The following is a 72089-nucleotide window of genomic DNA, read 5'->3' as shown; positions in this document are numbered from 1 at the left end:
TATAGAAGTCCAAATGTCCATGCTACAAAAGAAAAGAATATGTGATGAACATGATAGGCAGGATTCCACATCAAAATTTTTGTTTTTATCATTTACCTACTCGAGGACGAGCATGAATTAGGCTTGGGGATGCTGACACGTCTCCAATGTATCTATAATTTTTATTGTTCCATGCTATTATATTATCATTCTTGGATGTTTTACAATCATTTTATAGCAACTTTATATAATTTTTTGGGACTAACCTATTGACATAGTGCCTAGTGCCAGTTGCTGTTTTTTGCTTGTTTTTTACTTCGCAGCAAATCAATACCAAACGGAGTCCAAACGCAGTAAAACTTTTTGGAGATTTTTTCTGGACCAAAAGACACAAGTTGGGCCAAGGACGTACCAGAGGGGGCTCCGAGGGGAGCACAACCCACCTAGCCACGCCTGGGGGCCCAAGCACGCCCTGGTGGGTTGTGCCCACCTTGGTCACCTCCCGCACCGCCTCTTTGCTCTATAAATACCCCGAAAATCCAAAAACTCTAGTGGAGTCGACGAAACACAATTCCAGCCGTCGCAAGTTCCAGAAACCACAAATCCAATCTAGACACCATCACAGAGGGGTTCATCATCCTCATTGGTGCCTCTACGATAATGCGTGAGTAGTTCATTGTAGACCTATGGGTCCGTAGTTAGTACCTAGATGGCTTCCTCTCTCTCTTTTGATTCTCAATACAATGGTCTCTTGGAGATCTATTTGATGTAATTATTTTTTGTGGTGTGTTTGTTGGGATCTGATGAACTTTGAGTTTATGATCAGATCTATTTTATCCATGGAAGTTATTTGAGTTTTGATCTCTTATATGCATGATTACTTATAGCCTCGTATTTCTTATTCGAATCTTTGGTTTAGTTAGGCCGACTAGATCGATTTTTCTTGCCATGGGAAGAGGTGCTTTGTGATGGGTTCGATCTTACGATGCTCAATCCCAGTGACAGAAGGGGAAATGACATGTATGTATCGTTGCTATTAAGGATAACAAGACGGGTCTATTCCTACATAGATAGATCTTGTCTACATCATGTCATCGTTCTTATTGCATTACTCCGTTTCTCCATGAACTTAATACACTAGATGCATGCTGGATAGCGGTCGATGTGTGGAGTGATAGTAGTGGATGCAGGCAGGAGTCGGTCTACCAATCTTGGATGTGACGCCTATATAATGATCATTGCCTCGATATCTTCATAATTATTTGAAGTTCTATCAATGCCCAACAGTAATTTGTTCACGCACCGCATGCTATTTTTCTCGAGAGAAGCCACTACTGAAATCTATGGCCCCCGGTTCTCTTCTTTATCATATTTGCCTTCGAGATCTATTTTTATTTGCTTTTATTTTCAGATCTATTAATCCAAAAAACCAAAAATACCTTGCTGTAATTTCTTATTATTTATATTCTTTCGCGTTTCCGTGAGATCTATTTACCCAATCTACTACAAATTTATCTATCTTTTTACCCAGGAGGGATTGACAACCCCTCTTACGCATCGGGTTGCAAGTATTTGTTCTTTGTGTGCATGTACCATTTACATAGTGTTGCTTGGTTCTCCTACTGATTCAATAACCTTGGTCTCATCACTGAGGGAAATACCTACCGTAGTTGTGCTGCATCATCCCTTCCTCTTTGGGGAAGTACCACCGTAGTTCAAGCCACATCAATATCATCGTCCTATATATCAATCTTTACCTCCGGACCATTTCAGAGCTCCTCATCATGTCCGTGATCTCATCCGGGACTCCGAACAACATTCGGGCATCAAATCCATATAACTCATATAACACTATATCGTCAACGAACATTAAGCGTGCGGACCCTATGGGTTCGAGAACTATGTAGACATGACCAAGACACCTCTCCGGTCAATAAACAATAGCGGAACCTGGATGCCCATATTGGTTCCTACATATTCTACGAAGATCTTTATCGGTCGAACCTTATGACAACATACGTAATTCCCTTTGTCCATCGACATGTTACTTGCACGAGATTCGATCGTAGGTATCTTCATACCTAGTTCAATCTCGTTACCGGCAAGTCTCTTGACTCGTTCCGTAATACATCATCCTGTAACTAACTCCTTAGTCACTTTGCTTGCAAGGCTTCTTATGATGTGTATTACCGAGAGGGCCCAGAGATACCTCTCCGATACTCAGGGTGACAAATCGTAATCTTGATCTATGCCAACTCAACAAACACCTTCGGAGATACCTGTAGAGCATCTTTATGATCACCCAGTTACGTTGTGACATTTGATAGCACACAGGGCATTCCTCCGGTATCCAGGATTTGCATAATCTCATAGTCGAAGGAATATGTATTTGACATCAAGAAAGCAATAGCAATAAAACTAAACAATCATAATGCTAAGCTAACGGATGGGTCTTGTCCATCACATCATTCTCCTAATGATGTGATCCCGTTATCAAATGACAACACATGTTTATGGTTAGGAAACCTTGACCATCTTTGTTCAACGAGCTAGTCTAGTAGAGGCTTACTAGGGACATGGTATTTGTTTATGTATTCACACATGTATTTAAGTTTTTGATCAATACAATTCTAGCATGAATAATAAACCTTTAACATGAATAAGGAAATATAAAATAACAACTTTATTATTGCCTCTAAGGCATATTTCCTTCAGCATGATGATTTGTAAATATAGGAACTGCATAGGAAAGTTGACTGCCACAAAAAGAGTTATATTTGCTATGGTTGTTGCGTTTAGTATGAAATATTTTAGTTGATATATTGCTTCAACCCATCTTTAATGATCTCTAAAGTCAGAACTGGTAACTATGTTGTCATCACGGTACCACATAGGCACATATGATCAGTCAAACATAGGCGCATAGAACTAGTACAAAGTTTTTTTCCATATGCATCTACTAGCAACTCTTTTGTGTTCTCGTCTTAAATTTCCTATTTAGGTTGTTCAAGTAATTTTTTTCAAGTGGTGTGAAGGCTCCCAGTCAAAGTTCCTAGTTTATAAATTTAAGAATTAGCATCGGTAGTTCAGGTGAGCACCATGTGTACATACTCATCTTCGTGTTATCTATATTACATTGTTTCAAATTTGAAAGTGCTTTAGATAATTCTTGGGTGCCTTGTGCAACGTTTCCATTTCAGGCATCATTTCTAAATTGTTTGGCATCCACGAATTTCCTGATAAGGTTGTTTTGCACCACACTACGTCTTGTAGGATTTTGGCGCTCGTGATCCTCCTTGCTTAGGTGACCTGTCCCAATCTTTCTTCCCCTCCCCAATCAGGTTTGTCGTGTGTTGTGGTTTAAATTTAACATGATTTTTTGATTTAGTGTGTTTTGTGTGAGTGGCACCATGATTGGATTTTCGGAGAAATGGGGACTGTTGCTTCACTGCTATACGTGGTTGATGCTTGGTTCAGAAAGGAACAAGTTCTAGAATTGGTAGAAGTGTCCTCGATTCGAGTTAAATTGCTTTAGGCCATCCTTCATATTTTTCAAGGTTAAGGTTGATATATAGGACGATGCTATTTGGTCACCAGAAAGGTTTCAGAGTGTATTAGGTAGTCATCGGATCATCGGGAGGGGGTCTGGGAAGCCCCGGGAGGTTAATGGGCCTTATGGGCTAAGAGGGGGGAACACACCAGCCCACAAGGGGCTGGCGCGCCCCTTCCCTTGGCCGTCGGCCCTAGGGATGTAAAGGGGGAGGGATATCCCCTCTTTCCTTCCTTCCACCTAGGAGGAAGGAAAGGGGGGCGCCACCTCCTCCTGCCTTCCCCCCGCAGGCGAACAAGGAAGGGGGGCGCTAGAGGGCAGGAGCCCAAGGTGGCCGGCCGGCCACCCTTGGGGCGCCTCCTGGCTGCCTCCCCTCCCCCACCTATATATATGAGGGAGGGGGCACCACATAAGACCACGACAATCTCTTAGCCGTGTGCGGTGCCCCTCTCCACAGTTTAGTCCTCCATCCAGTTTTCCCGCAGTGCACGGCGAAGCCCTTCGGGAACAAGTTCACCATCACCATAACCACACCGTCGTGCTGCCGGAACTCATCTACTACTTCGCCCATCTTGCTGGATCAACAAGGCGAGGACGTCATCGAGCTGAACGTGTGCTGAACACGGAGGTGTCGTACGTTCGGTACCTGATCGGTTGGATCGCGAAGGTGTTCGACTACATCAACTGCGTTAATAAATGATTCTGCTAAATGGTCTACAAGGGTACGTAGACATACTCTCCCCTCTCGTTGCTATGCATCTCCATGGATAGATCTTGCGTGTGCATAGTTTTTTTTGCTTTCCATGCAACGTTCCCCAACAATTTGGATGCTCCAATGCATGTGCGTAATTATCACATTGGGAACTGCGCAACTGCGGGAATTTGGAGCGACTGGGTACTAATAATTGCGGTTGATTATATCCATATTCTAACAGCCTGGCAAGGTGGTTAGATAATCCATCAATCCCCCGCTTCAATTGACATTCCTCTTCTCTGCATACCCCGCATCAATGTCCACCATCTTCGTCGTCCCGGCCGGCCGCGCTACACACTTGCACACACTCTGCAATCTCGCTTTCTCATGGTTTGTATACGTACCGCAGCCATGTCGAGCGGCAGCGAGAACGACAGTTCCGCCAGCAGTCTGGCGCCTGATGATAGGTCAACATCGAATCATCCCGCTCGTCTTCCATGAGTCCGGCGTCGAGCCCAGACCTCAATTTTATCCGGATCATGGAAGGGATGCTGCCTCCCGAGTCGTCAGACGACAACTAGACGGACGAGCAACCATTGGCGGACGAAGAAGAGGACGACGATGATGAGGATGAGAAATGGTCGAACGAGGAGGATGAGGACGACGACAGCAACGAAAATGACGACAATGGCGGCGATGAAAAGCCAACGGTCAGCGGCAAGAAGCGTCCTCGCGAAGACGATGTCGCGGGGCCATCCAACAACAACAACAACAACAAGGACTAAATTAAGCAGACTGTATATATCTCTGTTGCCGTTCGCTCATATTAATTCGTTACCTCTGTTTCCCCTGTCAATATAATCGCAGACGGATAGCTATACGTATTCAACAGAGATCTTTTACATTATCGCCCACATTTTGGTTTCTTGAGTTGTGTGCCCTGTCAAGCACACAATTCAAAAAAAATTGTATGCGTTGTCTATAATGATCGCACACAATTTTGATTACCGACCTGTTTATAGGGTATCACACACATCTTGTTATGCCAAATCGTTTGTGTTCATCTCGATCATCGCAAACAGTTCATCCGAGTGAACTTTATGCCGTATATCGCACACACCTTGATATGGCTGCCCGTTTATGTTGTTCTGGCTCATGGCAAACAGTTCGTATGGATCAACCATATGTCACGCATCACACAGACAACTATAATCTGAATCGTGTTTGATGTCTCCGCCATCGCAAACATTTCGTATCATTATTTATGGGTTTTTTACATCACCGTTTGCGATTAATGCATCACACACAGTTTCGTCGAAGGGTCTCTGATTGTAGTGTCGCGTTTAGACCATCCTGCAGTAGTGATCATTGGCGCCGCCATCACCATCATCACCGCCATGCCTCCTGTAACGCCCACGATGCGGCTATATCTCCCACGTGTCGAGGCACGACTTAGAGGCATAACCGCATTGTAGGTTTTGTCGCAAGAAGGGTCATCTTCACACCATCCCATGTAATGAACAAGAATGGGATAAAGGGAGTTGGCTTACAATCGCCACTTCACACAATACACAAATAAATTCATACATCATCCAAAATACACACATAGACCGACTACGGTCAAATCCAAATGAAAAGAAGATAACCCCAAATGCTAGATCCCTGATCGTCCCAACTGGGCTCCACTATTGATCATCAGGAAACGAAACATATTAAAGACCAAGTTCTTCATCGAGCTCTCACTTGAGCTGGGTAGCATCGCCTGCACTGGTATCATCGGCACCTGCAACTGTTTGGAAGTATCTGTGAGTCACGAGGACTCAGCAATCTCACACCCGCGAGATCAAGACTATTTAAGCTTATGGGTAGGATAGGGTAATGAGGTGGAGCTGCAGCAAGCACTAAGCATATATGGTGGCTAACATACGCAAATGAGAGCGAGAAGAGAAGCAACGCAACGGTCGCGAAGCTAGAAATGATCAAGAAGTGATCCTGAAACTACTTACGTTCAAGCATAACACAAGACCGTGTTCTCTTCCCGGACTCCGCCGAAAAGAGACCATCACGGCTACACACTCGGTTGATGTATTTTAATTAAGTCAAGTGTCAAGTTCTCTACAACCGGACATTAACAAATTCCCATCTGCCACATAACCGCGGGCACGGCTCTCGAAAGTTTATACCCTGTAGGGGTGTCCCAACTTAGCCCATTATAAGCTCTCATGGTTAACGAAGGATATTCCTTCTCCCGGGAAGACCCGATCAGTCTCGGAATCCCGGTTTACAAGACATTTCGACAATGGTAAAACAAGACCAGCAAAGCCACCCGAATGTGCCGACAAATCCTGATAGGAGCTGCACATATCTCGTTCTCAGGGCACACCGGATTGTCCAAGCTTCCGATAGGCGAGCCCAGTGTTGCCCCTGGTGGCCACCGGCGACTGACGGGTAGGACCAACACTCAGAGGAGCACTGGCCCGGGGGTTTAAAATAAAGATGACCCTTGAGTCTGCAGAACCCAAGGGAAAAAGGATTAGGTAGGCAAATGGTAAAACCAAGGTTGGGCCTTGCTGGAGGAGTTTTATTCAAAGCGAACTGTCAAGGGGGTCCCATAAATCACCCAACCGCGTAAGGAACGCAAAATCAAGGAACATAACACCAGTATGACGGAAACTAGGGCGGCAAGAGTGGAACAAAACACCAGGCATAAGGCCGAGCCTTCCACCCTTTACCAAGTATATAGATGCATTAATTAAATAAGAGATATTGTGATATGCCAAAATATCCATGTTGCAACATGGAACAATCTTCATCTTCACCTGCAACTACCAACGCTATAAGAGGGGCTGAGCAAAGCGGTAACATAGCCAAACAACGGTTTGCTAGGAAAGGTGGGTTAGAGGCTTGACATGGCAATATGGGAGGCATGATATAGCAAGTGGTAGGTAGCGCGGCATAGCAATAGAGCGAACAACTAGCAAGCAAAGATAGAAGTGATTTCGAGGGTAAGGTCATCTTGCCTGAAATCCCGCAAGGAAGAAGAACGAGTCCATGAAGAAGACAAACGGACGTAGTCGAACAAATCCTCACAACTCCGAAACGAAACCGAAGCTAACGAGAGAAGCAAACCGGAAAGAAGCAAACAACATGGTAAACAACCATCACATAAACATGGCATGATGCACAATCAAGTATGATGCATGTCCGGTTTAAATGAAGCATGGCATGGCAAAATGCAACAAACAATACTACAAATTCAGTGGAGCTCAATATGTAACAAGTTGCATATTGACGAAACACTACATCAAATATTTAGTTCTCTCTCGTTTATGTACCCAACAATATTAAATGTTTATTAACATGGCAAGAGGTGAAGCATAAGTAAACTAACTATTTAAGCAAGTTAAATGAGGCCGGAAACAATCAACAACAATTCCGGAAAATCCTCATGTCCATATTTTGAATTTACTACTGTTCTACCCTAAACACAATTTTAATGTTGTTAAACAGCAAAATGAAGTGCACCATGTTAATCTATGCATTTTCCACCCCATTTACAAATAAAGTTTATTAAATTTTAAGCTACGGTTAATTAGTTATGAAATAAATCATTTTAGCATGGCATTTGAGCAAATTTAATCAAACAGCAATTTAAACATTTTAAACATGGATGAGAGTGGCATAATGTGAAACTAGAGAGAATTCTAAGCATTTTACATATTAAAATCATTTTAAACCGATGCACCATTTGTGAGTTATTAAATGCATGATCTAGAGGGACTTTTCTGTAAAACAGGTAAATCACTGGATAATTGATAAAATCACAGGCAGGAAAAAAAACTACATCGGGCCAAATCTGACTGGCCCAACATGCACAGAAGAGGGGCTGGGCGCTGCTCACCATGGGCCATGGCCCAGTCGGTGGAGGAGGCGGGGCAGGCTGGATCTGACTTGGGCCGGCTTGAGCTGGCCTTGGAGGCCGAAGGGGAAGCAGGCAGGGTGCGGTCAACACGAGGGTCAACGAGCAGAGGATCTGGCGGCTAGGCGCGTGCGTCCTCTCCTGCTCGATGCAGAAGCAGGGGAGGTCGATGCGGTCAACGGGTACGACGACGCCTCGCTGGACTTGGCGCGGCCGCGGACGAGGGCTGGAGGCGGCCAGCTGCAGGATGCAGGGCACGGAGGCGGCGCCATGGAGCTTGGCGAGGCGACGGTCTGGTGGATGAGGGCGGCTCGATGAAGAGGAGCAGCAGCGGACAGGCGCGGCTCCTGCAGAGTGACTTGGCGCGAGGCCTTGGGGCTCCGGCGAGCTGAGGAGGTCCGGCAACGACGGGGATGGCCGGGACCCGACGGATCCGTGGATATGCGGTGGTGGCTCTATTGCGGTGACGGACGCGAGCTCGGGCTGCAGCCATCCATGGCGACATCGTGGGGCTCCTGCTCGAACAGAGAGGCAGAGGGGGGTCAGGTGAGAGAGATCGATAGGAAGGAGGCGACGTAGGAGTGGTGTGGAGACCTGCTAGTGGTGAGGAGCTCCGGTGACGAAACTACAGAAGACGGCCTTGGAGCGTTGGTGCTTGAGGCGAGGGGCATCTCCTTGAGGAGGAAGAAGAAGCAGGGCGCGGCGGTGGTCCTGGAGGTCGCCGTCGAGCCGGCTGGCCGCGCGAGAAGACGAGGCCGAGCGCTCCTGCTCAGGCCTCGGGAAGAGAGGGGATGGCGGCTGCTGCACAAAGGCTCGGCGAGGGGTGGATCGGGAAGGAGGCTGGTTGGGTCGATCTGGAAATCGAGGAGGATTTCTGGAGAGGGTGGCGGCGGCGGGTGAGGGATTGGATGGATGGGACAGCTCTCCTCAATTTTAGGGTTGGTTAATATATATCTCATGGGGATTAGATTAGAGGCTCTTGGGCCCTCCGATTTAAATCGGACGGTCAAGAAAAATAAGCTAGGAGAGTCCAACAAAGAAAACGGTGATGTTTTATAGATGTTTGGGGATGATCCGGACCCAATGGTAACGATAGTCCGGTTCGGGTTCGGGGAAGTTTTCGGACACGCGCGAGGGGTCGATGCACTGTGCAGAGAGGTTCAAATGGCCGGACAACAAAAGAACAGTCGGTCTTGAGAAAGGTCAATAGAGACGAGGAAGAAGCGGCAACTATCAATGGGTGCAAGTTTTTTGAAAACTGCGATACAATGCTCATGATGACATGATGAATGCAACAAACAAAATAAAACACACGGCGAACACGAAATATATGGAAGGCGTCTGGAGCATCGGTCTCGGGGCGTTACAACACTCCACCACTACGAGAGGATCTCGTCCCGAGATCTCGGATGGCACCGGAGAAAAGCGGAAGAGGAAGAGGTAAAACAAAGTTGCTTCTTCGACAAACGAGTGAAACCAAAGAACCTTGAGGGATTGAACGAACGAAAAGAGAGAATACAAGGGAGATGAATGATATTGAAAACACCCCGTTATCAAAGAGGAACAAGGAACATTGCGAGAACCTTTGTAGGTTGAAGAATATGAAACAAGAGCTTAACGGATCAAAAGGAATATGAAAGCACACCGGTAGAAAAGAGAAACAAGGAACACCATGTGAACCTTGGAGTTTGCAAAGCTATGAATGACGAGAACAATGGACGAGAAGTACATGCAAGCACTCCGGTTCAAACGAGATGTACAAGGAACGATAATGATCAATTACGATAACGCTCCGGTTGGAAAATGGGAGGGATAGAATTTTAACTTGGCAAAATGAAAGCACTTGGATGAGACTCCGGTTAAAAGAGGAATGATAGACACAACACTCCGGTTAAAACAAGATAAAGAAGGAATAAGAATGATATAATTTGGACAACACTCCAACTGTAAATGGAAGGAATTGAACATGAATTTGACAAAATGAGAGGATACTTGATGAAATCAACAACACACTGCCTCTGGAACTATTAAAAGAATGGCACAAGGGGTAAGAAAGATTTCAGACAGCACTCCGGTTGAGAAGGTAGGCAAAACTTGACAGAATGGGAAGAACTTGAAAAGAGGGCACGACACTCCGGTTGGAAATGGATAAGCACGAAAAGAACACGGTCCTCACAAATCGAGAAGATGAGTGAAGAGAGCAACATCACAATGCCTCTTGAAGAAATAAATAATAGAAGATAGATCCTTGGAATAAAGAATGGAGAAGAAAATGACAACTTCTGCCACAAATGAGCTTGGAAAGCACCCTTCCAAGAAGGTTATAACGGAGTTGTTGGAAAATCAACAACGAAAAGAACAAGCTTGTTGAGGGCTTATGGAACACATCTCAAAATTATGAGGTGACAACCCGCCACTAATGGAAACAATTGCTTGCTTGAGATCAACGAAGAGATGAAAACTTCTCTTGCCGAGAGGATAGGAGAAAACTTGGATCATTGATAGACACCACAATTAGCAACATTCCTTAGGGAAGACTTTAGGTGAAACATGACACAAGATAACTCCAATGAAGAGATTGGTGGATTTAAAATATCTCATTCTTGACAACATGTGAATCATGAAACGCGAACTCAAATTGTCAAGAATGACATAACACCACCTCAAATGATAAGGTAGAATGAATTGCACTTTAGAATGCAAGATGAAGAATGCTTAGACTCCACAAAACAAAACATGTGTTGAACACCATGTTAATTTTAGAGTATAGCTTAGCGGATCTTAACTCCGAGAGAATTCTTGAAGAACAATTGAAGAATGAAAAGAATCCTGGACGAACCACCATGTGAACCTCCATGAAGAACTCCGGTAAAAAAAGGATGATAAAAAGAAAGAGAAGTTGACAACACAAGGTGAAGCCTTGCAATGATTTAGATGGAGCTTCGCGACGAGATAATGCGGAAAACTTGGAACTCCGAAAAAGAAAAGATGAAGCATCTCGAACCGAGAATGTGATATGATGAACAAACTCCGGAAACAAGAGATGAACAAATGAGATCAAGATTTTTTATGAACCTCCGGAATAAGGAATTAATCACTTGGATGAAACAAGAATAAGAATTATGTTATGCTTATCCTTCACCAATTTAGATTGATGACAAGCAACGGATTTGGCATACTACTTATTCTCGTATAAAGGATTAAGAGAGATATAGCGTAAACTTGAGAAAAGTCTTCAACGATCTGCCGGTAGGATTTGGAAAGAACGAATGAATTGATATGATAACAATGGACGAGAAATCTTGAACGAACCACCGTAAGAATTGAAAACGAACGAAGTAAAGGGATGAATCACTGGTAAGAATTATAAAAAAACGAAGATACTTCAGAGAATTTAGATACATGAGAACGCAGAGATCATGAACTGATTAGAGGATATCTGAACGATGCACCGGTAAGATTTGGAGAGCGAGAGCTGAAAACTTAGAACGAAGAAATCTTCTGAAATGATGGCCTTTGGATGATCAAGAAATGAAAACAACTCTGAAATGCTCTAGATGGGTAAGAAAAGAATTGCGCGATTGGAAACAATTTGAGAGGATGGCAACAAGTTAGAACGATGAGTCTTCAAGAGAATGGAGCAAGATTCAAGAGAAATTCTTCTTCAGTCTTCAAATGTTGAGAATGACGATGAGAAACACCACCATGAATTGTTGAGATACTCCGGGATGAAAATTAGAAAGATTGAACCAACAATGAAAAGAGTTTGAAAGATCTTGGAGAAAGACATTTGACTGATGATAATTCATTCTTACGTCAAACTTTGCAATGAATTAGAGAATAACTCCGGAAAGAATTAGAAGAGTTAGGTAAGATCCTGGGAAAAAACCTGTGGGTTAGGGCCCACTCAAAAGATACACCGTTGAATGATTAAAAGAAAGATTGCGCCGGTTGAATTAAATGGCTCAAAAGAGATAACAACCTCGAGATAGCTTGAACGGATTGGGAATGGAAATGCGAATCTTCTGAGATATCTTCAGCACTCCAGATAACATGAATAGCAAGAGGTGGATGATTAAGAGATGCACCGACATGAGAAAGCATTTGAAACGAGGAAAAGAATACGATCAACACTGAAAGCTTGACTTGAGTCCACCGGAGAAGAAAAAGAACGAAGAATAATAAACTTGAAGCTCCGTTAGTATCTTCAAGGGAAATCACCGGATAAGAACATTGAAAGAAAAGAATGAAGAGACTTCGCATCAATAAAAAGGATACTTGATTAAGAAATCTGAGTCCTTGAAGAAAAGGGTGGGAGGGCGGGAAAACACAGACAATTTGGGACGGATGAAACAAACAATGTTGGAAAAAACTGAGAGGTGATCTTGTGAATGTTGAAATGATCGGATCCACTTGAAGAGAAGCACACCGGTTGAAAAGAATTAATATGACAATCTCGATGATCGAAAGGATTAGCAACCACATAGAAATATGGGAACACCGTTTATAATAAGGTATGGAGTCAACACTTGGCATTGAAGCAACTCGAATACAACAAAACAAAACAACAACAAAGGATTTGGCTTGTAGAATAAGCCGGAACAAACATATGATAGAGATTTCGTTCGAAGTTTTCATGGTGGGGCCCACACGGGCTCGACCGTACAGCACCATCATGTACAAGGCAGTGCACATGACATACGAAGCGTCCCCGAGTCGGCATAGCCAAGGACTCTTTAAGACACTACGAGACCACTGTAAAACCAACCGTGGAAAGGCGGACCACTAGACGTCGAACCCCAATCTCATATCATGCATTTGTCGGAAAGATATCCTAGGAGCCACTTGAATTCCCACTTATAAACTCCCGAAACTTTCTGGTTATGCAATCAGGTGTTGGGGATACAGGGACACAATATATCTCACCCAAACTAACAATACCTAGATCCAGTTGTATCCATCCTTCAACACATAACCAAGAAAACTTCGGAAATCGTGTACCTCAACCTTCGAAAAGCATCCGTTATACGAGTTATGGCAATACTCCCGAACTCCCACCCCAGTACTGGGTGGCGTCGAGGTGATCTCACCAACAACTGCATAAAAGAGATTTTCGATGTCGGCGAAACTCAGGTATTCCAGAACTGCAACGATAAAATTGTGACGACAACACCTCGGAGCTCAACTCCCCGGGACACTGCCACAACCCCTAAATGTCAGGAGGCACCAAGAACAATGTTATCATCACAAAACCATCGAACGATTCTAAGATACCCGCGTGATCCTAAATTTTTTTTAGAGAAATTTGAGGAGAGGAGAGTCAAAACTTCTACGTCAGGGGGCCTCACCAGAGCGACGAAGGGACTGAGGAGTAAAAAGAATCCTACTCTCCGATATATATAATCCTAAGACTCAAAACATTTTTTCTAGACTCAACAACGCCAGCGATTCGATCAAGCAGGGGGCTCCTAAGTTGGGGATGGCTCTGATTACCAACTTGTAACACCCACGATGCGGCTATATCTCCCACGTGTCGAGGCACGACTTAGAGGCATAACCGCATTGTAGGTTTTGTCGCAAGAAAGGTCATCTTCACACCATCCCATGTAATGAACAAGAATGGGATAAAGGGAGTTGGCTTACAATCGCCACTTCACACAATACACAAATAAATTCATACATCATCCAAAATACACACATAGACCGACTACGGTCAAATCCAAATGAAAAGAAGATAACCCCAAATGCTAGATCCCCGATCGTCCCAACTGGGCTCCACTATTGATCATCAGGAAACGAAACATATTAAAGACCAAGTTCTTCATCGATCTCTCACTTGAGCTGGGTAGCATCGCCTGCACTGGTATCATCGGCACCTGCAACTGTTTGGAAGTATCTGTGAGTCACGAGGACTCAGCAATCTCACACCCGCGAGATCAAGACTATTTAAGCTTATGGGTAGGATAGGGTAATGAGGTGGAGCTGCAGCAAGCACTAAGCATATATGGTGGCTAACATACGCAAATGAGAGCGAGAAGAGAAGCAACGCAACGGTCGCGAAGCTAGAAATGACCAAGAAGTGACCCTGAAACTACTTACGTTCAAGCATAACACAAGACCGTGTTCTCTTCCCGGACTCCGCCAAAAAGAGACCATCACGGCTACACACGCGGTTGATGTATTTTAATTAAGTCAAGTGTCAAGTTCTCTACAACCGGACATTAACAAATTCCCATCTGCCACATAACCATGGGCACGGCTCTCGAAAGTTTATACCCTGCAGGGGTGTCCCAACTTAGCCCATTATAAGCTCTCACGGTCAACGAAGGATATTCCTTCTCCCGGGAAGACCCGATCAGTCTCGGAATCCCGGTTTACAAGACATTTCGACAATGGTAAAACAAGACCAGCAAAGTCACCCGAATGTGCCGACAAATCCTGATAGGAGCTGCACATATCTCGTTCTCAGGGCACACCGGATTGTCCAAGCTTCCGATAGGCGAGCCCAGAGTTGCCCCTGGTGGCCACCGGTGACTGACGGGTTGGACCAACACTCAGAGGAGCACTGGCCCGGGGGTTTAAAATAAAGATGACCCTTGAGTCTGCAGAACCCAAGGGAAAAAGGATTAGGTAGGCAAATGGTAAAACCAAGGATGGGCCTTGCTGGAGGAGTTTTATTCAAAGCGAACTGTCAAGGGGGTCCCATAAATCACCCAACCGCGTTAGGAACGCAAAATCAAGGAACATAACACCGATATGACGGAAACTAGGGCGGCAAGAGTGGAATAAAACACCAGGCATAAGGCCGAGCCTTCCACCCTTTACCAAGTATATAGATGCATTAATTAAATAAGAGATATTGTGATATGCCAAAATATCCATGTTCCAACATGGAACAATCTTCATCTTCACCTGCAACTACCAACGCTATAAGAGGGGCTGAGCAAAGCGGTAACATAGCCAAACAACGGTTTGCTAGGAAAGGTGGGTTAGAGGCTTGACATGGCAATATGGGAGGCATGATATAGCAAGTGGTAGGTAGCGCGGCATAGCAATAGAGCGAACAACTAGCAAGCAAAGATAGAAGTGATTTCGAGGGTAAGGTCATCTTGCCTGAAATCCCGCAAGGAAGAAGAACGAGTCCATGAAGAAGACAAACGGATGTAGTCGAACAAATCCTCACAACTCCAGAACGAAACCGAAGCTAACGAGAGAAGCAAACCGGAAAGAAGCAAACAACATGGTAAACAACCATCACATAAACATGGCATGATGCACAATCAAGTATGATGCATGTCCGGTTTAAATGAAGCATGGCATGGCAAAATGCAACAAACAATACTACAAATTCAGTGGAGCTCAATATGTAACAAGTTGCATATTGACGAAACACCACATCAAATATTTAGTTCTCTCTCGTTTATGTACCCAACAATATTAAATGTTGATTAACATGGCAATAGGTGAAGCATAAGTAAACTAACTATTTAAGCAAGTTAAATGAGGCCGGAAACAATCAACAACAATTCCTGAAAATCCTCATGTCCATATTTTGAATTTACTACTGTTCTGCCCTAAACACAATTTTAATGTTGTTAAACAGCAAAATGAAGTGCACCATGTTAATCTATGCATTTTCCACCCCATTTACATATAAAGTTTATTAAATTTGGAGCTACGGTTAATTAGTTATGAAATAAATCATTTTAGCATGGCATTTGAGCAAATTTAATCAAACGGCAATTTAAACATTTTAAACATGGATGAGAGTGGCATAATGTGAAACTAGACAGAATTCTAAGCATTTTACATATTAAAATCATTTTAAACCGATGCACCATTTGTGAGTTATTAAATGCATGATCTAGAGGGACTTTTCTGTAAAACAGGTAAATCACTGGATAATTGATAAAATCGCAGGCAGGAAAAAAAAACTACATCGGGCCAAATCTGACTGGCCCAACATGCATAGAAGAGGGGTTGGGCGTTGCTCACCATGGGCCATGGCCCAGTCGGTGGAGGAGGCAGGGCAGGCTGGATCTGACTTGGGCCGGCTTGAGCTGGCCTTGGAGGCCAAAGGGGAAGCAGGCAGGACACGGTCAACACGAGGGTCAATGAGCAGAGGATCTGGCGGCTGGGCGCGTGCGTCCTCTCCTGCTCGATGCAGAAGCAGGGGAGGTCGATGCGGTCAACGGGTATGGCGACGCCTCGCTGGACTTGGCGCAGTCGCGGACGAGGGCTGGAGGCGGCCAGCTGCAGGACGCAGGGCACGGAGGCGGCGCCATGGAGCTTGGCGAGGCGACGGTCTGGTGGATGAGGGCGGCTCGATGAAGAGGAGCAGCAGCGGACAGGCGCGGCTCCTGGAGAGTGACTGGGCACGAGGTCTTGGGGCTCCGGCGAGCTGAGGAGGTCCGGCAACGACGGGGATGGCCGGGACCCGACGGATCCGTGGAGATGCGGTGGTGGCTCTGTTGCGGTGACGGACGCGAGCTCGGGCTGCAGCCATCCATGGCGACGTCGTGGGGCTCCTGCTCGAACAGAGAGGCAGAGGGGGGTCGGGTGAGAGAGATCGATAGGAAGGAGGCGACATAGGAGTGGTGCGGCGACCTGCTGGTGGTGAGGAGCTCCGGCGACGAAACTGCAGAAGACGGCCTTGGAGCGTTGGTGCTCGAGGCAAGGGGCATCTCCTCGAGGAGGAAGAAGAAGCAGGGCGCGGCGGTGGTCCTGGAGCTCGCCGTCGAGCCGGCTGGCCGCGCGAGAAGACGAGGCCGAGCGCTCCTGCTCGGGCCTCGGGAAGAGAGGGGGTGGCGGCTGCTGCACAAAGGCTCGGCGAGGGGTGGATCGGGAAGGAGGCTGGTTGAGTCGATGTGGAAATCGAGGAGGATTTCTGGAGAGGGTGGCGGCGGCGGGTGAGGGATTGGATGGATGGGACAGCTCTCCTCAATTTTAGGGTTGGTCAATATATATCTCATGGGGATTAGATTAGAGGCTACTTGGGCCCTCCGATTTAAATCGGACGGTCAAGAAAAATAAGCTAGGAGAGTCCAACAAAGAAAACGGTGATGTTTTATAGATGTTTGGGGATGATCTGGACCCAACGGTAACGATAGTCCGGTTCGGGTTCGGGGAAGTTTTCGGACACGGGCGAGGGGTCGATGCACTGTGCAGAGAGGTTCAAATGGCCGGACAACAAAAGAACAGTCGGTCTTGAGAAAGGTCAACAGAGACGAGGAAGAAGCGGCAACTATCAACGGGTGCAAGTTTTTTGAAAACATGTGATGCAATGCTCATGATGACATGATGAATGCAACAAACAAAATAAAACACACGGCGAACACGAAATATATGGAAGGCGTCTGGAGCATAGGTCTCGGGGCGTTACACCTCCTCCCTTCACTGGCTTGATGTCGGCTTGTAACTTGACCCTCACCTCTATCTGTACCATTAACCTGAGTAATTGCACTATTTCTTGAGGATATGGTCGAACCCTATATGATTCTTAGTATGATCCAATATTACATATTCATGATTCGAGTTAGTAGCCTTCATGAATGTTGAGAGGAGTGCTCACTCACATTGGTGCCTTGTTGCCGTATGTATATTACTGTCATTGTGAAGGGTTGGGGCATTGGGCAATTCAAGGTGATAGTAAAAGCCTTAATTCCTGACCATCACAATTGATAGGGGAGTTACAGAGAACCCTTAGAGAGGCCGCGTCCACGGGGTAAACCCTTAATTATCATGAGTTGTAACCCTAATGGCGGTGTGTGTGGCACAAAGTCTACCTCAAATAGAGCGTGTTATGTACCCGGCTCTGCCCACTTATGCATTTGACCAGTGACTAGAGGATACAATAGTTCATATATGTGGTAGTGATCCCGGAACCCTCGAGAACGCCTTACTGCTCAAGTGTTGTCCCTACTAACTTAGTGTCACTTAATTCTTATTTTTACCTTCTTGTTAGTAGTTTAGATTATTACCTTTTTATCCAGTTTCCCCAACAAATTATAGAGTAGACTATTTCCAAACTCCGGTTTGGGTGCGTCCCTAGTTGCATGAAGTGACAACATAGTTGCGAGGTTTGTGGTGCCTTCCTATCTGCTCCATGCGGGTTCGACACTTTACTTATCACGAAAGTGCTACAACAGCCCCATGCACTTTTGCAGGACAACAATTTGTAAAGAAGTTTGCAGCCTCCATGACCAAGAATTTTGAGATGTCAATGCAAATTCGAAGTTCTTCCACGGATTTCAAATTCAACAATGTCAAGAGGGATTTTCCTATATCAAGCCAAGTACACCAAGGACATTCTTGAGAAGTTTGGAATGACCAATGCCAAGCCTTGCAGGACACACATGGCAACCAAAGTTTTTATTAATGCCTTCGGAAATGGTACACCCTTTGACACATCTTACCGCTCTATGATTGGTTCTTTGCTTTACCTTTGTGCATGTAGATTGAATATCATGTTAAGTGTAGGCATATGTGCATGATATCGAGCTTCCCCTAAGGAAAGTCATCATTTGGCGGTTAAGAGGACTCTTCGGTGCCTTGTTCACACCCCCAATGTTGGGTCTATGGTACCCTGAGGATGCCAAGTTTGATCTCATTGGATATTTGGATGCGGATTGGGTCGGAGATAAGGTGGATCGGAAGTCAACCTCTGGTCCTTGTCAATTTCTTGGACGGTCCTTGGTAAGTTGGTCCTCAAAGAGGCAAAATTGTGTCTCCCTCTCGACCGTCGAAGCTGAATACATTGGCGCCCGAAATTGTGCAACACAATTGCTATGGGTAGGCAAACCTTGTAGGACTATGGAATTACATACAATAAGGCGCCTCTTCTATGTGACAATGTGTCGGTGTACAAAAGTAGGGGTCCTTTTTGCACCCCTTTACTTGTGCGCGGGCAGTCGCAGCCACGCACCCGTAGCCGCGCTTGGCGGGACAGAAGAGGAAGCAAAGACACAAGACCACCAGAGCCGTGCTCAAGACCAGAAGCATGAAGAGCAGGGGGTGAGGTGAAACTCCCCCAGCAAGGCCCTTGTCGGGGCGGCATTCACAGCCCCGGCAAGAGCCTTGCTGGGGCAACTTACCCAACACCAACAAGGCTGCCAACCTTGAGTCTAAGAGTTCCGGCGCCGTCAACCACATTGGAACCAAGGCTCAGGAGGCGCCTCCATGGTGGCATGCAGATCTTTGTGAAGACAAAAGGCCTGCGAGGCCTAGGTAGGAACCAGAGGATAAGACGACAGCAGGGCTCCTTGCCGAGGATGCCCACGAGGCCCCATCAAGGCTCCTGCCGAAGATACCCGCAAGGCCCTGGCAAGACCCTTGTCGGGGATATCAGCAAGACCGCGGCAAGGCCTTGCCGCCCCGTCGCCGCCCCAGCTCAGCAGCCAACCCACCAACTAAGTAGGTACCCACGTGGCAGTACGTGGCTCCTAAGCCAACTAGTCACCTACGTGGTGGCATGCAGATCTTCGTGAAGACTCTGCCACCACACCAGCTCAGCAGCCTGCCAGCCTACATGGCGCTGCATGCCTCATTGGCCTGGACGCGTGGCAAAGCAAGGCGAAGCGGCAACGGACGGGACGGGCCTCATTGCCGTCCCTGATAAAGTAAGAGGACACCTAAGTAGCGCATTTAATGCGTTTTGTCCTACGTTGCCAGAGATAAACTCGACTACTGTACAACTTTCCACCTCTTGTGTGCCACTGTGGCAGCCCCTTTGACTATAAAAGGAGGCCCGCAGTGTACTGTGAGAGGATTCGGACTTTTTGGATCCTGCGCGCTTTGTAGCAAGTCCAAGAACACCAGATAAACACAAGCTAGCAGGAGTAGGGTATTATGCATCACTTGCGGCCAGAACCTGGATAAATTTCCCGTGTTGATCTCTAACTCTTTCCACAGCCCCGCGCCCGCCAACCGTAGAAGGGATTCCCCGTGATCCCATAGGTGTCATTTCCACCAACATCTTTGGTGCGCCAGGTAGGGGCGCCGTCTGTGGGAATCCGGTTTTGGAGCCAACCTATCGACTCCCTCGTCGCGGTGGCCCGAGGAGAGAAGGTGGCATCAATCAGCCGCACTCCAGTGTCGTCCGCAGCAGCAACGATCATCTGCGTGGCCGCAAAAAGCTAAGTCGCGCAAAACCTTGAGTAATTCCCTTTTTCTTTTATAAAGTTATTTTCCTCGAAAGATCTCGCTCTTTGTATGGAAAACCTGCACACGATGGGACCCTCCCGCTATTGGCAACGCCCTTGTTCTGTTTCGAGTCCGCTCAACAGTTCGAGCGGCCACGTTGAGATCGGCAGGGTGGCCTATCCGCTATTGGCAACGCCCTTGTCCTGTTTCGAGTCTGCTCAACAGTTCAAGCGGCCGCGCTGAGAGCGGTAAGGTGGTTTTCCCGGCAGCAAGCACACCCGGCAGGCTGCTAAGGATCCGTCCTCAAAGCGCCGCGGCCTGGGTTTACGCGCCGGCAAGCCTGTCCAACTGAGTGTAGGGCGTACATACCAAGAAGGATCGAACGGGAAAATTGCATGCATTGTTTAAAAAAGTACTGCAGAGTTATATTACATCAATTGTTGCTGCAGTTCTAACTTAAGATAAAATTGTCTTGGCCATGAACCCGCAGCGACGGTGAGAAATGGGGCGCCTAGTCCCGGCGCTGGCCCTCCACCCTCTGGACTCCGTCGACGCAGCTGATGATGGGCTCGATACGCTCCTCGAGCGCCGCGAGGTCCACATCCTCCGGCAAGCTCTCCAGCGCGGCGGCGAAGTCGACATTGGGGTTCCAGTACGCCACCTTGGTGAGGACCTTGGTCAGGGTGCCCCGGTAGAGCTTCCGGGCCTCGTTGGCCAGGGAGGCCGCTCGGTTGGAACGGAGCTGCTCCAGGGCTCCAAGAACGCCCTCGAAGAATAGAGTCAGCTTGGCATTGGGACTCACGTTCGGCTCTTGGGTGTACCTGACATTCGGCATCCCCATGGCGGCCAGCTTCGTCGTGATCCTGCCGGCGACATCGACGAGGCGGCTGATCCAACGGTTTATGCCCTTTGCGTACTCCTCATGTTTGGCGGCATCGTTCCTCCACAGCTGCCTCTCGTCCTCCAGGACCTTGTTCAAGGTCTCCTCACAAGCCCCGGCCTCCGAAAGCTCCCCTCCAAGCCATCCAGCTTCAATTTCAGATCGTTGATGGAGTCGTTGGCCTCAGAGAGCAGCTTGGCCTTGTCGGAGACTGTGGCCTGGGCATCCGCCAAAGAACAGTTGGCCATGTCCCTCTCCTTCGTTAGCTCCGAGGCCACCTTCTTCAGCTCCTCCCGCTCCAGCTCCAGCTTCTTCACCTTGTCGGCATGGACCAGGGCCTGAGCATTGAGGGCCTCCTTATGCCTCTACTCCAGCTCCTGGGTCCGCTGCACAACGAGCTTCTCGACCTCCTCATCCTCGCCGCGGAGTGTGGCGGCGAGCGCCTCCTCACGGGCGGCAAGGTCCTCCTCCTGGGAGTTCAGCTGAGCCTGGTGCTGGTGCCGAGCGGCCTCGTCCTTGGCGGCATGTTCCTTCGCCGCCTCCTGGGCCTTCTCGACATCAGCCTGCTTCAGGATGAGCTCCTGTTTGCGCTCAGCCAGCAAACCCTGGGCAACCTTCAGTTCTTCGTGGGCCTTGCGGAACCAGTCCTGCGTCTCGGCGACGCGCTCCTCAAGATCCGCCTCCGCCTTGTCCGCCGCCGCCATCCTGAATTTTGCCTTGTCCAGGTGGGCACGATGGAGCGCCTGGAGCTTCTGGAAGTTGACGCTCATGGCCCGAAGAAGCTTCTCTTCTTAGGAACCGCCGCCGGCGCTTGGTTCGTCAATGACCTGAAGCCCGACGGAGGCGAGCGCCTCGTCGTCAAACACCTCCCCCTCGGTTGGCGCCCTTGTGCTCGCCGTTCCTGGGAGGTGGACGAACAGGTCGTCACCCACCTTCAAGTACTTGCCCGAGCCAGAGGCAGCTGAGGAGAAAGGTTGGTCATCAACCACCCCCTCCTCGGGAGTGGCCTTGCCAGCCTCCTCGGCAGCGGCCTTGCCAGCCTCCCCGGCAGGCCCCTTGGTGGCATCCTCAGCGGCGGTCTTGGCGGCCTCCTCGGTGGCGATCTTGTCGGCCTCGGCCTCGGCGTCCCTAGCGACCTCCTCGATGACGGTGTCAATATCCTCCCGGTCCACTTAGGAAGGGTCTGGATACCAAGAAGGGGAATGAGCCGGGGCCAAGGTTAAGGTTCAAAAAAACAAAAAAACAGGGACGGGAAGCAAACAGTTTACCCACACCGGGCTGGAAAGAAGTGGCACCCTCCCTGTCAGCATTCGTTGCCGGGGTAGAACCACCAGCACCCAAGCTCGCCCCCTCCTCCATATGCATGGGCTCGGTGGTGGATGCCCTTTCCGGGGACACCCCTCTGGGCGGCGTAGCCGAGGGGGGCGGCGTGTTGAGAGTGGCCCTCGGTGGCTCCTCCTGCTGCCGTTCTCCTCCTGCAAACCCGGCAAGGTCAGCATCGAGGATTCACACCCCAATGTTCATCAGTGAAGGAGTGAGCGATGAACTCACGCTGGGGGCTGAAGCGGGGGCTGCGTCGGGGGCTGCTATCCAGACTGCTCTCCACCAACACCGGTGTACGCGAAGTACCCGCTGGGGGCTTGTCGCCCGTCGAGGCCTTGGCCCTCTTCGCCACTCTCTGGGCCAGCGTCTCCATGTCCCTGTCAAGATAACATCAAATCAAATAAGGATAACACAAGCGTAAAGCCAGGAGATGATGGGGGGGCGAAATACTTACTTGTCCTCCCCCTCCCCCTCCACTGGCCTCCTCTTCCTTTTCGGACTAAAAGATCCGAGGTCGAATTCGGCCTCCAGGGTGCTGTCCGAGGGAGGGGGAAGGAGATGGGGACCCGCGCCGCTTGGACGAGGAGGAGGCAGTCACCGTCTTCTTCGCCACTGCGGCCTTCACTACCTTCTTCGATGCCGCGGCCTTCATCGCCCTCGTCTGGCGCACGAGCTGCTCCTGAGCCGGTTGCCGCTGCGCGGTCCTGCCGGGCCGGACTGGCTCGCCGGAGCTGGCTCGCCGCAGGACGCGTTTCTTCCCCATGGACGGACGGTCGTCCGCTTCGGCTTCCTCCTGAGGCGACTCGTCGCCTGCGTCTTCAATAAGGGGGGCCCCGGCGCTGGCACCGCTGGCCTCCCCGGCAGACTCCGCCCACTGGGCGAGCTCCTTCTCCTTCACGGCCGCGTCGGCCTCGTCCTCCATGGCGCCGGCGCTGCCGGCCTCCTTGGCAAGCGCTGCCTCCGCCGCCCTAGCGGCGATGTAGTCCAGCTCCTCCTTGGTGGTGTCGCGGATGAGCTCCGGCTCTTCGCGGACATAGCTCTCCGACAAGTTGTCGAAGAACTCCTGCACCTTCTCTGCTGGCGGCTCGACCCAGGCCGGGTCGAGGCCGTGCGCGTTGAAGTCCGGCATCATGGCAATGATTGCGGACCGACGAGAGTTGTTGCTCAGCGGGACCACTCCCGCCGGCAACCCAAACAAGGGCCCCTTGACGGCCTTGCCGGTCCTCTCAGCCCAGCCGTAGTCGCCCACATTGAGCTGGAAGAGCCTCTGGCAAAAATAGACATGCCCCATCACCGTGAAGTTATGCTTCAGGCCAGGGCGAAGCCTCATGACGTCGGCCGCATTCCTAAAGTCCCAGGCTGGCCTCCCCTTGTTGTGCAGCAGGGCGATTCGGTGACGGATGAAATCCGCCCCAATCATCTCGAGGGTGAGCCCGACTGTGGTGAGGCGATGGATCCTGGTGGTGGCGACCGAGAGCTTCTTGTCGTTGGCATCGAGGTCGCTCGAGTCCCTGCGGCGGGTCGGCGGGCTCTGACGAACTCGATAGAACTCCTGCGGATCCTCCTCCTTAATCCAGAGCCACTGGCCCTGCCACTCGTCCCACCTCTCCTTCTGGGCACCCTCCGGGTACGTGCCCTTCTCCTGGGTCCTCGGATCCAAGTGATGCACCCAGAAATGGCATCCCCTGGCTGGATGTGAGGATAAAAGTAATGGCGGAAGAGCGCCGTGCTGGGGAGCACTCCGGAAAAGCCCTCGCAGAGATGGGCGAAGAGGGCCATGCACGCCACGGCATTCGGCATAAAGTCGAGGAGGTGAAAGCCGTAGGTGTGCATGATGTCGTTGAAGAAATCAGAGAAAGGGGGAACAGCCCGCAAGAAAAGTAATCGATGAAGAAGGGATACCAATTTGGGCCGGCCTTGGCGAAATCGGCGGGGATGATGTGCGTGGCAAGGTGCCCTGTCGTCTCCCTCCCCCACAGGGGCTTGAAGTAATCCCTGAGGTGGACCGCGTCAACCGTCGACGGGAAGTAGGTGTGCTGCGTCCGAAGCACCGCCAGCTCGCTCTCCGGCGCCTCCTTCTCCCCGGCGTCCTTGGCTGCTCCCTTGCCCTTGCTGGTTTTGGGTGCCATGGCGGCTGGAAGAGGGCAAGAATCAAGAGCAATGGGGGCGCGGCGGCGGCGAGCAGAGGCGAGAGCTTCAAATCTTGCGCCTGAGGAAGAAGGGGGGAACGACGGTTCCGAGATTGGAAAAGGCGCAGAGGGTAAATGAGCAGCGCGCCTGCGGTTTTTCCTTTTTATGGGGAAGGCGCAGGCCACCTCTTTACCATGATGTGACGCACGCATGCAGCAACCGCCCCACGCACGACCCCCACGCGCGCATTCAACGCGGGTCGTGGGGAAGCGCAACGAGCAAGGGAGTTACTGCAGTAAAAACTCTACCTCGCGTGCCTGCGCACCGTTCTGGGCCTGGCCCAATAATGCCCCACGCTTATATGTGGCCCAGGCCCGGGGGCTCCTGTCGGTGTACAAAAGTAGGGGTCCTTTTTGCACCCCTTAACTTGTACGCGGGCAGTCGCAGCCACGCACCCGCAGCCGCGCTTGGCGGGACAGAAGAGGAAGCCAAGACACAAGACCACCAGAGCCGTGCTCAAGACCAGAAGCATGAAGAGCAGGGGGGTGAGGTGAAACTCCCTCGGCAAGGCCCTTGCCGGGGCGGCCTTCACAGCCCCGGCAAGAGCCTTGCCGGGGCAACTTACCCAACACCAACAAGGCTGCCACCCTTGAGTCTAAGAGTTCCGGCGCCGTCAACCACATTGGAACCAAGGCTCGGGAGGCGCCTCCATGGTGGCATGCAGATCTTTGTGAAGACAAAAGGCCTGCGAGGCCTAGGTGGGAACCAGAGGACAAGACGACAGCGGGGCTCCTTGCCGAGGAGCCCACGAGGCCCCAGCAAGGCTCCTGCCGAAGATACCCGCGAGGCCCCGGCAAGACTCTTGCCGAGGGCACCCACAAGGCCCCGGCAAGACCCTTGCCGGGGATATCAGCAAGACCGCGGCAAGGCCTTGCCGCCCCGTCGCCGCCCCAGCTCAGCAGCCGACCCACCAACTAAGCAGGTACCCATGTGGCAGTACGTGGCTCCTAAGCCAACTAGTCAAGCACCTACGTGGTGGCATGCAAATCTTCGTTAAGACTCTACCACCACACCAGCTCAGCAGCATGCCAGCCTACATGGCGTTGCATGCCTCCTTGGCCTGGACGCGTGGCGAAGCAAGGCAAAGTGGCGACGGACAGGACGGGCCTCGTTGCCGTCCCCGATAAAGTAAGAGGACACCTAAGTAGCGCATTTAATGTGTTTTGTCCTACGATGCCAGAGATAACTCGACTACTGTACAACTTTTCACCTCCTGTGTGCCACTGTGGCAACCCCTTTGACTATAAAAGGAGGCCCGCGGCATACTGTGAGACGATTCAGACTTTTTGGACCCCGCACGCTTTGTAGCGAGTCCAAGAACACCGGATAAACACAAGCTACCAGGAGTAGGGTATTACGCATCACTTGCAGCCCGAACCTGGATAAATTTCCCGTGTTGATCTCTAAAACCCGCTCTTTCCACAGCCCCGCGCCCGCCAACCGTGGAAGGGATTCCCCGTGATCCCATAGGTGTCGTTTCCACCGACACAATGAAAGTGCAATCAAGATCACCAACAACCCCGCTCAACACCCTCGCACCAAGCACGTTGACATTCATCATCACTTCATTCATGATCATGTGCAAAAAGGGGATATTGAGATAGCTCATTTTGGAACGGATATGCAACTTGCCGACATTTTCACCAAGCCATTGGGCGAAGCACGGTTTTGCCAACTAAGGTCTGAACTTGGTATCTTGGAACTTGCTAATATTGTCGTGTGATATCATGTACCCATGCATACATTTACTTCATATCTTGTCTAGATGTAGGCCTTGTTGTGAAGCATGATTTTGCCCTGAAAAGGAATAAAAACCTATAAAAAGAAACTTAGGAGCTCAGAATTTTTGAAGAGAACTGGAACTCAAGCACTTCACTTTCCATAGTATTGAATTTGATTGTCTTGATGATACTAATTGATAGAGTTATTTAGAGGAACGAATATTTGAAGTGATTGAGGTTATGCCAAAACTTGCTCGTGATACTAAAATCATGGAGCCCTAGCTTCTCGTTTATTTCATGTCATGTTGCTATATGTTGAGATAATTCTCATAAATGAGACTCCTTCACCAATTTGGATATTGAGTGGTAAACGATCGACCTTCTCCAAAGAGGTGCGTATGTGGTAAATGAGAATATTGATCGCTGAGCTCAAAAGAGACAAGTATTTTGATCCATGGTGCAAAAAATTAAGCCACAGCAGAACCCCATTGCACCTAGCAAATTTTGGCATAATCCTGTCACCAAAGATTGAAGTTCCAAAGAATAATGGTCGAGAGAAGTAGTTGAGATTCATAACCTGGAGTACTTGTGGGTGTGTTTGAGCACTATGTTTTCTTCTCTTCCAAGACTCCTTGGTCATATTTGTTTAATGAGAACTCCAAAGAAAAACCATTCTATTATTTACCACATGGGTTTCGCCATTTTCTAGCACCAGGACTGACTCCAGGGTTTGGACTTTGGACAGACTTGCTGTCATGCTCCTCGACCTGGTGTGACACCCTGTTCGAATAGACAAGTTCACCGCGGTAATCTAAAGCATATTCCAGGTTATCGAATCTGACAATTCATCCTGGAGTGTAGTTTTCGATCTGGCTGAGGTGTCCAGTCGAACCGGTGAAGAGGGTGATGCTGCCGGAGACAAAGAGTTGTCCCGGCAGGATATTCATGTCGGATCTGACCTGGCCATCGATCCGAAGAGCCATCAAACCGCTACGACTACTCAGATGGATGTGTATTGGCCACCAATGATGGAGTCAGATCCAGCAGATCTCAGGTGGAGGGTCCCGAACAAGTAGCCCTGGTGCAATGGTAATAGAGACACGAGAATTTACCCAGGTTCGGGCTCTCTTAAAGAGATAATACCCTATGTTCTGCTTTGATTGTATTGATTTTGAGGGAGTGGTGTCGTCTATGAGCCCTACCACTCGGTTTATATAGGTACCAGGGGTATCTAGGATTTACACATAGGTCGGCTGCATCTAGGCTAATCGTGACATAGACGGCCTCTAAGTCTTGGAGTGTGCGCCAAGTCTTTGGAAGTTTCCATCTTCGTGCTTCTCGGCCAACAAACGTGGCATGTTGGTAAATCATTATTGGGGTCCTCGGCCCTACCCTCCTGGCCAGGAGATGACATGGCAAGCACCCCTAGTCCAGGACACCATCAACGCCGATGGATGCTGCAACGACTACCGTTGCATACGTGTTGGAACCAACGCTGAGGGATGTAATATCGGTCGTCGCATGTTGGAACCGGCAATCGCGATGTTGCGAGCGTGGCCACCACGTGCTGGAACCGATGCCAAGGGACGCTACGACTGCCTATTGAAAAAGCTTGAATCAAAGACAATTGAAGTTGTGACCAGCCACTTGGCAACTAGTGAAAGTTATAATCGACGATGCCGAAAGCTTCAACCGGCGATGGAAAAAAGTTTTAAATGGTGTGGCGAGTGGTTGACGTTGCAACAACAGCCACCACGTGCTGAAATCGGTGCCAAGGGATGCTACGACCGCGTGCTGGGGAGTGGATTTTCTCCCATGCACGGGAGGTCCTGTGCATAGAGGTCTCGTGCATACATTAGTGCATTGATCACTTTGGATGGGCCCCTGCATGCAGTCTTTTGCAGCTTTTGGCAGCTCCACCCATCCCACCTCCCATCCCTTTTCTTTTGACGTTCACTTTTCAATATTCTGTATATTTTGAGTGATACATTCAATTTATTTCTCGTTTTCTTATTCGTGTTGCTTGTGAAGAAGACTTTCAAATAAAATCCATTTTGAATATCTTTTCACGAGTTTTTAAATCCATTGAGTTTCAACTGCTGAAACTTGGTACACGCAAACAAGAAAATCCAACAACTTCACGGATCGCGATGTAAATCGAATGGTCGAGCAAGTTTGAACTACTAAAACTTTTAATAGATACAATGATAAATTCAGCAAGTCTCCAAACTAAAACGTAAACTCTAAGCCCTAAGTCCTAAGACCAAAACCCTAAAAGCATATGAAATTTCGTAAAACTTGGTGAAAATTAATATTATGATTTTTCAATACTTGAAACTTAGGTTTGTTTAAAAGTTATCTAAATGTATTCAAAATTGGTCTTGTTCGAAAGTTCTCGTCGCGGCGAGCACATATATGCAAACAAAACTTAATTTAGATTTTCGGTTCAAAATATATAGTAAATTGAAATTAGACGATGAAACGAAAAGACATGGGAGGTGGGATGAATGACACATACAAAACATACATGCATGTGGTTCTCCAAAATTAATTAATGGTTAAACCATGTAGACAAAGAAGATAAGCATGCATGCATGTGAACCTCCAACCAAATGAATGGCTGAGACATGCACAAGACCTCCTATGCATGGAAGAGTCTCTTTTTTCCAGCATGTTGTTGCAGTTGACCATCGGGCAACTAATGGAAGTTGCGACCGGCTATGGTGAAAGTTTCAACCGACGACGGAAAAAACTTCAACCAGCTTGGCGAGACGACGATGCTGCGGCCGCGACCACTGCACATTGAAACCAGTGCCAAGGGATGCTACGAGCCTACGACCGCGTGTTGAGGAAAATCTTCAATCGAAGACAACGAAAGTTGCAGCCAACCACCGGACAACTAGCTAAAGTTGCGACTGATGATGGCGAAAGATTCAACCGGCATGGTGAGTCGATGATGCTGCGACCGGTGCACGGTGGTGCTGCGATGTCGGTGGCCATTACTATGACCGGCGCATGGCGATCCTGCTGCTAATAGTGACCGCCGAAGCTGCGAACTCCGACCACTGATGCTACGACAAAATCGAGTGGTGCTGCTAGCCGGAGTTGCGACGCCCAAGGCGAACGAATCTACGACAACGACGGACGACCATGCGCATGCGACACGGAACAACATCTGCCATGTGCGTGCGAGTTGGATGCTTTGAGCGTGGCCGCGGGATGCTGTGAGCCAGTCAGCAACTGCCTCAAGGATGCCGACGACACTACAATGGTGGACGGCGACGGAAGTTTGATTTTAGGGTTGCATGGGGCATAGCCTCCACATATCTCGTATATATATAAGACCAACAATACAGAGTTATGTTACAATACGACAGGGTTTCCAACACACCCCCTCAATCTGAACTACTACTACATACAAGGTTCAGATTGGACCGGAAACGTTCTAACATCTGTCGTGTGGCCGATTTAGTAAATACATCAGCCAGTTGGTCATTAGTCGAGATAAACCTGACATCTAAAACACCAGAAGCAACGCGCTCACGCACAAAGTGAAAATCTATTTCTATGTGCTTGGTTCTTGCGTGAAAGACTGGATTTGCCGTCAGGTATGTAGCCCCAAGATTATCACACCATAGAATGGCGGTACGCTGCTTGAAGACCCCAAGCTCCTTGAGTAAGGTCTCCACCCAGATTGCTTCAGCTGCTCCATTAGCTAAAGCTTTATACTCTACCTCCATACTCGATCTAGAGATAGTTGGCTGTTTCTTGGAACTCCATGAGACAAGATTTGATCCAACGAACACAGCAAAACCACAAGTGGAACGGCGGTCATCAATGCATCCAGCCCAATCAGCATCCGTGAAAATACTGACACCAGTGGAAGGAGATTTACGAATCCTCAATCCCATACTCAAAGTCCCTTTGACATAACGCAATATACGCTTGACAGCTTCCCAATGATCATTAGTCGGCTGTGATAAATACTGGCAAACCTTGTTGACTCCAAAGGACAGGTCGGGACGAGTGAGCATTAAATACTGAAGTCCTCCAACAATGCTGCGATATCGAGTGGCATCCTCAACACCCAAGGGAGTGCCGACCTCACGAGCCAGATGCTCAGTGGCAGATAATGGTGTAGAGGTAGGCCTACAATTCTCCATACTCACACGATGAAGAAGATCAAGTGCATACTTTCTCTGAGTCAACGTCGTGCCCCCTGAATTATAGGACGCTTCAAGCCCCAAGAAATACTAGAGAGGACCAAGATCCTGAAGGAAATATGACCTAGAGGCAATAATAAAGTATTATATATTTCCTTATATCATGATAAATGTTTATTATTCATGCTAGAATTGTATTAACCGGAAACATAATACATGTGTGAATACATAGACAAACAGAGTGTCACTAGTATGCCTCTACTTGACTAGCTTGTTAATCAAAGATGGTTATGTTTCCTAGCCATAGACATGAGTTGTCATTTGATTAACGAGATCACCTCATTAGGAGAATGACGTGATTGACTTGACCCATTCCATTAGCTTAGCACCCGATCGTTTAGTATGTTGCAATTGCTTTCTTCATGACTTCTACATGTTCCTCTGACTATGAGATTATGCAACTCCCGTTCACCGGAGGAACACTTTGTGTGCTACCAAACGTCACAACGTAAATGGGTGATTATAAAGGTGCTCTACAGGTGTCTCCAAAGGTACTTGTTGGGTTGGCGTATTTCGAGATTAGGATTTGTCACTCCGATTGTCGGAGAGGTATCTTTGGGCCCACTCGGTAATGCACATCACTATAAGCCTTGTAAGCATTGTGACTAATGAGTTAGTTGCGGGATGATGTATTACGGAACGAGTAAAGAGACTTGCCGGTAACGAGATTGAACTAGCTAACGAGATACCGACGATCGAATCTCGGGCAAGTAACATACCGATGACAAAGGGAACAACATATGTTGTTATGCGGTCTGACCGATAAAGATCTTCGTAGAATATGTGGGAGCCAATATGGGCATCCATGTCCCGCTATTGGTTATTGACCGGAGAGGTGTCTCAGTCTTGTCTACATAGTTCTCGAACCCGAAGGGTCCGCACGCTTAACGTTACGATGACAGTTTTATTGAGTTTTGATGTACCGAAGGAGTTCGGAGTCCCGGATGAGATCGGGGACATGACGAGGAGTCTCGAAATGGTCGAGACGTAAAGATCGATATATTGGACGACTATATTCGGACTTCGGAAAGGTTCCGAGTGATTCGGGTATTTTTCGGAGTACCGGAGAGTTACGGGAATTCGTATTGGGCCTTATTGGGCCATACGGGAAGAAGGAAAAGGGCCTCAAGGGTGGTCGCACCCCTCCCCTTGGTCTGGTCCGAATTGGACTAGGGAAGGGGGGCGCCCCCTTCCTTCCTTCTCTTTTTCCCTTCCTCTTTTCCTATTCCATATGGGAGGTGGAATCCTACTAGGACTAGGGAGTCCTAGTAGGACTCCACACTTGGTGCGCCCCCTCCTAGGGCCGGCCTCCTCCTCCCTTGCTCCTTTATATACGGGGGCAGGGGGCACCCCATGGACACACTTGATATACGATATTTTAGCCGTGTGCGGTGCCCCCTCCACTAGATTACACCTCGATAATACCGTCGTGGAGCTTAGGCGAAGCCCTGCGTCGGTGGAACATCATCATCGTCACCACGCCGTCGTGCTGACGAAACTCTCCCTCAACAGTCGGCTGGATCGGAGTTCGAGGGACGTCATCGAGCTAAACGTGTGTAGAACTTCGGAGGTGCCGTGCGTTCGGTACTTGATCGGTCGGATCGTGAAGACGTACGACTACATCAACCGCGTTGTGTTAACGCTTCCGCTGTCGGTCTACGAGGGTACGTGGACAACACTCTCCCCTCTCGTTGCTATGCATCACCATGATCTTGTGTGTGTGTAGGAAATTTTTTGAAATTACTACGTTCCCCAACAGTGGCATCCGAGCCTGGTTTTATGCGTTGATGCTATGCACGAGTAGAACACAAGTGAGTTGTGGGCGATATAAGTCATACTGCTTACCAGCATGTCATACTTTGGTTCAGCGGTATTGTGAGATGAAGCGGCCCGGACCGACATTACGCGTACGCTTACGCGAGACTGGTTTCACCGTTCGGAGCACTCGTTGCTTAAAGGTGACTGGCGGGTGTCTGTCTCTCTCACTTTAGTTGAATCGAGTGTGGCTACGGCTGGTCCTTGCGAAGGTTAAAACAGCACCAACTTGACAAACTATCATTGTGGTTTTGATGCATAGGTAAGAACGGTTCTTGCTAAGCCCGTAGCAGCCACGTAAAACTTGCAACAACAAAGTAGAGGACGTCTAACTTGTTTTTGCAGGGCATGTTGTGATGTGATATGGTCCAGACATGATGTGATATATTTTGTTGTATGAGATGATCATGTTTTGTAACCGAGTTATCGGCAACTGGCAGGAGCCATATGGTTGTCGCTTTATTGTATGAGATGCAATCACCATGTAATAGTTTTACTTTATCACTAAGCGGTAGCGATAGTCGTAAAAGCAATTATTTGGCGAGACAACAACGATACTACGATGGAGATCAAGGTGTCGTGCCGGTGACGATGGTGATCATGACGGTGCTTCGGAGATGGAGATCACAAGCACGGTGCTTTGGAGATGGAGATCACAAGCACAAGATGATGATGGCCATATCATATCACTTATATTGATTGCATGTGATGTTAATACTTTATGCATCTTATCTTGCTTTGATTGACGGTAGCATTATAAGCTGATCTCTCACTAAAAATTTCAAGATAAAAGTGTTCTCCCTGAGTATGCACCGTTGCGAAAGTTCTTCGTGCTGAGACACCACGTGATGATCGGGTGTGATAGGCTCTACGTTCAAATACAACGGGTGCAAAACAGTTGCACACGCGGAATACTCAGGTTAAACTTGACGAGCCTAGCATATACAGATATGGCCTCGGAACACAGAGACCGAAAGGTCGAGCGTGAATCATATAGTAGATATGATCAACATAGTGATGTTCACCATTGAAACTACTCCATCTCACGTGATGATCGGACATGGTTTAGTTGATTTGGATCACGTAATCACTTAGATGATGAGAGGGATGTCTATCTAAGTGGGAGTTCTTAAGTAATATGATTAATTGAACTTAAATTTATCATGAACTTAGTCCTGATAGTATTTTGCAAATTATGTTGTAGATCAATAGCTCGCGTTGTTGCTTCCCTGTTTATTTTTGATATGTTCCTAGAGAAAAATTATGTTGAAAGATGTTAGTAGCAAAGATGCGGATTGGATCCGTGATCTGAGGATTATCCTCATTGCTGCACAGAAAAATTATGTCCTTGATGCACCGCTAGGTGACAGACCTATTGCAGGAGCATATGCAGACGTTATGAACGTTTGGCTAGCTCAATATGATGACTACTTGATAGTTTAGTGCACCATGCTTAACAGCTTAGAATCGGGACTTCAAAGACGTTTTGAACGTCATGGACCATATGAGATGTTCCAGGAGTTGAAGTTAATATTTCAAGCAAATACCCGAGTTGTGAGATATGAAGTCTCCAACAAGTTCTATAGCTAAAAGATGGAGGAGAATCGCTCAACTAGTGAGCATGTGCTCAGATTGTCTGGGTACTACAATCGCTTGAATCAAGTGGGAGTTAATCTTCTAGATAAAATAGTGATTGACAGAATTCTCTAGTCACCATCACCAAGTTAGTAGAACTTCGTGATGAACTATAGTATGCAAGGGATGACGAAAGTAATTCCCGAGCTCTTCGTGATGCTGAAATCGACGAAGGTAGAAATCAAGAAAAACAAGTGTTGATGGTTGACGAGACCACTAGTTTCAAGAAAAGGGCAAAGGGAAGAAGGGCCATCACCAAGTTAGTAGAACTTCGTGATGAACTATAGTATGCAAGGGATGACGAAAGTAATTCCCGAGCTCTTCGTGATGCTGAAATCGACGAAGGTAGAAATCAAGAAAAACAAGTGTTGATGGTTGACGAGACCACTAGTTTCAAGAAAAGGGCAAAGGGAAGAAGGGGAACTTCAAGAAGAACGGCAAGCAAGTTGCTGCTCAAGTGAAGAAGCCTGAGTCTGGTCCTAAGCCTGAGACTAAGTACTTCTACTGCAAAGGGACTGGTCACTGGAAGCGGAACTACCCCAACTATTAGGTGGATAAGAAGGATGGCAAAGTGAACAAAGGTATATTGGATATACATGTTATTGATGTGTACTTTACTAGTGTTTATAGCAACCCCTCGGTATTTGATACTGGTTCGGTTGCTAAGAGTAGTAACTCGAAACGGGAGTTGCAGAATAAACAGAGACTAGTAAAAGGAGAGGTGACGATGTGTGTTGGAAGTAGTTCCAAGATTGATATGATCATCATCGCACACTCCCTATACTTTCGGGATTAGTGTTGAAACTAGATAAGTGTTATTTGGTGTTTGCATTGAGCATGAATATGATTTGATCATGTTTATTGCAATACGGTTATTCATTTAAATTAGAGAACAATTGTTGTTCTGTTTACATGAATAAAAACCTTCTATGGTCATACACACCAACGAAAATGGTTTGTTGGATCTCGATCGTAGTGATACACATAATCATAATATTGAAGCCAAAAGATGCAAAGTTAATAATGATAGTGCAACTTATTTGTGGCACTGCCGTTTAGGTCATATTGGCGTAAAGCGCATGAAGAAACTCCATCCTGATGGGATTTTGGAATCACTTGATTATGAATCACTTGATACTTGCGAACCGTGCCTCATGGGCAAGATGACTAAAACGCCGTTCTCCGGAACTATGGAGAGAGCAACAGATTTGTTGGAAGTCATACATACAGATGTATGTGGTCCAATGAATATTGAGGCTCGTGGCGGATATCATTATTTTCTGACCTTCACAGATGATTTGAGCAGATATGGGTATATCTACTTAATGAAACAGAAGTCTGAAACATTTGAAAAGTTCATATAATTTCAGAGTGAAGTAGAAAATCATCGTAACAAGAAAATAAAGTTTCTATGATTTGATCGTGGAGAAGAGTATTTTAGTTACGAGTTTGGCCTTCAGTTAAAACAATGTGAAATAGTTTCACTACTCACGCCACCTGGAACACCACGGTGTAATGGTGTGTCCGAACGTCGTAATCGTACTTTATTAGATATGGTGCGATATATGATGTATCTTACCGATCTACCACTATCGTTTTGGGGTTATGCATTAGAGACAGCTGCATTCACGTTAATAGGGCACCATCAAAATCCGTTGAGACGACGCCTTATGAACTGAGGTTTAGCAAGAAACCAAAGTTGTCGTTTCTTAAAATTTTGGGGTTGCGATGCTTATATGAAAAAGTTTCATCCTGATAAGCTCAAACCCAAATCGGAGAAATGTGTCTTCATAGGATACCCAAAGGAGACAGTTGGGTACACCTTCTATCACAGATCCGAAGGCAAGACATTCGTTGCTAAAATGGATCCTTTCTAGAGAAGGAGTTTCTCTCGAAAGAAGTGAGTGGGAGGAAAGTAGAACTTGATGAGGTAACTGTACCTGCTCCCTTATTGGAAAGTAGTTCATCACAGAAATCTGTTCCTATGACTCCTACACCAATTAGTGAGGAAGTTAATGATGATGATCATGTAACTTCAGATCAAGTTACTACCAAACCTCGTAGGTAAACCAGAGTGAGATCCACACCAGAGTGGTACGGTAATCCTGTTCTGGAGGTCATGTTATTTTGACCATGACGAACCTACGAACTATGAGGAAGCGATGATGAGCCCAGATTCCGGGAAATGGCTTGAGGCCATGAAATCTGAGATGAGATCCATGTATGAAGAACAAAGTATGGACTTTGGTTGACTTGCCCGATGATTGGCGAGCCATTGAGATTAAATGGATCTTCAAGAGGAAGACGGACGCTGATAGTAGTGTCACTATCTACAAAGCTAGAATTGTCGCAAAAGGTTTTCGACAAGTTCAAGGTGTTGACTATGATGAGAGTTTCTCACTCGTATCTATGCTTAAGTCTGTCCGAATCATGTTAGCAATTGCCGCATTTTATGAAATCTGGCAAATGGATAAACAAAACTGCATTCCTTAATGGATTTATTAAAGAAGAGTTGTATATGATGCAACCAGAAGGTTTTGTCAATCCTAAAGGTGCTAACAAAATATGCAAGCTCCAGCGATCCATCAATGGACTGGTGCAAGCATCTCGGAGTTGGAATATACGCTTTGATAAGTTGATCAAAGCATATAGTTTTATACAGACTTGCGGTGAAGCCTGTATTTACAAGAAAGTGAGTGGGAGCACTACAGCATTTCTGATAAGTATATGTGAATGACATATTGTTGATCGGAAATAATGTAGAATTATTCTGCAAAGCATAAAGGAGTGTTTGAAAGGAGTTTTTCAAAGAAAGACCTCGGTGAAGCTGCTTACATATTGAGCATCAAGATCTATAGAGATAGATGAAGACGCTTGATAAGTTTTTCAATGAGTACATACCTTAACAAGATTTTGAAGTAGTTCAAAATAGAACAGTCAAAGAAAGAGTTCTTGCCTGTGTTACAAGGTGTGAAATTGAGTAAAGACTCAAAGCCCGACCACGGCAGAAGATAGAAAGAGAATGAAAGTCATTCCCTATGCCTTGGCCATAGGTTCTATAAAGTATGCCATGCTGTGTACCAGATCTATTGTATACCCTACACTGATTTTGGCAAGGGAGTACAATAGTGATCTAGGAGTAGATCACTGGACAGCGGTCAAAATTATCCTTAGTGGAATAAGGATATGTTTCTCGATTATGGAAGTGACAAAAGGTTCGTCGTAAAGGGTTACGTCGATGCAAGTTTTGACACTAAATCTAGATGACTCTAAGTCTCGGTCTAGATACATATTGAAAGTGGGAGCAATTAGCTAGAGTAGCTCCGTGCAGAGCATTGTAGACATAGAAATTTGCAAAATACTTACGGATCTGAATGTGACAGACCCGTTGACTAAAATTATCTCACAATCAAAACATGATCACACCTTAGTACTCTTTGGGTGTTAATCACATAGCGATGTGAACTAGATTATTGACTCTAGTAAACCCTTTGAGTGTTGGTCACATAGAGATGTGAACTATGGGTGTTAATCACATGGTGATGTGAATTATTGATGTTAAATCACATGGCGATGTGAACTAGATTATTGACTCTAGTGCAAGTGGGAGACTGAAGGAAATATGCCCTAGAGGCAATAATAAAGTATTATATATTTCCTTATATCATGATAAATGTTTATTATTCATGCTAGAATTGTATTAACCGGAAACATAATACATGTGTGAATACATAGACAAACAGAGTGTCACTAGTATGCCTCTACTTGACTAGCTCGTTAATCAAAGATGGTTATGTTTCCTAGCCATAGACATGAGTTGTCATTTGATTAACGGGATCACCTCATTAGGAGAATGACGTGATTGACTTGACCCATTCGTTAGCTTAGCACCCGATCGTTTAGTATGTTGCTATTGCTTTCTTCATGACTTATACATGTTCCTATGACTATGAGATTATGCAACTCCCGTTTACCGGAGGAACACTTTGTGTGCTACCAAACGTCACAACGTAAATGGGTGATTATAAAGGTGCTCTACAGGTGTCTCCAAAGGTACTTGTTGGGTTGGCGTATTTCGAGATTAGGATTTGTCACTCCGATTGTCGGAGAGGTATCTCTGGGCCCACTCGGTAATGCACATCACTATAAGCCTTGCAAGCATTGTGACTAATGAGTTAGTTGCGGGATGATGTATTACGGAACGAGTAAAGAGACTTGCTGGTAACGAGATTGAACTAGGTATCGAGATACCGACGATCGAATCTCGGGCAAGTAACATACCGATGACAAAGGGAACAACGTATGTTGTTATGCGGTCTGACCGATAAAGATCTTCGTAGAATATGTGGGAGCCAATATGGGCATCCAGGTCCCGCTATTGGTTATTGACCGGAGAGGTGTCTCGGTCATGTCTACATAGTTCTCGAACCCGAAGGGTCCGCACGCTTAACGTTACGATGACAGTTTTATTGAGTTTTGATGTACCGAAGGAGTTTGGGGTCCCGGATGATATCGGAGACATGACAAGGAGTCTCGAAATGGTCGAGATGTAAAGATCGATATATTGGACGACTATATTCGGACTTCGGAAAGGTTCCGAGTGATTCGGGTATTTTTCGGAGTACCGGAGAGTTACGGGAATTCGTATTGGGCCTTAATGGGCCATACGGGAAAGGATGGAAAGACCTCAAAGGGTGGCCGCACCTGTAACGCCCACGATGCGGCTATATCTCCCACGTGTCGAGGCACGACTTAGAGGCATAACCGCATAGTGGTTTTGTCGCAAGAAGGGTCATCTTCACACAATCCCATGTAATGAACAAGAATGGGATAAAGAGTTGGCTTACAATCGCCACTTCACACAATACATAAATATCATCATACATCATCCAAAATACAATCATATAGACCGACTACGGTAAAAAACCAGATGAAAATAAGACAACCCCAAATGCTAGATCCCCGATCGTCCCAACTGGGCTCCACTACTGATCATCAGGAAAAGACACATAGTAACGACCACGTTCCTCGTCGAACTCCCACTTGAGATCGACGCCATCATCTGCACTGGCATCGTCGGCACCTGCAACTGTTTTTGGTAGAATCTGTGAGTCACGGGGACTCAGCAATCTCACACCCGCGAGATCAAGACTACTTAAGCTTGTAGGAAAAGATGGTGTAGAGAGGTGGAGCTGCAGCGGCAAAAGCATATATGGTGGCTAACTTGCGCAAATGAGAGCGAGAAGAGAAGCAATGGAACGGACGTCATCTAGCCATGACCAAGAAGAGGTCCTGAACACCTACTTACGTCATACATAACACAGACCGTGTTTACTTCCCGGACTCCGCCGAGAAGAGACCATCACGGCTACACACGCAGTTGATGTATTTTACTTGGGTCAAGTGACAAGTTATCTACAACCGGACATTAACAAATTCCCATCTGCCTCATAACCGCGGGCACGGCTTTCGAAAGATAATACCCTGCAGGGGTGTCCCAACTTAGCCCATCATAAGCTCTCGTGGTCAACGAAGGATAAACCTTCTCCCGGAAAGACCCGATCAGTCTCGGAATCCCGGTTTACAAGACATCTCGACAATGGTAAAACAAGACCAGCAAAGCCGCCCGAATGTGCCGACAAATCCCGATAGGAGCTGCACATATCTCGTTCTCAGGGCACACCGGATTGTCCAAGCTTCCGATAGACCAGTCCAGAGTTGCCCGTGGTGGCCACCGGCGACTGACAGTTTGGACCAATACTCAGAGGAGCACTGGCCCGGGGGTTTAAAATAAAGATGACCCTCGGGCTCTAGAAAACCCGGGGAAAAAGGTATAGGTCGCAAATGGTAAAACCAAGGTTGGGCCTTGCTGGAGGAGTTTTATTCAAGGCGAACTGTCAAGGGGGTCCCATAGATCACCCGACCGCGTAAGGAACGCAAACTCAAGGAACATAATCCCGGTATAACAGTAACTAGGGCGGCAAGAGTGGAACAAAACACCAGGCATAAGGCCGAGCCTTCCACCCTTTACCAAATATATAGATGCATTAATTAAATAAGAGATATTGTGATATCCCAACATATCCATGTTCCGACATGGAACAAACTTCAACTTCACCTGCAACTAGCAACGCTATAAGAGGGGCTGAGCAAAAGCGGTAACATAGCCAAACAACGGTTTGCTAGGAAAGGATGGTTAGGGCTGACATGGCTAAAATGGGAGACATGATATAGCAAGTGATAGGTAGCGGAGCATGGCAATAGAGCGAACAACTAGCATAGCAAAGATAGAAGTGATTTCGAGGGGTGGTCATCTTGCCTGCAAGATTCTCAGAGTTGTCGAAAGCTTGATCCTCGTAAGCGTACTCGACAGGTTCCTCGTTCACGAACTCGTCTCCCGGCTCTACCCAAGACAAGAACACAAACAAACGGAACCACAATCAACAACGAGAAATGCGCAAGCAACATGATGCAAAACATATATGATATGCAAGATATGATATGCGGTGCATATGCGTGCTCCGGAAGGAAAATGATGAACATGGCAGTAACTTGGCAAACCAAGCATGCCACTGGAAATATGAGATGATTTCGGTCGAAATCGATATAAAGATCACCGGAATCGGATGCACGGTTTGCAAATGGCAAGCAAAACAAGAATGACACGAATCGGCGATTAACAGCAAGATAGCACTTAAAATGCAACAAGTAACAATGCTACAGCACCCCAACATAGCAACAAAGCACATGACAGTAAACTACAGGAGATGCTTGACAAAAGATGAACACTGAGCTACGGCTAGATCACAACATATCAAGCTCAAACAAGCATGGCAAAAGTGCAAAAGATTACAGGTTCACAGACTTGGTGAAAAACTGGACATGGCAGTAAACAGTATCAGGTAGCAATGTTCAGAGCACGAAATCAACATGCTACAGGAACTTAACATAGCAAAGCAAGGCATGGTAGTGTTCTACTAAATGCACATGACAAAAGTCCCTTACTGACAATAAGCCAAAAAGGACCAGAAGATATGATGGCAAGCATGTAAACATAGCAAGTTTCGTTAACAGGTTCCAGACTTGGCAGAAAACAGAGCATGGCAGAAATATTAATATGTAGGCCTCTTTGTGAGCTTGATGCACTCCCTACAGATCAATTCATGACAAACCAATCATACCTACAGCACGATGGCATGTTTATGAAGCTATCCATGGCAAGAACAATAGCATAGCATGTATGGATCAACTACAATAAGCTTGGCAAAAATGCATATCATGTTAATAATCTGCCAGAAATATTTTATAGCAAAAGTAGAGCAAGATTGAGTCATGCTATTGCACCCCATAATTGTAAACAATTGCAGGAATGGATCAATTACAACTATAGCTACAAAACATCCTTACTGAACATCTCCAAAATATGCATGGATCTCTCTGTAGCATCAAGTTTACATGGCAACAAAATTACAGCAGACAAAGACAGAGAAATCACCAAGTCCCTGAAATCAGAAATATTACGGGGCCTACTTTGCATGCTTGTGCTAGTCACCACAGAGATCACAAAAATACATGGACTATACCACTGAAATATGGCATGGCATACTTCAAAACACATGTAGAGCTCATGCTCAAAAGATGCACAGAATAAATGATACAAAAATGACAAATCTCCAAGTCCTGATAAAAACCAGAGAATAACAGCAACTAGCCCTCTTCCAACGAAGATTTGGGCATCAAGATGACCTCTAATGAACATGGTGCAATTGAACAAAATGAAGAGCATCACGAGACGAACAATTTGACATATTATACGCGTGAATCGAAGCTACATGCAAGAAGTTATCGCATCTCGAACAGGAGCACATGCTGAAGAATTTCCAGACTTAGAGAAAAAAAGAGGTTCGAGGGAAGTCAACGGGGGAGTTACCAGATCTGGATCGCACGAGCTACAGGAGCTCGCCGGCTCGGGGCTGGACGGCGCTCGGGCTGCCGGCGCTCGCCGGAGGGAAGGAGGAGGCGAGGCCGACGGAGAGGAGCGCGGCGGCGGGGAGGGGCCGGTCGCCGGCGGGCGGGGCACGGCGGGGCCGGACCGGTGGCGGCGGCGGCGGTGATGGCGGCGGCGGCGGCCGGCGCGGGAGGCGAGGCGGCGGCGGGCGGGCGCTGCGCGGGCGGCGGCGATGCGGGCCGGCGGGCCCGCGGCGGGCTCGCGGGCCGACGCGGTGGAGAGGCCGGCGGGACACGTGGCACCACGGGATTGGACGGGGCGCGGCGGCGGACGTGTCCGGCCGGGTACGGACGCGTCCGGCGGCGCGGAGGGATTTTTTAGGGTTTGGACTGCGGTTGTAATTCGGGATGCCCACCTATTTATAGGTAGAGGGAGCTAGGAGGCTCCAAATGAGGTGCGGTTTTCGCCCACACGATCGTGATCGAACGACCTAGAGCATGGAAGAGAGTTTGGTGGGTTTTGGGCTGGTTTTGGAGGGGGTTTTTGCTGGATACTCAAATGGACTTTGCGGGTGCCCGGTTAACCGTTTGAGTACCAAACGACCTCCGAATGGAACGAAATTTGACCGGTAGTCTCCGGGTGGTATATTAAAACCACTTGACAAGCCTCGGTCCATTCCGAGAAAGTTTGACACACGCACACGAAAGAAAACTAGAAGGGTGCACCGGAGGAGATAGGAGCGCCGGATTGGAAAACGGACAACGGGGAAAATGCTCGGATGCATGAGACGAACACGTATGCGAATGCAATGCACATGATGACATGATATGAAAATGCATGACATGACAAAATACAGAACGAAAGACAAAAACCCGACAACGGAGGGAAAAACATATCACATAGCCGAAAATGGCAAGAGTCGGAGTTACAAATATGGCAAGTTACATGCGGGGTGTTACAGCACCCCTCCCCATGGGCTAGTCCGAATTGGACTAGGGAGGGGGGGCGCCCCCTTCCTTCTTTCTCCTTCCCCCTTCCCTTCTCCTACTCCCACAAGGAAAGGAGGAGTCCTACTCCCGGTGGGAGTAGGACTCCCCCCTTTGGCGCGCCTCTCCCCTTGGCCGGCTGCCTCCCCCTTGCTCCTTTATATACGGGGGCAGGGGGCACCCCAGAGACACAACAATTGATCCTTGAGATCTCTTAGCCGTGTGCGGTGCCCCCCTCCACCATATTACACCTCGATAATACCGTTGCGGAGCTTAGGCGAAGCCCTGCATCGGTGGAACATCATCATCGTCACCACGCCGTCGTGCTGACGAAACTCTCCCTCAACACTCGGCTGGATCGGAGTTCGAGGGACGTCATCGAGCTGAACGTGTGTAGAACTCGGAGGTGCCGTGCGTTCGGTACTTGATCGGTCGGATCGTGAAGACGTACGACTACATCAACCGCGTTGTGTTAACGCTTCCGCTGTCGGTCTACGAGGGTACGTGGACAACACTCTCCCCTCTCGTTGCTATGCATCACCATGATCTTGCATGTGCATAGGATTTTTTTTGAAATTACTACGTTCCCCAACAGATCCTTGATAGGAAAACTGTCGGAGAGGGATCGCAACAGACGATCAACTGCAGCCAGAGTGGAGCCAGCAATGACAATATCATCAACATACATAAGCATGTATATCTGGACGCCATGCGCCACAAAGATGAATCGAGATGTATCCGCCTTTGAAGGAACAAAACCAAGCTGAAGAAGGCGAGCACTGAGGCGAGCATACCAAGCACGTGGCGACTGTTTGAGACCATAGAGAGCTCGTTGCAACTTGCACACATGCGAAGGAAACCGAGCATCTTCAAAGCCTGGTGGTTGCTGCATATAAACATTCTCGGAAAGAAAGCCATGAAGAAATGCATTGCTGACATCAATTTGCCTCAAACTACATCCTCGAGAAACAGCAAGTGAAAGAACCAAACGAATAGTAGTCGGCTTAACCACGGGACTGAAAGTATCGCCATAGTCAATACCTTGCTGTTGAGTAAAACCACGAGCAACGAGGCGAGCCTTGTGCTTGTCAACAGATCCATCATCGTGTTGCTTCGTCTTGAAAACCCATTTACTGCCAACAACGTTAACGCCAGAAGGTCGAGGAACCAAGACCCATGTGCCATTTAGTCGAAGCGCTGCAAACTCAGCAGCCATAGCATCACGCCACGCCGGCTCACGGAGGGCATCACGATGTGACACCGGTGTCGCAAAGAAGGCACGACGAAGAGGATTATACCGCACCGTCCCTTCAGTAAATTCCTTCTCACGACGGTAGCATCACGGGTATGAGTCACCATGGGATGAGGGTGCTCGATGGGCAGAGGCGTAGGCGATGACGGCGACGGTGATGGACTCAGCGACAGCGTCACAGGAGCTGGCGAAGCTGGCTCATGGGCCGACGAGGCGCAAGGGGAAGCAGTCGCGGCACCAGGCGCTGGCAAAGCCGGTTCGCGGGCCGACGAAGCGCAGGGGGAGCCAATCGCAGCACCAGGCGGCGTAGGCCCAGCATGCACAGGCGGGACCCCCGCCTGGGAAGCCGTGCCGCCATGCACGTCGACCGGCATGGCTCGTACGTTGATCGTGGCCAGGCGCGGAGCATCACTGGAGGGGAAAAAATCCTGCATAGGAGAAACACGGGCTAGGCCAGAAGGATTAGTGGCCAAGTAGGTTAGGTCATAATTACGCACATGAGCACTCGTAGCCGGTTCTGTGGATAGAAAAGAAATAGCCTCGTCAAGTGTAGACACATCGACAGTGACACCGGGAGTAGCAAACGGAAAGACAGACTCGTCAAAGATAACGTCACGCGAGATGTATATAAGACCCGTAGATCGATCAAGACATTTGTACCCCTTATGCATAGGACTATATCCAAGAAAAACACACATCTTGGACCGAAATTCTAGTTTGTGTGAGTTATACTTCCGCAAACTAGGCCAACAAGCGCACCCGAAAGTACGAAGAAAAGAATAGTTGGGTGGAATCTTCAGAAGACGATGAATAGGAGTATCTTGACCAAGCACGGGGGTGGGCATGCGGTTAATGAGGTAACACGCAGTCAGAAAAGCTTCATCCCAATAACGTAAAGGGAGAGACGAGTGAGCCAACAAAGCAAGACCAGTTTCAACCAAGTGTCGGTGTTTCCGCTCGGCAATGCCGTTCTGTTGGGAGGTGTGAGGGCAAGAAACTCGGTGAGAGATGCCCGTACGAAGAAAATAACGGTGCGGCTTATGGTATTCACCACCCCAGTCAGATTGGACAGCTTTAAGCTTAGCATCCAAAAGGCGCTCAACATGTGCTTGAAAAGCATAGAACACCTGTTCAACATCGGACTTATGTTTTAGTAGATAGATCCAGCAAAAATGGGAGTAGTCGTCAATAAAACTCACATAATACTTGTACCCCCAGAGGAAGCACGAGCAGGGCCCCAAACATCAGTATGAACTAATTCAAGAGGCATAGTAGACACACGAGCAGAAGCATTATAGGATAGTTGACGACTTTTACCACATTGACAAGCATCACAAACTAAAGCAGAAGTATCTGAGGTTGAACACTCAAGATCATCACAAACTAAAGCAGAAGTATCTGAGGTTGAACACTCAAGATCATTATTCCTAACAATGGAACTGACGACATTTTTGGACGGATGACCGAGACGCTGATGCCACTGAGATGAGGAGACACGGACGCTGGACGACGCTTGACGCTCGGACAGATGCGAGGCTCGCCCGAGTGGAAGAGGGTAGAGCCACTTCGTCCCCAATCAAGTATTCACATGGATCGATTTTATCGACAGAATATTTCAAAAGGTAAATGCATTGTACCCCAATCAAGTATTCACTATACATCATGAAAAAGATGGAAATCTTTGCCTTCCTATTACTAATTTTGCTCGCATTCAGATCTTGTATCATACTGAATAACCAGAGAGGAGCTGAATGACATGTTCAATTCATGGCATAAAAATTCAGAGTTCTTCATCTCTTATGGCACTGGCAGCTTCAGTTAGGCTTCTGAATTCACGGGTAGCATTGACCGGTCGAGCAGTTACACATGGTTGTGGTTGTGCTCGTTCTTAGTAGGTGACATGAGCATCCCGGCTTTACTGCAATACTGCTCCACGTGCTTCCACGCAACACAATCCTTGATGCTGCTGCATCTGTAGAACCCCCTGCGCTCTATTAGTTCATACTGAATTACTTGATTAAGTTGCCACCTACAATGAACGTATGCATATCTCATCTTAAGCTAAATAACATGTATATGAAGGCCCTATAGCACATAGCTGATGGGTCAAACATCTGAAGCTTTGGTAATTTGAACGCCCAACATTTCAAACATGAAATCAACACATAGATAACTAGAGTAAGAAATAAATTGGGTTTTCCACTAAAATTTCCTCTAGTGACAACACCCTATAAAATAGTATTCTGAAGACAATAACCCAACAGAAAAGAAGGAATAAGGAGTATACTAAGTACTGTACTGAATTTTAAGGTTAAAAAGGAAAGTAATATTTAAGGTAAAAACTGCAAATACCCGTATGCACATAGATTTCTTTTATCTGTATAGAACAAGTAGTATCATCATAAATCTCAAACTGAAGGCAATGGCCAGCCAACTAAACGAAGCTTCTAGTTAGATCAATGCATAATAGAGCCGGAAGATATAAATACACGTTCATATGAGAGCTAACTACTTCATTTTCTTTTGCACCGAGAGAGCTAGCTATTTCGGAACTAAAAAAATTCAGCATCCAATTGATTGATAAGCTTTTAGTCTTCAACAAATGTACTTGAATTTCTATCCAAACCTATACAGAAACTGCAAGTTATTCCATTATGTATTGCCTAAACAATATATGGGCTAGGATGCAGGTGAGCAAATGTACAACTGTCTTTTGAGTTCCTCGCAGATTGTAAAAGAAAACAAGAAAACTGAAGCAGCAGCTAATATGCATAACTAATTGTGGAAATTCATCAATACATTTTTTGAGGACTAACAGCTTATCATCTTCTTTCAATTCTGGACAGTGGCATGCCTGGGATGCCTTTGGTGATATAATTTCTAACTGAAAATTAATGACATTTTTCCTATTTTTTTATGAAAATCAATGGTGGTACACAAGCAGCTCAAATTGATAGGAAACTTTGCAAGAAGTACGTGAAGTATTTTACATCAACTCGAACATGAGGTATATCTACTTTAAATCTATATCTAGATGATAGGAAAGTCACATATGCATTCTAAACAGACATAATTCCCCAAAATAATTTCTTGTATCTCTAGCAGGAAAATTTAGCAGCACCTCCAGAATCTACGTTAAGTAGAAACATTATAATAATGTTTGAAAGAGCTACTAGCTGCAGGTATGAGTCTGAATAACAGAACAAGAACCTTTCTGAACAATACAAGTGTATTTACAGCGAGATTTGCTATATTCTAGAACAAAAAGATTCTCCATACCTTCCAAAAAACGATAAGGAAAATTCATTTAGTTTGACAAGGCAATCAGGCTATATAACTAAACTCGATTCACGGAAGGGGAATTCTGTAGAGGAAAAAATAGTGTGTTTTGATGGAATTCATCACCATTGATGACAGTAACTAGAGTTTACTTATATAGTGAGGCCTCACCTGGATCCCTACAACAAAAAGATTACACTGAACAAATTTACGGGAACAACATCAAGAAAGAACACTAGTTGGAGACGAATACCTTTCTTCTTGAATTGGATATTGGTATCCCCGTGAAAATCAGGAAACAATAGAAGAACTTAGCCAACCAAATTAACATTTAGCAGTACCCAAACTACAAGCTGAAGAAAAACTGCAAGTAGCTAGATGCTGAGGTCGCAGCCATGCTAGCATTGTGGCACGCGCAGCAGGACAGATTCTGGTATTACCAAACCTTAGCATAAGCATTTTAATTTCACATAACATGGTAATTTCATTATGCTCCCATTACAACAGGCTCGAGTAATTCCTTAGAAGTAATTGCCCCATCATAAAGATATCAATCTCGTAACACACAAAGATGCCCCCTTGACATAACAAAAAAGCTTCAGTATATCCAAAATAAAATAGGTAGAAATATCACCAGGGGAATGGAATCGTCCATGTTCGAGATCGGCAAGGGGCAGACCTCGAGCTCATGGACGCATGAAGTAGGAGGAGCGACCAAACTTAAGAGGAGGTCGATGATGCATAGACCATGATGACTCAATGGCCTGTGAAATCTCGCGTTCCTTTCAATCAGCGAGGTGAGGGGTGGGAGAGGAGAGAAATACAGTCCCCGAGCTCGCGGAGCGCGTCGACACGACCGAGCGCCCTGGCACTGAGGTCGAGGTCAGACTTTACGTCCTCGCTTCTGTTGAACTCGATCCCGCCGGTGGGACGACCTCTTCTCTTCTGCAAATCCACCGGAGCAGGTTCGCGGCCGCATGGACAGAGTGACCTGGTTCGCTGGCCTCTGGAGAACGGGAACCGCCGCGGCTGCGTGCGAAACTGGTCGGGCATAGCGGCGGTGGACTGGCAAATTTGACAATTTTGACCTGAAAACGAAATAAATTCACAAAATGAATTGGGTGCGAAACTATTTCACACCCCTAACTCTTTTATGTAGCGCCCGCCACGCCGGCGCCACACTCTACGGTGCAGCGCCTAGCTCCGGGGCGTTGCACCTCTGTTCACCGTGGCAGCCTATGGGCCCGCACCCAGCAGTGCAACGCCTCCGAGCTAGGCGCCGCACATGCTAGGCGCTACACGTGTAATGTGCAGCGCCAAGCGGCTAGGCGCTGCACTGTGACTTATATGCAAACGCGCCAGCCCTCTCCTCCCCCACCCTCCCCATTGGCAGTTACAGAAAAACAGGGCGGTGGCCATCTGCACTCCCCCTCTCAATCCCCTCTCCCAAATCCTTCCGATCCGACGATTTGGTCCGTGCATTTCTTCACCAATCCATCGTAGAAGGTACTCTCCTCCGATCCCCTTCTTTCTATCCATAGAAAATATTATATTTTGAAGATTTGGGGAACCCTTGTTTGAATCTTGCATGTATTAGATTTGGGCAACTTTTGTTTGAATCTTGCATATATTAGATTTGGGGAACCCTTGTTAGATTAGAACGTGGTTTGGATAGATAGGTTGACATGTTATTTATATAGTTTGGATACATAGATTGACATGTTATTTCTATGGAGAAGTTATTTGTATGAAGTAGGCCTAGTTTAGTTTATTTGTACTAAAATTATACTCGTATTGAGAAAATGCTTTGGATACATATGCTTTGAATCTTGCATGTAGTAGGCCTACTTTAGTTTTTTTGAATTGAAAAGATAATCGTGTTGACAAGAATGCTTTGTTGAAATTGTTAGGATGGTTTGGCTTCTCGATGATCATTGGGACAAACAACACCGATCGTACGCTATGTCGGTGCAGTAGCGGGTAATACTGAAAGTGGCCGGTGTTATGAATTTCGTATGTTTTTTCAAACACAAATGCCCCATATGTAATGTTATGATTTGTTTGTTTGTAGGAGCTTGCACCTCTGAAGCTTCGGTCTCACGGGATCAGCCTTGGAGAGATGCGCTATGATGAGCGGTACACACCTTATGTTAGGGAGGCGGGACTTCTCCCTTTCATTGAGTTGGTCCGCCGGTCGACGCCACCCAACAATGTTGCAGCACTCACCGCGCTTATTGATCATTGGAGGCCGGAGACACACACTTTCCATCTTCGGACCGGGGAGATGACCGTGACGCTGCAGGATATTGCTATGATCACCGGTCTTCCTATCGATGGCAATCCTTTATGTATGAACACCGATTCTGAAGGGTGGCGCGCGCAGATGCAAGCCCTTATCGGTATGGTTCCTCCGGAGCCTCGGGAGCCAGAAGCAGAACATAAGAAGAAGGAAAGAGTCGCAGCGGGCGCTACTTTCACGTGGATATCATCGAACTTCTGTCATTGCCCCGATGATGCTAATGAGGACATGGTGAAGACATATGCTCGTGTCTACATGTGGTACGTGATATCGAGGACAATGTTTGCTGATGGCACAGGCAAGAATGCTCCATGGATGTGGCTGAAGGCGTTGACCGTCTTCGATAGCAAATGGAGTTGGGGTTCAGCGACACTAGCTTACTTGTATCGACAGGTATGAAGTTGTTTCCTTTTCACTTCATTGATACATTATCAATGCGCTCTTGCGGCAAATTTGACCATGTTCTTTTTTATGTGTAGTTGGACGATGCCAGTTGTAGGCACACTGGAGGTATTGGTGGTTGTCTGCTCGCACTTTCCATATGGAGCTGGGAGCGTTTGCCGGTTGGACGACCTAAGACCGTGAAGTACGAGGATTGGGACGATAAAGACGACCCACTATGGCTCCCCACTTGGGCTTACAAGTGGGATGTGTTAAATGAGACGACGGACGATCCCTCGGTAATGTACAAGTTGTACAAGAGCGAGCTGGACGCGATCACGCCTGAGCAGGTGAACCGACCTTGCATAAGTGATTATCATGCTTGTATCTTCACTCGATATCAATTTTGCATTCAATCCCATTTTGCAGGTGGAATGGGAGCCGTATGGAAAAGGAGAGAGTTTTGGTAACCCTATAGAGTTCAGGCTTAATCCGATGTGCATTAGGGATAGGGATCTCTGGCATATGCGGTGCCCACTGATATGCAACTGGGCGGTTGAGCTTCACCTGCCACATCGGGTGTTCCACCACTGATATCCAACAAGCTGTCGAACTTAGAACCTTTAGCAATCCGGTTCTTGTCGTCTACCAAATCACGGTGAGAGCTTGGCCTAACCCCAAGAGGTACACATTGGCCACCATCTACCACGGCTTCATCCGCGAGACTAACATCCTTTAACAATGTAGTCCGATGATTCCGACCAAATACCTTCTCGAAAGCTTCGGCCTCCTTCACCGTGAACCCCTCCGCATCAACTTGTTCATCGGGACCATCGTCATCCGAGTCCGATGCATATGCACGGGAAAAAGGGATGGAATGGTCCATTGTCTCTTACAAATGATATTTGTCGAGATCACCCACATTGTTGTCATGGAGATCAACTTCATTGTCATCGTCCGCATACTCATCATTGTCCTCTTGCAAAGATTCATCTTGGTTGTTTCTATAAGAGCTCAATGTTGGCCTCACTTCTTGGGTCAAAAGAGGTTCGACAATTTCATCTCGCTTCAAGGATGGGGGGCTACTAGCAACCAAAGGGGAGGGGTTCCGGTTCAAGTCCAAATGCAAACTTGAATCAACCTTCTTCGTTGCAAATAACTCAAGAGCCTTGTCTAGTGATTCGGCCACCGTCTCCTTGTATGCAACCCAACGTTGCTCCGAGTTTACACGCATTGTCTTCCAACGGATGTGCATTCCAAAACCAACATTATGCCTTCCCTCCAACTCAATGATATCATTAGGGTCCATCCAATTCAAATCTTTCCTAACTTGTTGCAAGAGCTCCGCATAGCTAGGACTACTATCAAACACCATGTCAAACTCATCCGGGTCCGGTTCTTTATTGCCTTTCAAAAAGGCGTCTTTGTCCCCATGATGAACAAACACACATGTTCTTCCCATCCCTATAAGCAATGAACACAAGGTAACATTGCTTCCATGAGTACTAATCCATGGATTAACACCGAATACAAACCCTAATATATATATGAAACAACAACCCTAACCCTAACCATAACCATAACCCTAACCATAACCATAACCCTAACAATAACCCTAGCCCTAAACCTAACCCTAGCACCAACATAAGAACACCCATAAGAATAACCCTAGCATACTAAGAAAGCCTAATCATAGAAATTGGCAAACAAACATCTCACATCTCCATGCAAATCTCTAGATCCAAACAAAACTAGGGTTTTCCCAAACTACCAACAAATGAGCAATGGGAGAACTTTACTTCGATCAAAACAAGGGGATCGGAGATTATTACCTTGAGGGAGGGTTTGACTTCGAAATCCACGGACAAATTCTTCAAATTTGCAAGATTTGGAAGAAGATTTGAGAGGGGGGGAGAGTGGGAGAGGGGGCAAAGCTCGGGGAGAGAGTGAGAGAGTGTGTGGTGGGGGGGGGGTGGGGGTGGGGGAGGGGGGCCAGCCAAGTGGCTGGATAAGTCACAGTGCAGCGCCTAGCGGCTAGGCGCTGCACATTACACGTGTAGCGCCTAGCGGCTAGGCGCTGCACATTACAGGTGCAGCGCCTAGCTCGGAGGCGTTGCACTGCTGGGTGCGGGCCCATGGGCTGCCACGGTGGACAGAGGTGCAACGCCCCGGAGCTAGGCGCTGCACCGTAGGGTGTGGCGCCGGCGTGGCGGGCGCTACACAAAAGGGTCAGGGGTGTGAAATAGTTTCGCACCCAGTTCATTCTGTGAATTTATTTCGTTTCCAGGTCAAAATTGTCAAGTTTGCCCGGTGGACTGGTGGAGATCGTTCGGAAAATGGCAGAGCCCTCCCACGATCTGGTCTTCTTCCAATTATTTTAGCAGTATATAGATGCGTGAGGTAAATTTACCTCGCAAGTCTTACGGTTCTTTCCATATGCCATAAGAAAAGAAAAAAGTCCTTCCGTCCTTTTTTTGGCATAGGGCTTCTTCAACTATGTGTAAGATTTCATTAACTAATGCGATTATTTGAAGACTAATAGAAAAACACAAATATCTGGTCCAAATACAACAGAGAAAGCCCATTTTAATCTATGTATTTGTCCTTTTTGTGTACATCACATATGAGTATACTACAAATATATGATTATGTGTTTTTTTTTCAGAATATTTTAGGCATGGAAATAGTATTTTCACTGAAAAAAGTAAAGACCTCCCTCAAGCTCAGCCTCCAGGTGCACTTTACGGGCGAATACTCCTTTATAATGTGCAGTGGCTAGTGAGATATACACAACTCTATGCAGGTCAGCTAAAAAAACTGTATGCAGGTCAGGAAATTAGCCTAAATGAGCAGCTACGAAGAACCGTTCTACCTCAGATTTACAGCAATTACACTCACTGTAGCTAATTTACAAAACTTCTTTTCCTGTCAGATAATCCCCTTCCTCTTCTGTGCAGTCCTCTAGTTCTCACTTCCATGGGCTAGTAATGGTACACTGCTTTCGGTGGGAGATCCAGGGACAAATGGGACGAAGCCTCGACCTCCGAACACCGGCCGCATGAAGGCGTTGTCAAACTTGCGCCAGTAGTGGTGGACTGACCGTGTTGGACTCGCCAGGAGCATCCGGAGGCTCGTCGGGCGGCGTATGCTCACAGCGTTCTCGAGATCCGTCTCAGGCCCATTCCCGGGCAGCTGTTCAAGGAAGGACTTTGGGCTGGATGGCTCAGAAAGGGCACTCACTTCCCTAGTGAGGTGCCTCGCTGGAATCAGGAGTCTGATCAATGGCTTAGTCAGTAGCCCAAAGACCTGATGAAACGTAAAAGATGTGATAATATGAGTAATTGTCTGGAGGTTGGCTTCCATATTATGTGGTTGTTCATATTAGAGATTTTGTTGCCCTGAATGGAAGGATGTATGGCATTATTTAAGAGGAAGAGGAAACTTACAATTGTGCTGAAAAGAACAATAATTATTGTACTGGTGATCATGATAGCATTGCTAGGGAGCTGAGTGTGCCCTGATTTTGCAAACTGCAAGTGATAAAATGACTAGTTAGACAAAGCACGAATGCAAACAACATGAACATACATAAGCAAAAATCCAGCCTTTTCCTGGAGCAGTTTCATTTGCAAATAAACCAGCTACACGGGCACGCACACCCTAATTGAGATATCATATTACAATGATATATTAATATTTCTTTCTAAAAAAGAGTGACACTCAAAAAGATATATGCTTACTATCATTTCCTTTAACCACATGTTTTCAATTTTTGGCAGGATATTTTTTATTGTAATTTTTTGAAATGGGGGGAAATAACACATTCTTGATTTGTTGATGACTCCTTTTAAATCAGAATGATTTTTTGGATAGGTGATTTATTTAAAAAAGATAACGAATCCAATATAGTGAGGATATCCTGTCCTCATTGTGAGATGTCCTACACATAATATCTTCTTCAGATCTTTAGCTATAGTTAAGTTCCATCACATGTCACAACTAAATACGTCAACTATACTGACAAAACAAGAAGGTAGGTTGTGCTTGTATAACAGGTTTTTGGTTATCGATACAGGGCTACTATGCAGGTAGTGCTATTTTACAAACGTCCATCAGTAGGGAGTGAATGTCGAAGATATTCCGGCCTTGAATTCACCTTTTTGCTTCAGACATGCTAAGTTCATGAAACAATACTCCATAAGTTGCATGTTATAACCTGCTCCAACAACTAACAGCGTGTTTGGCTAGAACGAGGAAAGGGAATGGGAGTTTACATGTGGGAGTTTAGTTTGGGATTAGGCATGGGAAGTTGAATTGTCCAATCCCATTTGGTGTGTGGCGGGAATAGTAAAGGCAATTTGAGAGAAAATAACTTCCCACATGAATTAACGTACGTGGGAATTGACCTCCTTAATTCTCTCTTTCCCCATCCCACCTCAATTCCCTTGCCCTCCAATCAAACAATGGATTATATGTCACCTACCCCTTAAATTCCTATTCCCTACCTTTAATATCCCCCAACCAAACAGGCTATAATGGGTATTCCAGGCTGATAGATGCAGTCAAGCAGGACACGTTCAATTTTTCCAAAAGTATGTAAATTATGCTACTCCCTACTATGATTTTTCATGAAATTTGTTCACCAATGATGGTTGAAGTGTACCGGTGGAAGGTATATAAGCAAAGTTCGGCACGCAAATTGCATATTCACAATGATTTGTTTTCACAAATTTGGTCTGAATTCCCATTTAAGTCACAAATTTGGTATATCTGTTCTTAATGACAGAATTCTAATAAAGAATGAGGTGTTACATTAGCATATACTCCCTCCGTTCCATAATTCTTGTCGTGGTTTTAGTTCAAATGTGAACTAAAACCACGACAAGAATTATGGAATGAACTAAAACCACGACAAGAATTATGGAATGGAGGGAGTACTTATTAAGTATGATAAAACACTGAGACTAGAAAACTTGATCATGCATAGCACCCAAAGCACATATGGAATAGATCAGACACAATATTTTACCTTATTGTAGGCCAATGCAATTGACACGGCACCTCTCATGAGACCCGCCCACCAAATAATAACCTGAATAACCCACATCATGTAAGTAACAGGAGTATTCTTGAAAGGACATAACATACATAAGATGTTTCTAATATGACACTCACTTGCTGCCTAATAGAGATCTTCTCCCCTGGAGTTTCTTTGGTCAAATTGGAGAGATAAGATAGTGGGAAAACAAATGCAGCTCTTGCAACCAGTACCAATGCCAAAATAATGGAGCTCAAGGCAATAGATTTCATTGGGCTGCATAGTACAGAAAATGTGTTACAAAACAAAACTGTCTGGATGTGAACAACAAATATGTTACTAAACACATGGAAAGAAGCAGATAGAGAACATACCTATATGTTTCACTAACAATCTTCCACTTCTCTATATCCAATGCATCCATGCCAACATAGAGAAAGAGAAACGTCTCAGAGATGAATGACAACGTGGCGAAGGCATGCCTGTTGTGCATAGAATGACATAAGCATCAGCGAAGTTCAGATGTCAAATGATGGATTCACATGTATTTCTGATACAAACAATGCAGATACTTACTTGGTTGTGACCCTGGAACTCTCTGTTACGTTGTGCCAGGTATAGTGTGACATTACAATACCACAGAAGAAAACCGTGAGAATACCACTCAAATCAAGCAACTGCAACACAAAGCAACCAGTCAATATCAATTAGAGCTAGCTGATAGTGACAGATTGTGTAGTATCTATGTGAAGTTAGTAGTGCAGGGTGCTTACTTCAGCCAACATGTAAGATAAATAAGCCATGAGCATCATAATAGCAACTTCACGATCAGTGGAGTGCCTGGAAAAAATGCCAAATTAGAGGAACAAATCATAAAAGCATATTAGAAAATCTGAAATTGTATTGAGATTGGTGACACAGGTATCATATCAAGCACACAATTCAATGTGTCAAGTACCAACCTGCCAAAGTACAGTTTCTTGATGACATAAGCACTGAGAAGTCCACTCTGCAGTAACAACACGAATTCAGTGAGACGGCAGAACTTGACAAGTTAACAAAGCCAAAGGTGGAACCAGGACAGAACTTACAGCTACTCCAAGAAAGGTGCTGGCGCCGAATAGATAGAGGAAATTTCCAATGAACTGTAAGAATTTGAGGCTACTGAAATTTCCAAGATCAAAGTTCTGGATTGCATTGAACAACACAACTGATGTCGCATCATTAACAACACCTTCACCAAACACCAAACTGTACAAGAAGGGTGTCTCATCTTGGCTTAACACCTGCAAGGTGCAAACAGAGTCCGTTGCCGAGAATATTGCCCCAAGTGCTGAAAAAGCGAACGTGCAGAAAGAGTCAAAAGCAAGAAGAGCAGACACGCAATGGAAATTCTTATACTTAGGTTAATGGAAAAGTTTTATACTCCATGTTAAAGAACTGACCGAGGTAATCTCCAAGCTCAAGGGAGCCTATGTTCAGCCTTGATATTAGCCCCATCGCACCTGTGATAGATTGGGCCAGTGAGACAGATGAGCAACAAAGCAACATGCCGAGTGAAATTTTGAGAGGGAGAGAACCTACCAAGGGATATTATACTGAAGGAGATCAAGGTCCCAACTACAGCAAACAATGTAATAGTCATGAAGTTGCGGAAGAATTGTTTCTTCTTCACTTGGAACCTGGTCAGGGATAGGGGAAAAGAGTAGTGTGAGCCATGCAACTGTTAGGCTCCTTAAGCCAAACTTGCAGTTAATATCTAAACTACTATCAGCCTTCCTTGTTACTCTAAAAGATATAGTCACATTCAGTTATTAAAGAGTATGATTTATGCATAAGATAGTTACTGTTTTCAAGTCGAACGATTAGTCGCGACTGCAGGGTCGACTATTCAAGAGTCGCTACCCCAGAACGACTCGTCGACTCGAAAACCTTGGGTAGTTTCCATCATCTTAACCTAGAAAACCAAATTTTGCAATAAAAGAGGAATCGATAATATGGGACACTCCTAAAATCAGAACAGTTATGTTAGTCTCCAGCATGGAGCACAGCAAATCAGTGACCCTATTCATTAATTTCAATTTCTCTCAAGAGAAGGATTCTCATGAATGATACACAAGAGAAAGCAGCGCAAGACTAGTGCATACATACTGTAGTAATTTGCATAAGAAGAACATACCCTGCATTGAAAATGATGGGTGGGAGCAGATAGATGAAGAACAAATCCTCGCTGAAGACCATTAAGCGCGAGTTTTTCCCGCTGGACGCGAAGAGGATGACCGTGCCAGCGCCCAGCCCCTGCAGACCCACGCGCGCAAGGATCAAATCAAGCAACCACAACAAACACACACAGAGAGACAGAGGAGCAGACAGGACGGTACTGACAAGCAAGAGCGCGGTGGTGGACTCGTTCATCCAGCGATTCTCCTCGAGGAGGTGGCCGACGATGATGCAGATGCACATGAGCGCGACGAACAACCCCACCGCCATGATGGAGCCGTAATCCGCCGGCGGGTCGCCCAGCCCCAACCCCATCATCCCGCCCTCCGAGCACCGAAATCAATCTCAATCTATGAAAACCAAATTGAGTCCCCCACGCCTGCCTTGGAAGTCCACAGCGAGAGCAGGAGCCTGCCTTGTGTTACACGACAAGACAAAAGAGGAGAGGAGACGAGACGAGCGGCGCAGAGGCAGAGGTCGGCCGGCGGGTCTGGGGAAAGGTGGCGCCTTCGCGGCCAAGGCAGGTGGAGGAGAGAAAGAAAGATCCGTGGAAAGCGACGGCGCGAGGAAACAGGCAGGGGATCCAGGAAGTTTGTTTGGGGATTTTTATGGGCCGTCTCTCAGTGGCGCCACGTGCGGCCAACGAACTCCTCCTGTTTTCCTCTTCTGTTTGTTGGAGCAGGAAGAGGAACACGGAACGATTTCATTAGCTTGTTTTTTTCTTCTTCTTCTATCTAATACTAGCACAAATGCCCGTGGGTTGCAATGGAAGAAAAAACACAGCTTCCTATGAATCTGCCAGCTTAAGAACCATGTCGTTGGACAACGCTCGCTGATGATAAGAAATTGGTTCATTTCATCAGCATGGGTTATGATTTCAAGTAAATTGATCTGTCTGAACAACCACCTCTTGATTGTTAGTTCATTTTTTAATTATTTGTTCATTCTTGAACTTCAATAAATATGAAGTAATAGCAGCAAGCAAACTAACCTAGAATAATAATTGCAGGAGCAAGCAAACGAATTGAGGGAAGTGATAGTTGCAGCAAGCATAATCTATTCATTTAAAAAAATTGTTTAGGTGGCATCACAACGTATTTTTTTATCAATAATCTAGTGATATGTAGTATATATCCATAAGCAGGTGAGTATTTTTTGCAGAAATTTTGTAAACTTACTTAAAGGTTCATTTTCAAGTTCTACATAATTTGGCCCCATGCCGAGAGTCAAAAATCATTTACATGAAAGATGAACCATGTATAAGTTGCATCCACACTATTTATAGAAACATGTGCCAACAACCTTGCAATCGAGGCAAAATAAATAAATACAATTCTAGTTCTTTATAATGTAGCACAACCACAAATAATGTAGTGTCAAAAACGCTCTTATGTTATGGAACGGGAGGAGTAGTATTTTTAGACTTTAGTAAAAGTGAATATTCCAGGATAGCAGTTCAATGGTATATTCACACTCATGCGTCCCCAGGCTGTCAAGATGTCATGTGCCATGTATTAAGGATAGAGCAAAATGTACATTAATTCAACCTGTCAGTTCCGCTGATCTCCCAGACTCCATGACAATCTGCATACATCCATTATCTCATCAGTCACCACCTAGGTGGTAATCATCCAGCAACCAGCTTCTGGGTAGGTGCAAATTCTGCACGTATATTAACTGGTGTGGGTGGATGTAAATAGTCGAGGTGGGACTATTTCATCATGAGTTGAACTCTCCTTCAAGACACTAACAATTGCTAGCTCAGTTGGTCTAGGTCTTACTCCCTTAGTGGGAGGATGTGAGTTCGATCCACACGTACTGCACAATTTTTTTTTTGGTCTTTGCTAGCGTAGATGGCCCACGCAGGTTGTCGCTGCGAATTCCGGGCGAAATAATACGGCCTGCCTCGAACGACGGAAAAATGGTTTGTTTTTTTTCTTACGCTTTAGTACCATCTCGTGTATATGTTTTAAATTCAAATTGAAAGTGTAAATTCACAGGAAGAAAGCGTATTGTGACGGTGAACCCACGGAGTCAATCCGTGCTTTATTATTAGGGATAGATATACTAATAATCGCCTTTTTCAATTTGATTTGAAGTGACGGTGGCGCGAGAGTGGCGTAGGCCCACCAAGGAGCGGGCTGTCCCCGCGCTGCAGGACACCACAGATGAATGAATGAGCGAGTCCTCTCGTTGGGGGCCACCTCGTATGACTCGAAGGCTCCAGGCTCCAGCTTCTGCCTGCCTGTAGGGACCCACCGCGGTGGTGATTTGTTCGGGATTCTTCTTCCTCTGGGTGGTTTTTGGGCCTTTTCATCCTTTTGGCTACTTTAGAAGGATCTGGCCCCAGTTCGGTTTTTTTTTTGAAATCTGACTTTTTTTCCTATCGTCAGGGGGCTCGTGTTGGGAATCGTAGCATAATTAAAAAAAAATCTACGTTCACCAAGATGCATCTATGGAGTATACTAGCAACGAGGGAAAGGGAGTGCATCTACATACCCTTGTAGATCGCGAGCGGAAGCATTCCAATGAACGTGGATGACGGAGTCGTACTCGCCGTGATCCAAATCACCGATGACCGAGTGCCGAACGGACGGCACCTCCGCGTTCAACACACGTACGGTGCAGCGACGTCTCCTCCTTCTTGATCCAGCAAGGGGAAGGAGAGGTTGATGGAGATCCAACAGCACGACGGCGTGGTGGTGGATGTAGCGGTTCTCAGGCAGGGCTTCGCCGAGCTTCTGCGCGAGAGAGAGAGGTGTTGCAGGGGAGGAGGGAGGCGCCCAAGGCTGTTGTGTGCTGCCCTCCCTCCCCCCCTTTATATAGGCCCCCTGGGGGGGCGCCGGCCCCAAGAGATGGGATCTCAAGGGGGGGCGGCGGCCACAAGGGGGGAAGGGGTTGCCTTGCCCCCCAAGGCAAGGGGGAACTCCCCCCTAGGGTTCCCAACCCTAGGCGCATGGGGGGAGGCCCAAGGGGGGCGCCCCAGCCCACTAAGGGCTGGTTCCCTTCCACTTTCAGCCCACGGGGCCCTCCGGGATAGGTGGCCCCACCCGGTGGACCCCCGGGACCCTTCCGGTGGTCCCGGTACAATACCGGTAACCCCCGAAACTTTCCCGGTGGCCGAAACTGGACTTCCTATATATAATTCTTCACCTCCGGACCATTCCGGAACCTCTCGTGACGTCCGGGATCTCATCCGGGACTCCGAACAACTTTCGGGTTTCCGCATACATATATCTCTACAACCCTAGCGTCACCGAACCTTAAGTGTGTAGACCCTACGGGTTCGGGAGACATGCAGACATGACCGAGACGCCTCTCCGGTCAATAACCAACAGCGGGATCTGGATACCCATGTTGGCTCCCACATGTTCCACGATGATCTCATCGGATGAACCACGGTGTCGAGGATTCAATCAATCCGTATGCAATTCCCTTTGTCAATCGGTATGTTACTTGCCCGAGATTCGATCGTCGGTATCCCAATACCTTGTTCAATCTCGTTACCGGCAAGTCTCTTTACTCGTACCGCAATGCATGATCCCGTGACTAACGCCTTAGTCACATTGAGCTCATTATGATGATGCATTACCGAGTGGGCCCAGAGATACCTCTCCGTCACACGGAGTGACAAATCCCAGTCTCGATCCGTGCCAACCCAACAGACACTTTCGGAGATACCCGTAGTGCACCTTTATAGTCACCCAGTTACGTTGTGACGTTTGGCACACCCAAAGCACTCCTACGGTATCCGGGAGTTGCACGATCTCATGGTCTAAGGAAAAGATACTTGACATTGGAAAAGCTCTAGCAAACGAAACTACACGATCTTTTATGCTATGCTTAGGATTGGGTCTTGTCCATCACATCATTCTCCTAATGATGTGATCCCGTTATCAATGACATCCAATGTCCATAGTCAGGAAACCATGACTATCTGTTGATCAACGAGCTAGTCAACTAGAGGCTTACTAGGGACACTTTGTGGTCTATGTATTCACACATGTATTACGATTTCCGGACAATACAATTATAGCATGAATAATAGACAATTACCATGAACAAAGAAATATAATAATAACCATTTATTATTGCCTCTAGGGCATATTTCCAACAGTCTCCCACTTGCACTAGAGTCAATAATCTAGTTACATTGTGATGAATCGAACACCCATTGCGTCCTGGTGTTGATCATGTTTTGCCCTAGGGAGAGGTTTAGTCAACGGATCTGCTACATTCAGGTCCGTGTGTACTTTACAAATATCTATGTCTCCATTTTGAACACTTTCACGAATGGAGTTGAAGCGACGCTTGATATGCCTGGTCTTCCTGTGAAACCTGGGCTCCTTCGCAAGGGCAATAGCTCCAGTGTTGTCACAGAAGAGAGTCATCGGGCCCGACGCATTGGGAATCACCCCTAGGTCGGTAATGAACTCCTTCATCCAGACTGCTTCCTGTGCTGCCTCCGAGGCTGCCATGTACTCCGCTTCACATGTAGATCCCGCCACGACGCTTTGCTTGCAACTGCACCAGCTTACTGCTCCTCCATTCAAAATATACACGTATCCGGTCTGTGACTTCGAGTCATCCAGATCTGTGTCGAAGCTAGCGTCGACGTAACCCTTTACGACGAGCTCTTCGTCACCTCCATAAACGAGAAACATATCCTTAGTCCTCTTCAGGTACTTCAGGATATTCTTGACCGCTGTCCAGTGTTCCTTGCCGGGATTACTTTGGTACCTTCCTACCAAACTTACGGCAAGGTTTACATCAGGTCTGGTACACAGCATGGCATACATAATAGACCCTATGGCCGAGGCATAGGGGATGACACTCATCTCTTCTATATCTTCTGCCGTGGTCGGGCATTGAGCCGTGCTCAATTGCACACCTTGCAATACAGGCAAGAACCCCTTCTTGGACTGATCCATATTGAACTTCTTCAATATCTTGTCAAGGTATGTACTCTGTGAAAGACCAATGAGGCGTCTTGATCTATCTCTATAGATCTTGATGCCTAATATATAAGCAGCTTCTCCAAGGTCCTTCATTGAAAAACACTTATTCAAATAGGCCTTTATACTTTCCAAGAATTCTATATCATTTCCCATCAATAGTATGTCATCCACATATAATATGAGAAATGCTACAGAGCTCCCACTCACTTTCTTGTAAACACAGGCTTCTCCATAAGTCTGTGTAAACCCAAACGCTTTGATCATCTCATCAAAGCGAATGTTCCAACTCCGAGATGCTTGCACCAGCCCATAGATTGAGCGTTGGAGCTTGCATACTTTGTTAGCATTCTTAGGATCGACAAAACCTTCCGGCTGCATCATATACAACTCTTCCTTAAGGAAGCCGTTAAGGAATGCCGTTTTGACGTCCATCTGCCATATCTCATAATCATAGTATGCGGCAATTGCTAACATGATTCGGACGGACTTCAGCTTCGCTACGGGTGAGAAAGTCTCATCGTAGTCAACCCCTTGAACTTGTCGATAACCCTTAGCGACAAGTCGAGCTTTGTAGATGGTCACATTACCATCTGCGTCCGTCTTCTTCTTAAAGATCCATTTGTTTTCTATGGCTCGCCGCTCATCGGGCAAGTCAGTCAAAGTCCATACTTTGTTTTCATACATGGATTCTATCTCGGATTTCATGGCTTCTAGCCATTTGTCGGAATCCGGGCCCGCCATCGCTTCTTCATAGTTCGAAGGTTCACCGTTGTCTAACAACATGATTTCCAGGACAGGGTTGCCGTACCACTCTGGTGCGGAACGTGTCCTTGTGGACCTACGAAGTTCAGTAACTTGATCTGAAGTTTCATGATCATCATCATTAACTTCCTCCCCAGTCGGTGTAGGCACCACAGGAACATTTTCCCGCGCTGCGCTACTTTCCGGTTCGGAAGGGGTGACTATCACCTCATCAAGTTCCACTTTCCTCCCACTCAATTCTTTCGAGAGAAACTCCTTCTCTAGAAAGGACCCGTTCTTGGCAACGAAGATCTTGCCTTCGGATCTGAGGTAGAAGGTATACCCAATAGTTTCCTTAGGGTATCCTATGAAGACGCATTTTTCCGATTTGGGTTCGAGCTTTTCAGGTTGAAGTTTCTTGACATAAGCATCGCATCCCCAAACTTTTAGAAACGACAGCTTAGGTTTCTTCCCAAACCATAATTCATACGGTGTCGTCTCAACGGATTTAGACGGTGCCCTATTTAAAGTGAATGCGGCAGTCTCTAAAGCATAACCCCAAAATGAGAGCGGTAAATCGGTAAGAGACATCATAGATCGCACCATATCCAATAGAGTGCGATTACGACGTTCGGACACACCATTTCTCTGAGGTGTTCCAGGCGGCGTGAGTTGTGAAACTATTCCACATTTCCTTAAGTGTGTACCAAATTCGTGACTTAAATATTCTCCACCACGATCTGATCGTAAGAATTTTATTTTCCTGTCACGTTGATTCTCGACTTCACTCTGAAATTCCTTGAACTTTTCAAAGGTTTCAGACTTGTGTTTCATTAGGTAGACATACCCATATCTACTTAAATCATCAGTGAGAGTGAGAACATAACGATATCCTCCGCGAGCCTCAACACTCATTGGACCGCACACATCGGTATGTATGATTTCCAATAAGTTGGTTGCTCGCTCCATTGTTCCGGAGAACGGAGTCTTGGTCATCTTACCCATGAGGCATGGTTCGCACGTGTCAAATGATTCGTAATCAAGAGACTCCAAAAGTCCATCTGCATGGAGCTTCTTCATGCGCTTGACACCAATGTGACCAAGGCGGCAGTGCCACAAGTATGTGGGACTATCGTTATCAACTTTACATCTTTTGGTATTCACACTATGAACATGTGTAACATCACGTTCGAGATTCATCAAAAATAAACCATTGACCAGCGGGGCATGACCATAAAACATATCTCTCAAATAAATAGAACAACCATTATTCTCAGATTTAAATGAGTAGCCATCTCGAATTAAACGAGATCCAGATACAATGTTCATGCTCAAAGCTGGCACTAAATAACAATTATTGAGGTTTAAAACTAATCCCGTGGGTAGATGCAGAGGTAGCGTGCCAACGGCGATCACATCGACCTTGGAACCATTCCCGACGCGCATCGTCACCTCGTCCTTTGCCAGTCTCCGTTTATTCCGTAGTTCCTGCTTTGAGTTACAAATATGAGCAACCGCACCGGTATCAAATACCCAGGAGCTACTACGAGTACTGGTAAGGTACACATCAATTACTTGTATATCACATATACCTTGGGTGTTGCCGGCCTTCTTCTTGTCCGCTAAATATTTGGGGCAGTTCCGCTTCCAGTGACCACTTCCCTTGCAATAAAAGCACTCAGTCTCGGGCTTGGGTCCATTCTTTGACTTCTTCCCGGTAACTGGTTTACCGGGCGCGGCAACTCCCTTGCCGTCCTTCTTGAAGTTCTTCTTACCCTTGCCCTTCTTGAACTTAGTGGTTTTATTCACCATCAACACTTGATGTTCTTTTCTGATCTCCCCTTCCGCTGATTTCAGCATTGAATATACCTCGGGAATGGTCTTTTCCATCCCCTGCATATTGTAGTTCATCACAAAGCTCTTGTAGCTTGGTGGAAGCGACTGGAGGATTCTGTCAATGACCGCGTCATCCGGGAGATTAACTCCCAGCTGAGACAAGCGGTTGTGCAACCCAGACATTCTGAGTATGTGCTCACTAACAGAACTGTTCTCCTCCATTTTACAGCTGAAGAACTTGTCGGAGACTTCATATCTCTCGACCCGGGCATGAGCTTGAAAAACCAGTTTCAGCTCCTCGAACATCTCATATGCTCCATGTTTCTCAAAACGCTTTTGGAGACCCGGTTCTAAGCTGTAAAGCATGCCGCACTGAACGAGGGAGTAATCATCAGCACGCTGCTGCCAAGCGTTCATAACGTCTTGGTTCTCAGGGATTGGTGCTTCACCTAGCGGTGCTTCTAAGACATAATCTTTCTTGGCTACTATGAGGATGAGCCTCAGGTTCCGGACCCAGTCCGTATAATTGCTGCCATCATCTTTCAGCTTGGTTTTCTCTAGGAACGCGTTGAAATTGAGGACAACGTGGGCCATTTGATCTACAATACATAGTGTAAAGATTTTAGACTAAGTTCATGATAATTAAGTTCATATAATCAAATTATTTAATGAACTCCCACTCAGATAGACATCCCTCTAGTCATCTAAGTGAAACATGATCCGAGTCAACTAGGCCGTGTCCGATCATCACGTGAGACGGACTAGTCAAGATCGGTGAACATCTCCATGTTGATCGTATCTTCTATACGACTCATGCTCGACCTTTCGGTCCTCCGTGTTCCGAGGCCATGTCTGTACATGCTAGGCTCGTCAAGTCAACCTAAGTGTATTGCGTGTGTTCCGAGGCCATGTCTGTACATGCTAGGCTCGTCAACACCCGTTGTATTCGAACGTTAGAATCTATCACACCCGATCATCACGTGGTGCTTCGAAACAACGAACCTTCGCAACGGTGCACAGTTAGGGTGAACACTTTCTTGAAATTATTATAAGGGATCATCCTACTTGCTACCGTCGTTCTAAGCAAATAAGATGCAAAAACATGATAAACATCACATGCAATCAAATAGTGACATGATATGGCCAATATCATCATGCTCCTTTGATCTCCATCTTCGGGGCACCATGATCATCTTTGTCACCGGCATGACACCATGATCTCCATCATCATGATCTCCATCATTGTGTCTTCATGAAGTCGTCACGCCAACGATTACTTCTACTTGTATGGCTAACGCGTTTAGCAACAAAGTAAAGTAAATTACATGGCGTTATTCAATGACACGCAGGTCATGCAAAATAATAAAGACAACTCCTATGGCTCCTGCCGGTTGTCATACTCATCGACATGCAAGTCGTGATTCCTATTACAAGAATATGATCAATCTCATACATCACATATATCATTCATCACATCTTCTGGCCATATCACATCACATAGCACTTGCTGCAAAAACAAGTTAGACGTCCTCTAATTGTTGTTGCAAGTTTTTACGTGGTTTGTAGGTTTCTAGCAAGAACGTTTTCTTACCTACGTATGACCACAACGTGATTTGCCAATTTCTATTTACCCTTCATAAGGACCCTTTTCATCGAATCCGTTCCGACTAAAGTAGGAGAGACAGACACCCGCTAGCCACCTTATGCAACTAGTGCATGTCAGTCGGTGGAACCTGTCTCACGTAAGCGTACGTGTAAGGTCGGTCCGGGCCGCTTCATCCTACAATGCCGCCGAAACAAGAAACGACTAGTAGCGGCAAGAAGAATTGGCAAACTCAACGCCCACAACTTCTTTGTGTTCTACTCGTGCATAGTAACTACGCATAGACCTGGCTCATGATGCCACTGTTGGGAATCGTAGCATAATTTAAAAAATTCTACGTTCACCAAGATGCATCTATGGAGTATACTAGCAACGAGGGGAAGGGAATGCATCTACATACCCTTGTAGATCGCGAGCGGAAGCGTTCCAATGAACGTGGATGATGGAGTCGTACTCGCCGTGATCCAAATCACCGATGACCGAGTGCCGAACAGACGGCACCTCCGCGTTCAACACACGTACGGTGCAGCGACGTCTCCTCCTTCTTGATCCAGCAAGGGGGAAGGAGAGGTTGATGGAGATCCAACAGCACGACGGCGTGGTGGTGGATGTAGCGGTTCTCTGGCAGGGCTTCGCCGAGCTTCCGCGCGAGAGAGAGAGGTGTTGCAGGGGAGGAGGGAGGCGCCCAAGGCTGTTGTGTGCTGCCCTCCCTCCCCCCCTTTATATAGGCCCCCTGGGGGGCGCCGGCCCCAAGAGATGGGATCTCAAGGGGGGGCGGCGGCCACAAGGGGGGGAAGGGGTTGCCTTGCCCCCCAAGGCAAGGGGGAACTCCCCCCTAGGGTTCCCAACCCTAGGCGCATGGGGGGAGGCCCAAGGGGGGCGCCCCAGCCCACTAAGGGCTGGTTCCCTTCCACTTTCAGCCCACAGGGCCCTCCGGGATAGGTGGCCCCACCCGGTGGACCCCCGGGACCCTTCCGGTGGTCCCGGTACAATACCGGTAACCCCCGAAACTTTCCCGGTGGCCGAAACTGGACTTCCTATATATAATTCTTCACCTCCGGACCATTCCGGAACCTCTCGTGACGTCCGGGATCTCATCCGGGACTCCGAACAACTTTCGGGTTTCCGCATACATATATCTCTACAACCCTAGCGTCACCGAACCTTAAGTGTGTAGACCCTACGGGTTCGGGAGACATGCAGACATGACCGAGACGCCTCTCCGGTCAATAACCAACAGCGGGATCTGGATACCCATGTTGGCTCCCACATGTTCCACGATGATCTCATCGGATGAACCACGGTGTCGAGGATTCAATCAATCCGTATGCAATTCCCTTTGTCAATCGGTATGTTACTTGCCCGAGATTCGATCGTCGGTATCCCAATACCTTGTTCAATCTCGTTACCGGCAAGTCTCTTTACTCGTACCGCAATGCATGATCCCGTGACTAACGCCTTAGTCACATTGAGCTCATTATGATGATGCATTACCGAGTGGGCCCAGAGATACCTCTCCGTCACACGGAGTGACAAATCCCAGTCTCGATCCGTGCCAACCCAACAGACACTTTCGGAGATACCCGTAGTGCACCTTTATAGTCACCCAGTTACGTTGTGACGTTTGGCACACCCAAAGCACTCCTACGGTATCCGGGAGTTGCACGATCTCATGGTCTAAGGAAAAGATACTTGACATTGGAAAAGCTCTAGCAAACGAAACTACACGATCTTTTATGCTATGCTTAGGATTGGGTCTTGTCCATCACATCATTCTCCTAATGATGTGATCCCGTTATCAATGACATCAATGTCCATAGTCAGGAAACCATGACTATCTGTTGATCAACGAGCTAGTCAACTAGAGGCTTACTAGGGACACTTTGTGGTCTATGTATTCACACATGTATTACGATTTCCGGACAATACAATTATAGCATGAATAATAGACAATTACCATGAACAAAGAAATATAACAATAACCATTTATTATTGCCTCTAGGGCATATTTCCAACAGCTCGGCGGTAGGATTACATAACCTACTATCAGGGCCTCCGGGAGTAGAAAACTAATCCACATGGCACCGTAAACGGCCGCCGTCCCCCTCCGTCCCACCCTACCACCGTTGGTCATGGCGGTAGCCTGTATTATCCTACCGCCAGGACCCCGACGACAGGTTCTGAACAGTTATACGCTGTGGGACGCCCGCCCCACCCCAGCCCCTCCCCCCCAAGAACAGAGAGTTCTTCTCTCTCGCCCCCTCTCTCATCTCCTCCACTCCCCCCTCGGATCTTCTTCGTTTCTTCACCATTTTTGCGGATCGAGATGGCCCCGAAATGAGAAAAGTAAGCTCCTCCGATCCCTCCAATTAGGTTTAGTCAAATAGCTTCCGATTCGCATTATTTGATTCAAATCACCCCTATTTTTGAACTATATATTTTTTAATAAGTGTACCCTAGGATTGTTTTAGGTTGATTCTAGATGTTCTATTGTGTTGGATATGAACTCTAATCACTAGTTGGAATGGTAGTGTGAAGATGAACCCTAGTTCATATATTTTTTTGAAGGTATTTTTTTATATGATGCATGTTGGGGGAATTTGTTTTGATATAATGCATGTTGATATGATATGATGCATGATGTGTAGTGGATGTTGTTTGAGGAAATATGCTTAAGATGAACCCTATTTCATGTTTTTTGTTTTTGAAAAAAAAGATGATATGATGCATGTTGGATGGTTAACTCGTATGTTCATTTTGCTATGAGGCATGTTAATATGATGTGATGCATGATGTATAGTGGATGTTGTTGGAGAAATTTATATGAATGAATTAATCACGTGGACGTTATATTTTGTTTATGCTTATGCTTATGTTAGTTGAATATGATATGATTGGTCAATGTGATATGATGGATTGAAAAGATTGATTAACTAGTTTGAAGATGAACCCTAGTTCATGTTCATAGTATTTTTTTATGATTGTTGAATATGATTTGATTCATGTTAGTTGAACGGTTTAATATGATATGATGATTATATGTTGACAACAAAATGTTGTTGTTCCCCCCATTGGTCCGGCGATCGACAGTTATTACACTATGCTTAACTCGGCATTCGATAACGGTCATCGCGCCCGTTACATCGAGAACGGAGTGGTAAATAACAATGATCAACGTCTTGCATAAAAAAATTGCCTTCCCAAAATTTTTTACTAACTATTTTCGTGTGCACATTGACAGATGCTTCTGCCATTATGTATGAGGGGCCACACCAAGGTCTCTGAGATGAAGTACGACAACCGCTACGAGCCGTATTACAGGAGAGCCAGACTGTTGGGTTTCGTGCTCTGGTTCAAGCGTATGCAAGATGCGGATCCGAGGACCGTGGAGCAGTATGCGAGGGCATACCTATGGTTTCTTCTCATAGAGGTGGTCTTCCCAGACTGCTCGGGGGACAATGCCCTATGGATGTACCTGGACTTCCTGGTGTTGGGGAACGTAGTATTTCAAAATTTTACCTAAGCACACGCAAGATCCATCTAGGTGATGCATAGCAACGAGCGGGGAGAGTGTGTCCACTTACCCTCGTAGACCGAAAGCGGAAGCGTTTAGTAACGCGGTTGATGTAGTCGAACGTCTTCGCGATCCAACCGATCCAAGTACCAAACGCACGGCACCTCCGCGATCTGCACACGTTCAGCTCGGTGGTGTCCCTCGTACTCTTGATCTAGCTGAGCCGAGGGAGAGTTCCGTCAGCACGACGGCGTGGTTATGGTGTTGATGAAGTTACCGACGTAGGGCTTTGCCTAAGCACTACAACGATATGACCGAGGTGGAAATCTGTGGAGGGGGGCACCGCACACGGCTAAGACAACTGTCAACTTGTGTGTCTATGGGGTGCCCCCTGCCCCCATATATAAAGGAGCAAGGGGGAGGCCGTCCGGCCCTCATGGGGTGCGCCCCAAGTAGGATTCCTACTAGGAATCCTATTCATAGTAGGTTTCCAACAAGGGAAGAGAGAGGGGGAAGGAAGGAGAGGGAGAGAGGAAGGGAAAGAGGGGGCGCCGCCCCCCTCCTTGTCCAATTCGGACTCCTCAAGGGGGGCCAGCCCTAAGGCCCCCTCCTCTCTCTCTCTCACAAGGCCCATGTTGGCCCATTAGTTTCCCCCGGGGGTTCCGATAACCCCCCGACACTCCGATATTTATCCGGTGACCTCCGAAACTCATCCGGTGTCCGAATAACATTGTCCAATATATCAATCTTTATGTCTCGACCATTTCGAGACTCCTCATCATGTCCGTGATCACATCCGGGACTTCAAACTACCTTCGGTACATCAAAACACATAACTCATAATACCGATCGTCATCGAACGTTAAGCGTGCGGACCCTACGGGTTCGAGAACTATGTAGACATGATCGAGACTCTCTTCCGGTCAATAGCCAATAGCGGAACCTAGATGCTCATATTGGTTCCTACATATTCTACGAAGATCTTTATCGGTCAAACCGCATAACAACATATGTCGTTCCCTTTGTCATCGGTATGTTACTTGCCCGAGATTTGATCGTCGGTATCATCATACCTAGTTCAATCTCGTTACCGGCAAGTCTCCTTACTCGTTCTGTAATGCAACATCCCGTAACTAACTCATTAGTCACATTGCTTGCAAGGCTTATAGTGATGTGCGTTACCGAGAGGGCCCAGAGATACCTCTCCGACAATCGGAGTGACAAATCCTAATCTCGATCTATGCCAACTCAACAAACACCATCGGAGACACATGTAGAGCATCTTTATAATCACCAGTTACGTTGTGACGTTTGATAGCACACTAAGTGTTCCTCAGGTAATCGGGAGTTGCATAATCTCATAGTCATAGGAACATGTATAAGTTATGAAGAAAGCAATAGCAACAAACTAAACGATCATCGTGCTAAGCTAATGGATGGGTCAAGTCAATCACATCATTCTCTAATGATGTGATCCCGTTCATCAAATGACAACTCTTGTCCATGGTTAGAAACTTAACCATCTTTGATTAACGAGCTAGTCAAGTAGAGGCATTCTAGTGACACTCTGTTTGTCTATGTATTCGCAGATGTACTAAGTTTTCGGTTAATACAATTCTAGCATGAATAATAAACATTTATCATGATATAAGGAAATATAAATAAAAACTTTATTATTGCCTCTAGGGCATAATTCCTTCAGTCTCCCACTTGCACTAGAGTCGATAATCTAGTTCACATCGCCATGTGATTTAACACCAATAGTTCACATCACCATGTGATTAGTTCACATTGCCATGTGACTAATACCCAAAGTGTTTTACTAGAGTCAATAATCTAGTTCACGTCGCTATGTGATTAACACCCAAAGAGTACTAAGGTGTGATCATGTTTTGTTTGTGAGAGAAGCTTAGTCAATGGGTCTGTCACATTTAGAGCCGTATGTATTTTGCAAAATTCTATGT

At 46.7% G+C, this 72089-nt stretch overlaps 1 protein-coding gene across 1 annotated transcript; it reads right to left on the bottom strand.

Moving 5' to 3' along the window:
* Nucleotides 1–52932: 52932 nt before the first annotated feature.
* Nucleotides 52933–58065, bottom strand: LOC123096900 (sodium/hydrogen exchanger 2). Its single transcript, XM_044518695.1, has 13 exons — nucleotides 57639–58065; nucleotides 57433–57551; nucleotides 56838–56935; nucleotides 56699–56758; nucleotides 56345–56586; nucleotides 56216–56262; nucleotides 56027–56093; nucleotides 55830–55930; nucleotides 55628–55735; nucleotides 55391–55529; nucleotides 55245–55307; nucleotides 53662–53745; nucleotides 52933–53521 (listed from the first exon to the last, which is right to left on the bottom strand). The coding sequence occupies exons 1-13, from the start codon at nucleotides 57789–57791 to the stop codon at nucleotides 53177–53179; spliced, it is 1626 nt and encodes a 541-aa protein (XP_044374630.1). The 5' UTR covers nucleotides 57792–58065; the 3' UTR covers nucleotides 52933–53176.
* Between the last annotated feature and the right edge of the window lie 14024 nt (nucleotides 58066–72089).

This window comes from Triticum aestivum, chromosome 4D (assembly GCF_018294505.1).
Source record: "Triticum aestivum cultivar Chinese Spring chromosome 4D, IWGSC CS RefSeq v2.1, whole genome shotgun sequence".
Lineage (NCBI taxonomy): Eukaryota > Viridiplantae > Streptophyta > Magnoliopsida > Poales > Poaceae > Triticum > Triticum aestivum.
Note: the sequence above shows the minus strand (reverse complement) of the source record. Positions and strands in the feature narration are given on the sequence as shown.

Coding starts and splice junctions, on each gene's coding strand:
- LOC123096900 (XM_044518695.1), bottom strand. CDS start 57,791: ATGATGGGGTTGGGGCTGGGCGACCCGCCGGCGGATTACGGCTCCATC. Junction 56,094..56,215: donor AAGAAACTGTACTTTGGCAG/GTTGGTACTTGA, acceptor CATTTTTTCCAG/GCACTCCACTGATCGTGAAG. Junction 55,736..55,829: donor AGTTCCAGGGTCACAACCAA/GTAAGTATCTGC, acceptor TATGCACAACAG/GCATGCCTTCGCCACGTTGT.